Raw genomic sequence first — 72,089 nt, forward strand, 5'->3', positions numbered from 1 at the left:
CCTCATAAACACGCAAGAGTTGAAATCCTAATATCAGATAAAATAGACTTCAAATTAAAATTAATAAGAAGAGATAGAGAAGGTCGCGACAAACTAATTAAGGGATCTCTCCTTCAGGAGGATATTACAATTCTAAATATCTATTCGCCAAACAATTGAGCACCCAAATTTATCCAAGAAACACTACTTTCCCTCAAATCCCAGATAAATCCAAAGACATTAGTTGTTGGGTACTTTAACACAACACTTTCCACACTAGATAGATCAACTTGGCAAAAACTCAACAGAGAAACAGCAGATCTAAACAACTGCATAGATCAACTAGATTAAACAGATATCTACCGAATATTTCACCCAACAGAATCAGAATACACATTTTTCTGAGCAGCACATGGAACATTTTTCAAAATAGACCATATTTTAGGCCACAAACTTGTGCAAATTCAAAAACATTAGACTTATACCTTGCATTCTCTCTGACTACACGGGAGTAAAATTAGAAAGCCCCCAAAGAAAGTCCTGTAACACATGGAGGATGAACAACACACTGCTGAATCATGAGTAGGTCAGGGAAGAGATTAGAAAAGAAATTCAAATCTTCATGATATTCAACAAAAATGAACATACAACTCCCAGCTACTCTGGGACACAGCCAAGGCAGTACTAAGGGGCAAGTTTATAGCTCTGAATTCCTAAATCAACAAATTGGATTGATCTGAAACCAAAAATTTGAGGCATATGAGTCTCCTTGCAAAAGAACAGCAAGACAAACCCCAATCCAGTAGATGGAAAGAAATTATTATATTTAAATCAGAATTAAATTAATTACAATGCAAAAAAAACATAGAAAGAATCAATAAAACAAACAATTGGCTTTGCGAAAAAATTAACAATATTGACAGACACTTAGCAAATCTTATCAGAAAAAGAAGAGAACACACCCAAATAAATAAATTCAGAGATGAGAATGGAAAGAGTACTTCTTAAAACTTTATGCTACTAAGTTTGAGAACTTGGCAGAAATGGCCCTTTTCTTAGCAAATATTGACACACCAAAACTAAACCAAGAAGAGTTAAATCATCTTAACAGGTCCATATCAAGCATTGAAATAGAAATAGAAATAAGAGACCTGTCATCTAAGAAAAGCCCAGGACCAGATGATTTTACAGCGGAATTTTACAAGGCATTCAAAGCAGAGCTCACACCAATACTCCTCCAACTCTTCAATGAAATTGAAAGAGAAAGTTCACTACTGAACCCATTCTATGAAGCCATCATAACACATATCCCATAACCAGGTAGAGACTCAAAGTAAGAGAACTATAGACCAAATTCTTTGATGAACATTGATGCAAAATTTCTCAAGAAAATTTTGGCCAATCGACATCCACAATTCATCCAAAAAATCATACACCACGATCAAACAGTATTCATTTCAGGGATGCAAATCTGGTCCAATATACGCAAATCAATTAATAGAATTCATCACATCAACAGGATCAAGGATAAGAATCACATGGTTATCTCAATAGATGCAGAAAAAGCATTTGACAAGATCCAACATCCCTTTATGATGAAGGTACTGGAAAAATTAGGAATCCATGGAACATTCCTCAATATAATAAAGGTTGTATATGAAAAACCCACAGCCAGCATTATACTTAATGGTGAAAAACTAAAGTCATTTCCTCTTAACTCAGGAACGAGACAAGGTTGCCCACTGTCCCACTGCTCTTCAATCTCTTATTAGAATGCCTAGCTACAGCAATAAGACAAAATGCAAACATAAAGGGGATCCAAAGAGGGAAAGAAGAAATAAAAGTCTCCCTCTTTGCAGATGACATGATCATGTATTTAAAGAATCCCACAGACACCACTCCAAAATTACTCAAGCTGATTCAAAACTTTGGCAAAGTAGCAGGGTATAAAACTAGCCCTCAAAAATCAATGACTTTCAAGCAGAAAAGGTCAGATAAGGTGATATTAGGGAAATGAACACTAAGACATGTATTCAAATGTATTTTTCTTTCATGCGATTGTTTCTAATGCATTTATAAGATTATTTCTTTGTTGCTTTGTAAGTCCTTCCCCCACAGTATAAACCCTGTTTTCACTGTATTTGATGTTGGTAAAATTTGTGGAGGGGAAGGGGAAAAACAAGACGTTTAAATAAGGATACAGTTGGACCCGTTGCAACAGTGAGAAGTTCAAGTTGTTATGTCGAAGACGAATTTTACAACTTTGGTTGGGGTGTGGGGAGGATTAGCTGGAGGGGCGGGAGGTGGATGGGAAGGGGAAATAAAGGAGGAGGCAACAATGCTTGATAAGAAATGTACTCATTATCTGGCCCATGTAATTGTAACCCCTCTGAACAGTATTTTCACAATAAAAATAAATAAAAATGACTTTTCTGTATGCCTACAATGAGAAAAGTGTCGTTGAAATTAGGAAAGCAACTCCATTCGTAATAACCCCACAAATGATAAAATACCTAGGAATTAACTTAACCAAAGAAGTGAAAGACCTCTATGATGAAAACTTTAAAAACCTGAAAAAGGAAATCAAAGGGAACTTAGAAAGTGGCAAAAACTCTCATGCTCCTGTATTGGAAAGATCAAAATCGTGAAAACGGCAATACTTCCCAAGGCTATCTACAAGTGCAATTTGATACCTAGCAATATTCCATCCTCATTCTTCAAGGAAATAGAAGTGGCAATCCAAAAACCCATATAGAAAAATAAAAGACCACGAATACCTAAAACAATCCTCAACAGTAAGAACAGTACTGGAGGAATATCAATACCAAATTTCAAACTCTACTACAAAGCCATAGTAAGCAAAATAGCTTGGTACTGGCACAAGAACAGACCTCAGGACTAATGGAATAGAATAGAAGACGCAGAAATGAACCTACAGACCTATAGACATCTAATGGAGCTAAAAAAAAATAGAATGGAACAAAGACAGCCTCTTCTGTATATGGTGCTGGCAAAATTGTATAACTATTTGCAGAAAATTAAAGCTAGACCTTTATATATCACCCTACACCAGAATTAACTCCAAATGGATCAAAGACCTCGGAGTGAAAGCAGACACCCTGAAAACATTAAAAGATGGAACAGGAGAAACCGTAGTTCTCCTTGGCATAGGCAGAAATTTTCTTAATAGAGACCCAGAAACACAACAAATCAAAGAAAGGTTGGACAAATGTCATTGCATGAAATTGCAGAGCTTCTTTATGGCAAAGGACATAGCTAGCAAGATTAATAGAAAGCCTAAGATTGGTAGAAGATCTTCACTAGCCTCACAACAGACAAGAGTCTCATATCTAAAATATACATGGAACTCAAAAAATTAAATCCCTCAACAACAAATCTTCAAAGAAACAACAGCCCAATAAATAAGTGAGTAAAGACTTAAAGAGAAACTTCTCTGAAGAGGAAATAACAATGGTCAGTAGACACATGAAGAAATGCTCAACTTCTTTAGCCATAAAAGAAATTTAAAACAAAACAACGTTGAGATACCATCTCACCTCAGTTAGAATGGCTATAATCAAGAACGCTAATAACAACAGACGCTGGAGGGGATGTGTTCAGAAGGGAACATTATTGCATTGTTGGTGGGGGTGTAAACTTGTTCAACCACTTTGGAAAGCAGTATTTAGAGCTCTCCTTCGACCCAGAAATCCCACTTTTGAGCATTTACCCAAATGATAACAAACAAGGCCACACTAAAACTATCAGTATGACTATGTTTATTGCAACATTATTTACCATAGATAAGATATGGAACTAACCCTGATGCCCCTCAGTAGATGATTGGATCAAGAAAATGTGGTATATATACACAATGGAATTCTATGCCTCCATCAGAAAGAATGGCATTGCCCATTTGTTAGGAAATGGAAAGACTTGGAAAAATTATATTGTGAATTTATCCAGGCCCAAAGAAACATAGGTCCCATGGTTTCCCTTATTTGAAATAACTACTATATGTCTGAGTCAAGCAGAAAATGTCAGATGACTTGATGTTAGGGAAATGAATCCTAAGCTATGTATTCAGATGTTTGTTTTTTTTTTTCTTTCAGGTGATTGTTTCTAACACATTTATCAGATTATTTCTTTGTTGATTTGTATGTCCTTCCCCCACGGTATAAGCCCTGCTTTCACTGTATTTGAGGTTGGTATAATTTGTGGAGGGAAAGGGAAAAAACAAATAGTTTAATCAGGGATACACTTGGATCCATTGCAACAATGAGATGTACAACTTTGGTGGGGGTGCAACTTTACAACTTTGGTCGGGGTGAGGAATATTGGGTGGGGGGAGGATGGGAAGGGATTAGAAGGGGAAACAAAGGAGGAGGCTACAATGCTTGATAAGAAATGTACTCATTATCTTGTCCATGTAATTGTAACCTCTCTGTACAGTATTTTCACAATAAAAAGAAAAAAAGAAACAAACTGAAATGCATAAGATCAGAAGCCAAGATTAGTCTTTCCCCCTTTTAAATTAATTTTATAAAGTATTTTGTCATATTAATAGGAGACTGTCACAGTATGCTCTCATTTATTATAAATGATAAGGTTTACTCTAAAAAAACTGACACACATCGCCATAATGAAATGATTGATTAAATTAATATTATCTTAGGACAAATCTACTTTAAAATACCAGATATATTTCAATAAGAGGCAAAAAATCACCTGTATGGTTTCCTATGAAAAAAACTGCAAAATACACTCTGTTCCTCAAGGAAATTGACCTATAATTGGCAGTATTGTCAGTTTCATAATTGATGTAAGAAGACTATCGTACGAATTTCAACTCAAACTAAATGATATAAAATTTACTTTGTCCCGTGTATACTATCTATATCTGGTTCCCAAAATGACTTGTATTTTATCATATTTTAATTGATTTTAAGTAGTTGTATGGGAGTTTCTGTTTGACAAAGCAGTTTATGAATAGTTCTTAGTGAGATTTTTTTTCTTTTTTCTATCCTGAGGTTTGAACTCTGGGTCTGGGCACTGTCTCTGAGTGCCTTTGGATGAATGCTAGAGCCCTATCACTTGAGGCATAGTAGCACTTTCAGATTTTTCTGACATTTAATTGGAGATAAGAATTTCACAGACTTTCTTGCCTGGGTTAGCTTCAATCCTCAATGCTCAGCCTCCTGATTATCCAGGATTACAGGCGTGAGCCGCCAGTGCCTGGCTTAATTCAATGCATTTTTTTGGCTAGTCCTGGGGTTGAACTCAGGGCCATGGCAATATCCTTGAGCTTCTTTTTCCTCACGCTAGCACTCTACGACTTTTGTCATAGTGTCAATTCTAGCTTTTTTTGTTTATGTAGTACTGAGGAATTAAACCCACACATGCAAGGCAAGCAGTCTACCACTAAACCACATTCCATGGCTAATACAATGCATCTTGATGATCTTTATCCCTCATCTACTCAATCTTATTTCATCCCTCAATTTGCATAATTTTGTAGAATATTCACTGACTCACAATGTCATGTATAGTCACTCAGAGGATATATCACAGATCATATTTTATTAATAGTCTTATTCATCAACATACTAAAGTTATACATTATAGAATTCTGTGATTTTTAATTCTAAATTATCACTCAGATTCACCCACTACTATACTAAAATTTTTCCTAAGTTTAATGCAAAAGCACTCTGCAATTCTTTGATAAAGTACAATGATTCTTAGAATGATAAAGAGTTGGAGTAAGAACATCATCTTCAGTTCTATAACATTTTATCACTACTACCCTCTCAAAATACTGCAGTATTTATTAGTAGTCACTTCCTGTCATCATTTCAACCTACCCTCCCCTTGAGCAGCTATTATTTCATATTCTATCTCTACAGATGGGCCAATTTAAAAAAGCACATATAATTAGAAAATGAAGTCTATATTATCCATTTCTCCCATGTAATATTACTATTTGCAAAGTAAGTCCATGTAAATTTTTCTCATGGATAGAGTATATTGTTTTGTAAGCATATGAATAATTTTATAACATCCTCAATGGGCATTTCAATATTTTATTGTATGTTATTGTAAAAGGTTTTGCTATGCATATTCTTGCATATGTGTCTCATTGAACATATGTTGAAATCTATTTTTATATAAAATTATGATTCAAAATGCTGGATCATAGAGGCAACACTATGTGTAATATTTTAAAGATTGCCAGTATGTTTAACTGACTATATCATTTTAAGTGCCAAGACCATTGTATAAGGATTCCAATTTCTAAATAATGGTTGTGCAGGGCTATCTTATTTTTTCTATTATCACTAATTTCTATATGTATGCAATGTCTAGCTATGTTATGATCTTTCCATATGTTCCTTTGTTGTATTGGATACAACAAAGATACGTATTTGGATTTTTTGATAACTTATTCAGGATGGTGATAGTATTTCCTTGACATTAATATGCTCTTAATATATTTCTGATTCAAGTCTATTTAAATAAATGCATATGTATGCACACTATGTGTACATATGTATAGATTCATACTTATATTTGTATAAATACAAATACCTATATATACATATATACGTATATACAGATGTGTTCATATATGTATATAGGCATATACGTATATTATTATTTTCATTTGTCTGTAAGTTATCATTTTAAATTATTTTCCAAACATGTCTTTTTTTGATTTTACTTTATTTTATTTTATGGTTAAGATGTTGTACACAGGAGCAGAGCGCCAGTGGCTCATACCTCTAATCCTTCTCTGGAGGCTGGGATCTGATGACCGAGTTTCAAAGGCAGCCTGTGCAGGAAAAGTCAATGAGACTCTTATCTCCAATAAATCACCAGAAACCCGGAAGTGGCTCTATGGCTCAAGTGGTAGAGCTCTAGCCTTGAGCTGGAGAGCTGAGGGAGAGCACCCAGGCCCAGAGTTCAAGGCCCAAGACCACCACCAACAACAACAACAATAAAAAAGAATACTGACTAAAAAAGCAACAGTATTAAGCAGTCGTAAAGATAGACTCAAGTCTAACATTTTAGTATTATCTTACATACCAGCAGCCTTCTAGTCCAATGAGCCATGAGCCCTCAGAATGTTGACCAAATTTCGTAGTTTATTTACACAATCAATATAAGTATGTATTTTCTCATCTATCTTTCTTTCATTTCACCACAGAATGTGTATTTATCCTTTATATCATACTTGAATACCAAAGCCTTTGGAAGATATTTATTAATTGGTGTATATTAATTGTACGAAGAAATCTTATTGAAATATTTTACACTCACACATATTGATGAAGGGCCTGATTAACCCGTTTCTCTTTATCCATTCCCATTGCATTTTATGTTTCAACTGTTTCCTGTGAATTTCTTTGTGCTACCTTCACACATCGTCAAAATGTGTTAAAGTGTGTTCACCCACTGTCATTGAAAATTATGCTATACTGAATATAAAAGCAAAAATCTAAATAAATGGAGATATACAATTTTTGTGGATTGGAAGATACATATAAATTGTCTCCTCCCCTTTTTTATCATCATTCATGGGGCTTGAAATCTGGCCCTGGGCGCTGTCCCTCTGCTATTCATTTCAAAGTGAATGCTCTACTCATTTAGCAATTGTGCCACTTCTAGTTTTCTGGTGGTTAATTGGATATAAGAGTCTTACAGACAATCATGTTCCAGCTGGCTTTGAACGGCAATGCTCAGATCTCAGCCTCCTATGGAGCTAGAATTAAAAGCAAGAGCCAAGAGTGGCCAGCTTCACAGTTTTATTTCTGTTTATGACAATTTCTAAAAACACCTGACTAGCAATCTTTGACTCACTGACAAAGAAAGATAAACTGTAATATATGTCTCTGTCAAATTTTAAAGGTGTAAGTTTAAAATTGTTATATTTGTAGAGGAAAGATTATACAGCTCAATGGGTCTGTAGGGCACCAGATTAGATCCACATAAATATTATCAAGGAATATTTAATAAGGGTTAAACCAAATATTTGTGGAATGACATTCTCTTTAATAAGTGGTGACTGGTTAGACAGAATTTGGGTAAATTAAAAAGTGAACATTGACTTACACATAACCATTTATTCAAATATTAACTTCTAGCAGGATTAAAACGTATATAAAACAAAAAGAATGATGAAAATGAAAAGCAAAGGAAGATGTCTTGATAATTTTGGAGATGAAGCATTCTTAAATTTGGCATTAAAATTATACAAAATGAAAACGATATAGTTGAACTCAATAAAAGAATAGAACGATTTAGTCTGTGAAAGCTCATATACATGTACTGAATAGAAGTTGTTAGCAGATGGCTCATGTATCTCATCTAGCTACTTGGGAGGATGTGATTTTAGTATTGCTGTTTGAAGGCAGCCCACAAAATAAAGCCCCTGAGAATCTTATTTTTTTAATCAGCAAAAAGCCAGAAGTGAGGCACGACTCAAATGGTAAATTGTTAACAAATTGCAACAAATCTCAGGGACCCTGAGTTCAAGCCCCAGAAACATATGTACATGTACAAAAGTAATAATAGTAATACTAATATGACGATGATGATGATGATGATGATAATATGATGAAGGGTACCCATAGTCAAGGATAAAATATTTGCAAATCCTATACCTGAAGAATGCCTTAAATCTAGATTCTACATAGAACTCTCAAAACCTAATGGTTAAAAGAACATCAATTAGAAACCAGCAAAATAGATCTTGTGAAAAATAAGCACAAGAAAAGCATCATCAGTCATCAAATAAATGCACATTAAAACTAAAATGACATCATAAAACATGTATGAGAATTACTTCATGTAATACAATAATGACCATACTAAATGCTGTCAAGAAACAGAGAAACTGGATTCTGAGTGCAGTAGCGCATAGTCACAGGCACTATGACTACTCTTTCACATGTTACCCAAGAGTCAGGATTCAACACAAATGACTACAATGAGATTGTACAAAAGAGATTGCGACTTTTCCCTCTCATAAATCAAAATTCTGTCAAATGATTTCTGTCTTCTAGATATTTACACATTTCTCATGATCTTTTCTAATATTTTGTCTTCATTACTGATGTTCATAGTACATTTTTGCTGTTGTCTTGTGTGTATATCTCATTTTTAGGGCTTGAACTCTGTGTTTAATGGTCTCCTTTGTATTTTTTGCTCATGCCTGATGACACTCTATCCTTGAGCCACATTCTCACCTGCTGCTTCTTGCTGCATAATTGGAGATAAGTTTTCACATTTTTGTCTGTTTGGACTGACGTTGAACTAAAATATTCAGGTCTCAGCCTCCTGAGTTCTAGGATTGTACACGTGAATGGCTAACACCAATCATTGCTTTACTGTTATTTTAATTATGTGGTAGAGGAAAGTGGAAATATATTTGTGTTAAGTGTGCAATTTTCAAATACAAGTTTGAATCAACTTGATATAATGTAACTCTTATCAATTTTAACAGTTAAATCAATGAATATTACACATTCCCATAGAAATACAATTGAAAACAAAAGGCATAATTATTTTCTTAAAACAAGTAATGAAACCATGAATTTCTTTCACTTTACAATTCATGTTTTATATAACTTTAACTAGCAGACTTCTATGAGTAAAAGTAAATATATTAATTGTAAACCACAAGAAGCAAAGTGATTACATTATGGATAGACATTTTCTCAAAGCCAGAAGATAAGTTTTCAAGCATTCTCACGAAAAGGAAATGTTACATGCAGAAATTAACGGATATGATGTAGCTTGATCATTACACAACATATAAATGAATGGGATTAGCACTCAATACTTCATAAATATGTAAAAATAATTATGTAGCTAAGTGCCAGTGGCTCATACTTGTAACCTTAGCTACTAAGGAGGCTGAGAGCTGAGAATCATGGTTCAAAGCCAGCCTAGGCAGGAGAGTCCGTGAGACTCTTATCTACAATGAGCCACCAGAAAACTGGCAGTGGCTCAAGTGGTAGAGCTCTAGCCTTGAGATGAAGAGCTGAGGGACAGTGTCCAGGCCCAGATTTCAAGCCCCATGACTGACAAAAATTATAAATAAACAGTTACAAATAAACACATATTTTGCCATAAATGTTAAAATATATATTCTAAAAACTTTTAAATCCTCAATAGATATACTAGTTTATATAAATATAGAGAAATGTGTTCTGGATTTAGTTGTCATTGAATCAATTTTGTAACTCACACATTTCTCACTCAATTCATATTTGTATGTTTATATACTTATATACTTAAGTACAATTAACTGATATGTGATAGGCAATTCTGTTTTAGGAATCTACCTTGGCTTTCTAACATTAACCTTTCCACCCTAAAATCGATATGCCTTCCAACCTTGTCAGAGGTTTCATCTCATTGGAGCAGAAAAGTATAAGCCAAAACCATTGTTTGGAACAACTGCAGCATTTTACATGTATTTCACTTAGTTTAAGAACCAAAACAATCAATTCATCTTAACCATGCCAGTAACAGCAAAATGTCTTCTGAGCTTTTCAGTCTCTTAAGAGATGAAAATCTTTAATTATACATCTATTTTTTCTGTCAAACATCTTATATCTTAGGAAGATTTTTGGGTAATCCTTAGTTCTTGATTAGAAGACAGGAACAAAGTTAATAATGAATATAGCCAAAAAAAAAATACTTGAAAACAATTAAAAAAGCAATCACACTCCTATTTTTACCGATTTCAATGAGAATATACGTTAAAGTATCACGTTTTTGTTGCATTTAAAGAGCAATAATTAAACTTTTATTATCAGTGAAAAAGGGAACAGAAAACTTTGTTTGAAGACAGCTTGACTTTGAACAATCCAACATAAGCATAATGGATTTAACTTGTTTTTCTATGTATTTGCCAAAATAATTGAAAGCAACAACCAAAGGCAGGAAAACATCTAAGCCAAAGCAGTAAAGTTTTATCTATAAAATAATTTTGAGGGTCTGATTCTTTCAAAGTCAGGCTTGCAAAGAGGAAAGTATATTTGCTTTGGTGTGAACAAGAAAAAATATAAAAATCCTTTATTAATGTTTATCATATTTTGACCAGGGCTTCTCATTTTGGAGAAGAGGAAAGATATGAAAAAGTTCAAGACTGTTTAACTATTCCCCAAGATCATTCTTATTTATCTGCTATAGCGATGGAAGCAGGCTTGGTTACTATTAGTATCATGCTTGTTTACATTTAGAAGCATTGTTTGTTTCTGGTTTATAAGCTACAAATCTTGAGTATTAATAAAAGGTCATTTCCTAAGAGAAGAAAGTTTTTGTAATCAAACCTAAAATATTAAAGACAACATAGTAGATACTATTTTCTAGCTATTTCACAATCTGTAGGTATGTCAGCCTTACTGGACTTAGTATTCTTTTCCAGTTTCTTTTATACCACCTGTCCTAAATTATAATACATATTAACAGAATGAAAAAGTAATGCCATCTTAAGAAAATCCCATTGCAACAAGACATTATGTCGAAAAACGAACTTTACAAATTTGGCGGGGTTGGGGGGCCGGGGAGCGATAGGTGGGCAGGGATGGTAAGGAGAAACAAAGGGGGAGGCAACAATGCTTGATAAGAAATGTATTCATTACCTTACTCATGTAATTGTAACCCCTCTGTAATGTATTTTCACAAAAAACTTATTAATATTAAAAAAGAATGTCATTTAGGACTCTGGGAATGTGGCTTCATGGAACAGTTATTGTTTAGCATGCATGAACCTGGGTTCAATTCCTCAGTACCACATAACCAGAAAAAGAAACACTGGAAGGGGTGCTTTGTCTCAAGTGGTAAAGTGCTAGCTTGGATCAAATAAAAGAAAGAGCTCAGGAACAGTTCCCTAGCCCTGATTTAAAGCCCCAGTCTGGCAAAAGAGTCATTTAGCTTGTAAATGCAAAACAAAAAACCATAATTGGAATATATAATTGCTCCTTCCAACTGATAACTAATAATAACTGATAACTAACAATAGTCCTTAAATCATGCATGGACTTTACCTATATTAGAATACCGTGTTGAACAAAAAAAAGTTTTTTTAATAGGTCATGGCGATTAATACCAGGAATGAGCTTAGATATCAAGTGAAGATTAATCCAGGAAATTCAAAGATGCCAGCTTTTGAGTGGTCACTGCTAATCACAATGAGAAGTGTAGTATAAGTGAGATTTGGAAACCTTTTTGGTAAGTCATGGTACCAAAAAGGCAGAGGTTCATTAATTGTTTTGACAGAAGAGAAGGAATAACTCCAGATGGAAGGAATAAATGATAATAATAACTAAGTTATACCACAAACTGTTCTAGAGAACCATTTTTGATTATTGAACAACTAGTTATTAACTAGGCTTATTCCTCATTGCCGTTGCAATCTAATCACTTATGCCAGTTCTTAATCTCTGTGTGGTAAGTTGTATATCCTTCTATGCTGCTCTTTCATACCTAATCTCCTTTGCTTTCTAAAAATCTCAGTCTTTCTCTATTTCTCAACGGACAATTTCTGATACTAACTCCACAAACGGAGACAGCAGAGGATGTTAATGTAGGAGTTCTATAGCTCATGAGTCATAATGTAACAACATAGAAAAAGAGGACATATATATTGCTACCTCAAATTTTCTGAAAAGCTGCAATGCCATCATTTGATTCAAATTTCCATTATTTGTGTACAGTGTCATTAAGTGCACATAAATGCAAATATGAGCCGGGTGATGGTGGCAACCAGTGACGCTAAGAGGCCCCAAGCTCAAAATTAGCACAGCTTTTATAGTATCAAACAAATAAGTGTAGGGGGTTTCCACACAGGCAAGTTCACAAGTTAGGGGGTTTAAGTCATCCCTGGTCACACTTCCCTTTTTCTGCTGGAACACCTGGGCAACTGTTCTGTTTCTTAAGGGTAGGCAGGGTTTGGTGGCAACCTGCGGTTTTTCTGAGAACTATTTTTCTCTTTGTCAGCACAGCTCACTTTGGGGGTTACTCTGAGGGCAGCACAGCTCAAGGGGCTTCATATTAAAATGGAGTTACTTTAGCTCTTCCTAGCTACTCAGAGCACTGAGATCTGAGGATCCCTGTTGAAAGCCAGGCTGGGCAGGAAAGACCGTGACATTCCTATTTCCAATAAATCACCAGAAAACCGAAAAAGGCCCTGTATTGCAAGTGGTAGAGCCCTCTCTTTAAGCTGAAAAGCTAAGAGACAGCGCCGAGGCCCAGAGTTCAAGCCCCACGACCGACCAAAAAAAAACAGAAAAAAAATACTACCAAGAAAAGTGAGTATACAGGAGTATGCAGGAATAACATTAGGAATTCTACTGTCTCTACCTGTTTATGTGATTGCATTTCTTGATATTGAATCTCTCCTCTTGTTACTCTTATTTTTTTTATTTTTATTTTTATTGTGAAAATACTGTACAGAGGGGTTACAATTACATAGGCAAGATAGTGAGTACATTTCTTATAAAGCATTGTAGCCTCCTCCTTTGTTTACCCTTCCAATCTCTCCCCATCCTCCCTCCCCCTCCAAGTTGTAAAGTTCGATTTCGACATGACAACTTGTACTTCTCATTGTTGCAACAGGTCCACCTATCTCCTTATTTAAACGACTTGTTTTTCCCCTTCCCCTCCACAAATTATACCGACATCAAATAGACTAAAAGCAGGGGTTATACTGTGGGGGAAGGACATAAAAAGCAAAAAAGAAATAATCATAATTGCATTAGAAACAAATGCATGAAAGAAAAAAAAACATTTAAAATACATATCTTAGGGTTCATTTTCCTAATATCACCTTATCTGACCTTTTCTGCTTGACTCATACTAGATATTGCAAATAAGGGAAATCATGGGACCTATGTTTCTTTGGGCTTGTCTTACTTAACTTAATACATTTTTTTCCGAGTCTTTCCATTTCCTAACAAATGGGGCAATGTCATTCTTTCTGATGGAGGCCTAGAATACCACATTTTCTTGATCCATTCATCTACTGAGGGGCATCTGGGTTGGTTCCAGATCTTAGTTATGGTAAATAATACTGCAATAAACACAAGTTGTGCTGGTAGCTTTAGTGTGGTCTTGTTGGTAAGCATTTGGGTAAATGCCCCAATATGGGACTGCTGGGTCATAGGAGAGCACTAGGTGGAGTCTTTTGAGGAACCTCCATACTACTTTCCAAAGTGGTTGAACAAGTTTACATTCCCACCAACAATGCAGTAAGGTTCCCTTCTGTCCACATCCCCTCCATCATCTGTTATTATAGTTCTTAATTTTTGCCATTCTAACTGGGGTGAGGTGGTATCATAATGTTGTTTTGATTTACATTTCTTTTATGGCTAGGGAGGTTGAGCATTTCTTCACGTGTCTATTGGCCATCCTTCTTTCTTCTTCAGAGAAGTTTCTCTTTAAGTCATTAACCCACTTATTTATTGGGCAGTTGTTTCTTTGAGGATTTGTTGTTGGGAGAAGTAATTTTTTGAGTTCCAAGTATTTTTTAGATATGAGACCCTTGTCCGTTGTATGGCAAGTGAAGATCTTCTCCCAATCCGTGGCCTTTCTATTGACCTTGCTAGCTATGTCTTTTGCCATGCAGAAGCTCTGCAGCTTCATGCAATCCCATTTGTCCAAACTTTCTTTGATTTTGTGTGTTTCCGGGTCTCTATCGAGAAAATTTCGGCCTGAACCAAGGAGACTTAGGGTTTCTCCTATTCCATCCTGTAATGTTTTCAGAATGTCTGCTTTGACTCCAAAGTCTTTGATCCATTTGGAGTTGATTCTGGTTCAGGGTGATATATAAGGATCTAGCATTAGTTTTCTAAAAGTAGTTGACCAATTTTGCCAGCACCATTTACTGAAGAAGCTGTCTTTCTTCCATTCTATTTTTTTAACTCCCTTATCAAAGATTAGATGGCTATATTTCTGTAGGTTCATTTCTGGGTTTTCAATTCTATTCCATTGGTCCTGAGGTCTGTTCTTGTGCCAGTACCAAAGTGTATTGGTTACTATGGCTTTATAGTAGAGTTTGAAATTTGGTATTGATATTCCTCAAGCAGTGTTCTTTCCGTTGAGGAGCGTTTTTGCTATTCGTGGTCTTTTATTGTTCCATATGAATTTTTGGATTGCCTCTTCTTTTTCCTTGAAGAATGGGTTTGCAATAATGATAGGTGTCGCCTTGAATTTGTAGATAGCTTGGGAAGTAGTGACAATTTCCCAATGTCAGTCTGTAAAATCCAGGACCATGGAAGTTTTTCCCATTTTCTAAGTTCTGTTTTGATTTCCTTTTTCAAGTTTTTAAAGTTTTCATCATAGAGGTCTTTCACTTCTTTGGTTAAGTTAATTCCTAGGTATTTTATTTTTTGTGGGGCTATTACAAATGGAGTTGCTTTCCTAATATCAGCCCCACTTTTCTCATTGTTGGCATACAGAAAAGCCATTGATCTTTGAGGGTTAATTTTATTCCCTGCTAATTTGCCAAACTTTTGAATCAGCTTGAGTAATTTTGGAGTGGAGTCTATGGGATGCTTTAAATACAAGACCATGTCATCTGCAAAGAGGGAGAGTTTTATTTCTTCTTTACCTATTTGAATCCCTTTATGTTTGCATTTTGTCTTATTTCTGCAGGTAGGCATTCTAATACTAGGTTGAATAGAAGTGGAGAGAGTGGACATCCTTGTCTTGTTCCTGAGTTAAGAGGAAATGGCTTCAGTTTTTAACCCTTAAGTATAATGCTGGCTGTAGGTTTGTCATATACAGCCTTTATTAAATTGAGGAATGTTCGAAGGATTCCTAATTTTTCCAAAACTTTCACCATAAAAGGGTATTGGATCTTGTCAAATGCTTTTTCCGCATCTATTGAGATAACCATGTGGTTCTTATCCTTGCTCCTGTTGATGTGATGAACAATATTGATTGATTTGTGTATATTGAACCAGCTTTGCATCCCTGAAATGAATCCTGTTTCATCGTGGTGTATGATTTTTTGGATGAATTGTTGAAGTCGATTTGCCAAAATTTTGTTGAGAAGTTTTGCATCAATGTTCATCAAAGAAATGAGTCTATAGTTCTCTTTCTTTGATGAGTCCCTGCCTGGTTTTGGGATAAGGATTATGATGGCTTCATAGAATGTGTTCGGTAGTCAACGTTCTCTTTCAATTTCATTGAAGAGTTGGAGGAGTATTGGTGTGAGCTCTGCTTTGAAGGCATTGTCGAATTCCGCTGTAAAACCATCTGGTCCTGGACTTTTCTTAGATGGGAGACCTCTTATGTCTGTTTCTATTTCAATGCTTGATATGGGCCTGTTAAGATAGTTTAACTCATCTTGGTTTAATTTTCGCATGTCAATATTTGCTAGGATAAGGTCCATTTCTGCCAAGATCTCAAACTTATTAGCATAAAGTTTTGAGAAGTATTCCCTTAAAATGTTCTGAATCTTGGTTGTTTCCATGGTGATGTTTCCATTCTCATCTCTGAGTTTATTTATTTGGGTGTGTTCTCTTCTTTTTCTGATAAGATTTGCTAAGGGTCTGTCAATTTTGTTAATTTTTTCGAAGAACCAACTCTTTGTTGATTCTTTCTATAGTTTTTTTGGATTCTAATTCATTTAATTCTGATTTAATTTTAATTATTTCTTCCCATCTACTGGATCGGGGTTTATCTTGCTGCTCTTTTTCAAGACTGTTCAGATGTGTCATTAAATTGTTGGTTTCAGATCTCTCCAATTTGTTGATATAGGAACTCACAGCTATAAACTTGCCTCTGAGTACTGCCTTTGTTGTGACCCAGAGGAACTGGTAAATTGTGTGCTCATTTTGGTTGAATAGCATGAACATTTGAATTTCCTTTCTAATCTCTTCCTTGACCCACTCATGATTCAGCAGTGTGTTGTTCAGCCTCCATGTGTTACCGGACTTTCTTTGGTGGCTTTTGGTGTTGAGTTCTGTGAGAATGCAAGTTATAAATTCAATGTTTCTGAATATGGACAAGTTTGCTTTGTGGCCTAAAATGTGGTCTACTTTAGAAAATGTTCCACGTGCTGCTGAGAAAAACGTGTATTCTGATGCTGTTGTGTGAAATATTCGGTAGATGTCTGTTAAAACTAGTAGATCTATACAGTTGTTTAGATTTTCAGTTCTCTGTTAAGTTTTTGCTGTGTTGATCTATCTAGTGGGGAGAGTGGTGTGTTAAAATCCCCAACAATTAATGTCTTTTGATCTATGTGGGATTTGAGGGAAAGTAGTGTTTCTTGGATAAATTTGGGTGCGCCATTGTTTGGCGAATAGATATTTAGAATTGTAATATCCTCCTGAAGGAGAGATCCCTTAATTATTATGTAGCGATATTCTTTATCTCTTCTCACAAATTTTAATATGAAGTCTATTTTATCTGATATTCAGATTGCAACTCCCACCTGTTTATTGGGGCCTTTTGCTTGGTAGATTTTGTTCTATCGTTTACCCTTGAAAATGTGTTTGTTTTTACGGGCAAGATGTGACTCCTGAAGGCAGCAGATAGAAGGATCTTGTTTTTTAATCCAACTAGACAGTCTATGTCGCTTAATTGGAGAGTTAAGGCTGTTAATGTTGAGAGAGAGGACTGAGAGGTATTTGGGAGTTCCTGTCCTGTTATCTACCTTCTTGGGGGCTGTGAAAACTGTGTTCTTCCTATGGTTCTTGACTTCTCTGTTTGGGTGCTGTTTCTTGGCCTTTATTGTGGTCTTGTTGGTTTTCTATGTGTAGGACATCTTTAAGAATCTTTTGTAGGGCTGGTTTGGTGGAGATGTATTGTTTCAATTTTTCTTTGCTATGGAATGTTTTTATTTGGCCTTCAGTTATGAAGGAGAGTTTAGCTGGGTACAGTATTCTTGGTTAATAGTTTGTTCTTAGGGCATGGCATACATCATTCCAGGCTCTTCTTGCTTTGATTGTCTCTGCTGAGAAATCTGAGTTGATTCTAATTGGTTTCCCTTTATATGTGATTAATCTTTTCTCCTTCACAGCTTCTTTTCCTTGGTCTGAATTGATCCTGTGTGGATTATAATGTGACAGTGGGATGTCCTATTCTGGTCTGGTCTATTTGGAGTTCTAAAAGCTTCTTGTATCTGAATAGGCCTATCTTTTTGTATGTTTGGGAAGTTTTCTGCTAGGATCCTGTTACACAAATTTCCTAGACCATTAACTTCTGTTTCTAGGTGCTCCTCTACACCCATTATCCTTAGAGTAGGCCTTTTGATGGTGTCTTCCACGTGTTGGATAGATCTCTCATATTTCTTGGATTTGTCTTGGGTGGTTGTTCATTCTTTCTCTATAATGTCTAGGCTGTCTTCAATCCCCGAGATTTGATCTTCTGCATGGTCTAACTTGCTGTCGAGAATTTCAACTTTTTTTTAATTTCTTTTTCTTCTAGTTGGTCAGGTTTTGAAATTCTTTGTTGAAGCTTTGTTTTACATCTTGTATGAACTTCTTTACTTCCTTAATTTGATGGTCAATGTTTATTCTCAAATCACTTAGTTGATTGGTTTTGGTTTCCTTGGACTCCCATTCTTTTTGTTGGTTTCCATTCAGCATTCCCTTTGTGGTCTCCCTGACTACATTCAGCTCTTTGTTAATGGATTCCATGAATTCCTTTAGTGATCTTTGTGTATTCTCATCCTGTTCTCACAATTCCTGTATTACTGTTTGCTTAGTTTCCTCCCGTGCATGCGATTCCTGTAGTTCTCTTTGAGTGTTCTCAGCCTCTTCAGGCCATTCCTGAATTTCTCTTTGAGTATTCTCAAGGTGCTCATGCAAATCCTGTATCAGTATTTGAGTAGCTTCCTCACGCTTATGATATTTCTGTATAAACTTTTTGATTGCCTCCTCTCTCTCCCTATCACGCTCATACAGAGTCCTTTGTATGTTTTCAATTTTTTCATTTATCATGTTTGCCAACAGTGTTTGTGTAGCTATTTGGGGACTCTTCTCTGGATTATTTATTATCTATTCTGTCCGCTGATTATCATGACTGGGAGTTGAGATACCCCGACTTGCCATTTTTCTTATGATTTTCCGTCTTACTCTGCCCATTTGGGATGAAATTAACACCAGTTTTGTGCTAGAACACTATCTTAAGGCAAGCATCAACCAAATTCTGTATTTGCACAGTCAATAGTCTGCAGATACAATCTAGTTCAACAGATACATCTATTCAACATCAAACAACTATATATTAATGAGCGCAAAGAAAAATTTGGTAAACCAGAAATTATTAGGTTTAGGACTAGATGTGGGTAAAAAATAGGAATAGAGTGATGTGGGAAGGCACAGGGAGTGTTAACTAAGTCCTAATCTCAAAGCAGCAAATAGGTTGGATAGGATGAAAGTAGAGAGAGAGAAAAAAAGAAGAAAGAGAAAGAGAACAAAAAGAGACCAGAAAAATTAGAAAGGTAAAAATTAAAAATATTATACAGAGCAGAAAACAAACTATTCAGAGAAGAACATGAATATAATGAGAGAAGGGGAGGGATATAAAGGAGATATGAAAAACTTAAAAATAAAAATACTTAAAATATTATATAGGTATAAAGAGGTAGTACTGCTATTAAGGAATTTGAGTCAAAGAGATTTTGAATTGAATAACAAATTAGTGGATTTAGTGTGTACACAATGGGGGATAAGGTCTAATAATCGACCCCGGGTTTATCTGAGGATGTGCAGAACAGCAATTAAGTCACATAAAGAAGAACGAAAGAGAAGAAAATGTGAAAAGGATAAGAAAGAAAGAAAAAAGATCAGAAGTTCAGTAGAGCTAACCAAAAACAAAACAAAACAAAAACACAAAATCAAGAAAAAAAAGGAAAGATAGAAAAATGTACACACATTTATAACCCTAAAATAAAATTCTAAGAGGAAAATAAATTACTAGAAAATATTTTTTTTCAAAAAAGGTAAAAATTAAAGATTAAAAAAAGTTTTCTTGTAAAAATATTTTTCTTATAAAAGGTACAACAAAAAAATAGTTCTATGATTTTTTGGGGGGAGGGGTAGGAAAAATCCTATGTCTCCCTTGTGTCAGTAACCAGCCTCTTGGAGTCTCTGGTCTACTTGTGTTCCTGTGGCTTGGTTAGTTACTTAAGTCAGTTTCTTTGAACAGGCAGGAAAATGCTCTGCGATCCTCCTCCAGGTTAGTTCAATGGGAGGAGATGGCTTTTTCCTGGAGTTTGGAAATGCTGTGATTAGGCTAGGTTCTGGGTAGAGTTGAGGCCTTTCAGCAAACAGTAGCTTTTCCCGGTGGCTTGTTTGTGAGAAACTCACAGATCCCAGCCTGGAGCCACTCTCAGGGTTTCTGTTTACTGAATTTCAATTGATTGTCAAGGCTGCTAAAGGAAGGGGCAGCCTCTTGCTCTGATTACCTGGTGAAGAAAGCCACTCCTGGGGCTGGAGCCTGAGCTGGGTGACTTTTCCCTGGCTTGAGCTGAGTCTGGCAGGTCAGGTTAGGCACTTGTGACCTGCTTGATGACTCTAGATTTATTCCAAGGCCTGAGTTGGAGCTAGCAGCTCTGCCAAGCTTTGTCGGTATCCAAGATGGAGATCTCCGGTACTGGGGGGTGGGGATGGCCTTCCCTCCTCTGCTCCCTGAGAAGGAGTGAGGACGTCAGGCTTCTACTCATGCCGAGTCTTGGTTCCTGGGTCGTCTCTGGTCTGCGAACTGCAGGATGAAGATGTCTGCTCCTTGTCGGTTCTTACTGGTGTTGAGTAGAATCCACTCACCCACCACGTCTGGCTCCTTCATCCCCGACTCAGTGATTCAGGTATGGTGGCTGCAGTTGCTGCCTCCACCACGGCAGCTACCACAGCAGCTGCTGGCAAGTGCTCAGGGCTGTCTACTCGCCTGTATTTTCTCTCTCTGGCCTATCTCTCTGTCCTGTGAAGGCACACTTGGTGTGATTCTCTGCCTTATGACTGTTCACTGGAACTCTAAAACTGCTTTCCATGCAAGAGCTTGTTTAGCCTCCAGCTTCTCCGCCATCTTCCCGGAACTCTCTTGTTATTCTTATTTTATGTAATCCAACACCTTTTATTACTATGAATTTAATGTGGGAATCTGGCTTTAAAGATGTCTAAAGTTTCTTCCTTTTCAATCAGAACATTTTTAATTATCATGGTATGCTGTGGTCATCATAATCATCTTCATCAAAATTATTATTAGCATCAGAAGTGCTAACTATTGAAAGTCTGTTTTGTGTCTATGATTTTGTTATTATTTGTCTTTTTATTAATAAGTTTAATGTCACCACGGTGAATGCATCCATATTAAAATTTTGAACAAATAAAGAAACACAACCTAAACCATATCAGATAGCTTGACTCTATGCTTATAACAAATTATAGAATAGATTTTTGAAGCATTGCATTTCCTAACCAATATGAATTAACTTCCTCTCTCCCCAGCACTACACACAAATGTTTAAGAGTTTCAACAGAAATTTTTCAAGTGATATACTGTAAGTATTACTACAATATCAAATGCATATCTAAAATTTCCTTGAAAGTTATAAACTCTACTTTCTATTGAAATATTAGTGATTTTATTCTAGGAAATTTTTAGAAAAATAGACTATATATCTTTGGAATGAAAAAGGTCAAAATAGTAGCATAAAAGTTTTAGAGGGAGTCTGTAGTCTCTGTCTCTCTCTGTCTCTCTCTGTCTCTGTGTGTATATATATATATATATATATATATATATATGTTATGTGTAGAAAGATGTAGAAAGATACATTTTTAGAGATTGTTTGTCAGAAATATATACATATATCTAAATTTATGTGTAGGATGATATACATTACAGTGAAAAAATATTAAACCAATCAAACTTTTTTAATTCATCAAACCAAGTGCTGGTAACTCAAGCTTATAATTCAAGCTATTCTTGTGCTGAGATCTTATAATTATATTTGAAACTAGTCTAGACAGAAAATTATTTGTTAGATTCTTATCTTCAATTAACCACTAAAAACAGAAATGAGCTCTGTGTCTCAAGTTGTAGAGTGCTTTCCTTGAGCATAAAAAGGCTTAGGGACAATGCCCAGGCCTTGCAAACAACCACAACAAGAAAATGTATCACATTAATTTCCCAAAAGCATCTTTTAACTGCTGTGAACATTTCTTAGAAACATGAATACATGCCCTTGAAAATGTTAAGTTAAAATGTATACAATATTTATGTCTATGTTAAAGACATGACTATTTAGATTAAGATATTTAGGTAATGATTAGGAATTAAGAATAATGATGGGCCGGGCTCTGGTGGCTGACGCCTGTAATCCTAGCTACTCAGGAGGCTGAGATCTGAGGATCACGGTTCAAAGCCAGCCCTGGCAAGAGAGACCGTGAGACTCCTATATCCAATAAACCACCAGAAAACCGGAAGTGGCGCTGTAGCTCAAGTGGTAGAGCGCTCACCTTGAGCTGAAGAGCTGAGGGACAGAGCCCAAGCCCAGAGTTCAAGCCCCATGAACAATTAAAAAAAAAAAAAAAGGATAATGATGGGTAGGTAAAATATTGGGACTGGTCTTTTATTCTATTTTACGATATTAATAAAATGATATTTTAATTATCTCTTGCTTATTACTTGAATTATAATAAGTGATAAATGTTTTTAAAAGATTTCCAATGCAAAGGAGTATCAATTTTTTGTAATTTCAAAACAATTAAGAAAATGATTGCAAGGCTGGCTCACTCTAAGACTATATTTGTTCTCTTGTTCTAGTTTTTATATGTTCTCAGAAATTCCAAAAATTCAATAGATGTTGGCATGCAGGAATCGCTTCACTGATACTAATATTGGAGCCCCTTAAGTGGAATTGTTTTATTTCATTTGTTATTTTCACAAATAAATCAAGATGATCGTATATTTTGTTTCTTTTCACTGCTTTTGGCTTTTGTCTTGAGAATAATTTGGTTTCCTAGCAAAGTAGAGAATAGCAATTGGATTGAGCAAGTAATGTATGGCTTTCATAAAATGCAGATGCATAGATTTGTATCTTCTGTCATTTGCTAAACGTTTCTTCCAGAAAAGGTTATCGATTACTTATAAGTGATGCATAATTCCTAGGTATTCCAGTTATCACATAGACTTTTTGATTGTGTTATCGCTGTAGAAACTCAAAATAACAGACAAAAAAAACCTCATAATAAACAGAAATCACATCTTTGTTTTAAACGCTGTAGTTTACAGAGTTTTTAGCCAACACCAAAAATATCTTAAGTATTGTGCATTTTGGGTGAAGAATTTTTAACAATAGTTTTTTTGCTGACATGTAATTAATTTACAATATATTATCTCCTTTTATTGTATACATTTTAGTGCTTTGGAAGTGAATTCTGCCTTCATAGGTTTTCAAAGCCTAATTTTCACAAACTTGCATTTCTTCAAATAGAAATGCTATGAATTTTAGAACAGACATTAAAATAGATATAAAATTCTGTTACAGGAATTTGTCCAGCATACATCCTCTACAGTGTGTCTTTTCAAAATTTGTTTTTGGGGATTATTTCCAGGGTTTCACACATACTATTCAAGTGCACTGTCAATGAACTACAATTCTCTGTCCAAACACATTTCTTACTTCTCTTTAATATATTCATAGAAGTGTAATGAATGGATCCTATACAATTCTCTTTGACCTTTTGAAGACTTGAAAACTTGCTTGCTAAAATGATTGCAGTATTATACAAATAAAATCACTATGAGGAGTATATCAATTTCTCCACAAATGCATTGCTATATTTTGTGTCATCTTTTTATATTAGGGTCATGCTAGTGAGTTTTCTTTTTCTTTTTTCTTAGATACTAAAGAGGAGCTTATTTCATATGCTCCTCCTCTTGAATATTAATTTACATATGTTCTTTAAAGAAATATCCTATTCAGGCAAAACTTTATATAGAATTAGAAGATATAAAAATGCTTAAGGTTCCGAATCATTGTAGCATTAATATTATAGCATTAACAAATATGTTCCCTCCATCTGTTGGATGTTTTATCTTTGGTTATAGTGTCCTTTGAATTATGAAACGTTATCACTTGATATAATCCAGTTCATTCTTGCTTTTCTTCAGCCACTAATGCTTTGCACTTCAAATTTTTAGAAACTTTTACTGATCCAATGTCATGAATTTTTACATTTAAGTTTTATAGGTTTTTGCACCTCACATTTAGTTTGATAATCATTTTTTATTTTAAATTTTTGTATAAGGATTGAGGTAGGCTCGGTGCCTGTGGCTTACGCCTGTAATCCTAGCTACTCATGAGTCAGAGATCTGAGTGCTGTGGTTCAAAGCAAGCCCGGGCAGGAAAGTCCATGAGACTCTTATCTCCAGTAAACCCCTAGAAAACCAGTAGTGGTACGGTGACTCAAGCGGTAGGGCTCTGGCGTTGAGCTTAAGAGCACACGGACAACACCTCAGGCCAGAGTTCAAGTCCCATGAGTGACAAAAAACAAAACAAAACAAAAAAAAGATTGAGGCAGTAGTCTAAGATCATTCTTTAAATCTCGAGAGAAAATAGTGCCAATACACCCATTTAAGATTCTATTTTTATTTCATAAAGTCATGGGATTCTTTTCAAAATCTATTCACCATAAAACTAAGAATTTATTTTTGACAAATCTGTTACTTTCTTCTATGTGTCTGCTTTTAATTTAGAACTATGTTTCCTTAACTACTAAACATGGTAATAAGATTCAAATCTAGTATGGAGGCTCAAGCTACACCATTTTACAAGGTTGTTCTGACTGACCTGTATTCCTGAATTTACATACGATTATATTGAGCAGGTGGACCAATATTCTACAGAGATATCTAGATATTTGATAGTCACTCATATTTTGTACCTTGTGAAAACACATGACCTCAGATATTATATATAGAGTATATATAGAGATATGTCTTTAGAGAATATTTGAAACAACTAAAATTAATTTAGGAATGAGTTAAGATTTAGATAATGCTGTAGCATAATAAAGCTGAATGATAACAACTTGAGCTGTAAACAGAGGAGAATGAGAGTGGAAAGAATGATGGACCACATAGGAGCTATATGTCATTGCTCTTATGTTTCAAAAAACAGAAAAACTTCAGAGAAGAGAAGGAGAAAAATAAAGTGTCCTGAGTCAAGTTTCTTTTTAGCCCAGCTAATAGTTTGGAATAAAAGTCAGTGAAAATGGGAAAAAATAAAATAGAAAATAAAGCATTGTATATACCTGTTACAATGTAAAGAAATTGTAATAAGAATATGATAATTAATTTCCAAAGACATAAGAGAAAGAACAGGTAATCTCCAAAGGGCAAAAGGAATAAGAGAGAAAAGAAGCAAAGTAAAACCTTTATCAATAACAAACACAAGACTTTGGAAGTGGAAAGTCAGTGGAAATATTCAAAATAACAATAAAATTTGCTAGCGTCGATAGACTATGGATCACATTTTATCATATATAATTTTGAAAAAGCATACTAGGAATGAAAGTTTAAAAGTCATGATTTAAAACATTATTTGGATTATAATTAGACAGTATAGCTCAGTGGTCAAACATTGACCTAGCATATGTGAGGCAATGGTGTGATCTTGCAAGCATTACAAAGTACACACAAAGCACACACACACAGAAACCACATAAACATGCACATCCACACACCACATACACACATTTTGAATGTTTATATTATCATATTTAACGGAGGAAATTATCACAAATAGTAAAGGTATGTTAATATATGAAATCATTATATTGCTCATACTATTTAAAAGTTTAGTAGAAATAAAATAGTCACAATATACTTGGATTTTAATAGATTAAGTAAATTGAAATTAATAGAAGACATGAGAATCTTTGCAAATAAGTTTTAAATAATAAATATTTTGAAACATGTGACATTTTACTTTGACAAAAGATTGATGTTACTGGTGTTTTAACTCAAGATTTAGAATATGATAGTGAGGTGCTCTATATAACGCTATGGATGGCTTATCTATAATCATTTCACTCTGAATAGTTTTATAATAAGGTCTTGTAGTTTCTGTCACTCTTGAATTACAAACCCTATTTACACTTCCCACAATAGCTAGAAAATGGATGCCACAAATCACCATGCTCAGCTCAAATTTTTTTTTTAATTCAAGTACAAATATTTCCAAAAAGTGACCAGGTAATGAAGCCTTTCTTAATAAAGTATGTGCTTCTTGAAAATACAGTAAGTATTTGCTACCTGGACAAATATGTTCATAACTATAAGAAAATAAATTTATTTAAAACCATTTACCATATAAAAATTAAGAAAATAATTTTTAAATAGTCACATGTTAAATATTTTAAGAGCAAAATATATGTATCTGAATAATTTACATGTGTAAAAATCATGCAAAATTAAATTAACTAATCCTACAACTCTGCAAAAAGAATTACCCTAAAGAAACAAAACATTTAAGTTCAAATTTGAAATTTAGAAAATAAAATGAAGTGTAATCTTTAGTTGACTTAATTAATGTAAACCCACTGTATATCAATTTTATAATAAAAAATCCATGAACAAGGAAAGCACAAGTACCCATTGATCAATAGCAACAGCAAAAGCATCAGTAGTTCTTGTTTTGTGTGTACAAAAAAATCGATGGAAGAGATAACAATTTTCCTTCCTTAAGAAATGGACTCATTATCGTATTTATGTAACTGTAACCCCTTTGTATATTTTTAGCTTTGGTTTTGTTTTTGTTTTTTTGGGTCTGGTCGTGGGGCCTGAACTCTGGGCCTGGGCACTGTCCCTCAGCTCTTCAGCTCAAGGCTAGCACTCTACCATTTGAGCCACAGCACCACTTCCGGCTTTTTTCTTTTTGCTTATGTGGTGCTGAGGAATCGAACCCAGGGCTTGATGCATGCAAGGCAAACGCTCTACCACTGAGCCACCTTCCCAGCCCTGTACATTTTTATTACAATAAAATTAAATTTAAATTAAAAATAAACCAAATAATATACCAATTAAGAATTCTTAGAAGCCATTGGTTGAAAACTTTGTAAAAAAAACTGCCCTAAGTACTCAAGGAATACACTTTGATGATAGTATTTAAATATTTCAACTTCAGCAGAGAAGCAAAAAGTTTAAAAACTGTTACAAAGTAAAGCAATAAATCAGAATATGTTACTATTAATAATAATCATAAGATGAATTTATAGTGGTAGTCCAATATGTAAGAAATGAGACAATTTGCCATTCGTTTGCACTTAATAAATGAGAAAGAATTTTCTAGGTCTTTTTAAATTATCTTAAGTTTAATGAAGAAACTATTCTGTCACATCATATGATAATCAGATAAAGCTGATATTAGAGAAAAGAAGAGATTTTACTAAGTTTTTGGGGGTTATTGTATATTTTTATTTTGGTTTTGGGAAATTGTGGGGATTTCAACTTGGGGTATATTGTTCTTGCTAGGCTGGCGTCTTATCAGTGGTTAATTTTAGGAGAGGGGTTCCCTTTACAAAAGAACATGCACCTGATCTGTCCTTTTAACCTTCCCTTCATCAATGGCATCAGAGTTGCACACCAACTTGTCTAGCTTGCTACCTTGACTGGTCTGGATCCGCAATCTTTCCAAACTTAGTCTCTAGATTGTGCAGGATGGTGGAAATGATCCTATGCACCCAGCTACAGACTGAGAAGGAACTTCACTAAATTTTCGGCTTGGATTCTGTTCCAAAGCCTCCTAAGTAGTTAAGAGTACACATGGGGGTCCCTGATGCCAAGCAGTAAGAGTATTTTTTTAAAGCAACTAGACATATATATGACTTAGGCTTGTGAATACCTCAAGAAAAGAGTAAAAGAGCAGTGAAGCATAGAGGACAGGCAGAATTTTAATTAACTACTCAGAGGCTGAATAATTTTAGCTAGCTACTCGGGAGTCTGAGATTTGAAGACCACTGTTCAAAGCCAGTTCAATCATGAAAATACAAGCAATTATCTAAAAAAAAAACACATCAGTGTAGCAGTGGCTGAAGTCGTAGACCACTATCCTTGAGCACAGAAGTTTAGGAATAGTTCTCAGACACTATCAAGCCTCAAGAATGATGAATGCATGCATGAGCACATTCACATGTGCGTGTGCGCGTTCACTCGTGCATGCACACAGACACAAATGAGTATTTCCATGTGACATTTTTTTTAATTTTTATTTATTTATTTATTTTATTTCATTTGTGAACATACAGTACAGAGGGGTTACAATTACATGGGCAGTATAATGCGTACATTTCTTACCAAGCATTGCAGCGTCCTCCTTTGTTTACCCTTCACATCCCTTCCCAGCCTCCCCCCTCCCTCCCCAGTCCCAATCCTTCCCTTCCCCCCCCCCCCCCGCACCGATGTTGTAAAGCTCGTTTTGGACATGACAAATTGTACTTCTCATTGTTGCAACAGGTCCACCTGTATCCTTAAACGACTTGTTTTTCCCCATCTCCTCCACAAGTTATACTGACATCAAATATAGTGAAAGCAGGGGTTATACTGTGGGGGAGGGACATACAAAGCAACAAAGAAATAATCTTATAAATGCGTTAGAAGCACCATGTGACATTCTTTAAGTTTTTTCCTTGCTGTAATTTATTCCCCTGTATTACTTCGCAAATTAACAAAACCAGCTAAGGACCTATTTACATAAAATTCATCATGTTTCTCTAAAATCTACTCTTTTTGGAAGCCTGCTTTTATTTGACCCAAAAGTAAATTATTCAGGAAGTCAATTCATCACACTTAAGTCTGTATTATTAGATGATTGTTTAGGTTATTCCTAGCAATATGATTTTGTGAAATCCTGCATCAAGCAATATATTTCTTTCACTAGAAGGGAAGCCTCTGTCAAACAATTAATTACAGGTTTTTCTCCTCCAGGTATGCATCTGTAGTTTTATTATCTTCATATATTTCATAATCTGTCAGTGTATGCCAAAGGCTGCTGTGAAAATAAAATCACCCTTCTCAGCACTTAGCATTTGTATACCATTCATAGATATGAAGGTGTTTAAATGTTACTGAAATTGCTCTGAAATAAATAACGTTCACCCTGACTATCTTGAGCAAGAAGAACTGGTGTCCCAGCACTTTAGATAAGAACTTGAGGGAAAGAAACAAAAGGAAAATTGAGGAACTCAACACATAGATTCAAATGAAACGAAACAACCCAAGAAAACACAAATTAATTCAGTACTCAAGAACTTGCAGGAAATGCAAAGAGTTAAAAATAATCAGCTATGACAAGCTTATGAAAATCCTGACTACATGGGAGTTCACTGTTGTGAGGATAGTGGCTAAAGCCCAGACTGGACAGAAAGATCTGTACACAATGCCATGCACCTGTTTTTCTGAATTCCAGGATGAATAACATGTGGACTGAGGCCAAGATCATACACAAGTAGGAAGCCAGTTTCTATCTCAAAAATAATCAGGTTAATTTAGGGCTGGGCACATGACAAAGTGGTAAGAAAACGCATCTAGGGAGAACAAGACACTGAATTCAAACTCTAATATTAGGGGTATTAAAGATAAAAAGCTATGATTTTAAATACTTGGAATAATTGTAACACATGAGTATTTGAGTGGAGAAAAATCCATGAGAGAGATAGAATGAACCCACGTTCCAATGCTTTCTACTTAAGTTATAATATTTATTGGTACTTCAGACAAAGCAGAGTTACCTTACAAATGAGCATGAATGTGCATTTGGGTGATGAAAATACTCTACTTACACAGGTGTAAATTAAATAGATTTTCTTTGGTAGATTGTGGTTCTTAAACTAAGAGCCTGGGTGATGTCCTGAGCTTTTTCTCCCAAGGCTACCACTCTACTACTTTGAACCACAGTTCCAATTCTGATTTTCTGTTGGTTGTTTGGAGATAAGAGGCTCATGTACTTTCCTGCCCAGAATGGCTTCAAAATATGATCGTCAGATCTCAGCCTCCTGAGTAACCAGGATTCCAGGCATGAGCCATCGATGTTTTTAATAATTTAGTAAATTGTACAGTTACAGAAGTTATAAATTATCATTGTAACCTGTGTAATATATATGTGTATGTATGTATCAATGCGTTCGGATAGAAATATCTTAACATATTTTTGTATCTACAGTAGATTTAAGAAATCATCCTTCATTATAAAATAAAATGGAAACAAAAGTTAATAAAGTGCAAAACAAAGGGAATCGTTACACGTTTCTTTTTGTTGAATGGAATATGAATTGTGAGAATCAGTTTGGAAAAATCATCTCTACTTTACCAAATGGATAATGGTTATTAATTCCAATCCATCTATTTGCCCATATTGTGCATCCTCACACATGAATGTCAAAATCCAACCACACTTTTTGCCTTTGTATTTAACTCACCTGTTATAAATTAGGAGATAATCAAATAAAGATTAAAATAATAGTAAGTGAGGCTATTAGTTAGAGCTTAACAAGATTTTAAATACGATATTAGCTAACTAATTGCATATTTCTTACTTTTACTCTGTTGTTATGTCCCTCATTCCCACATTAGGAAAGTACATAGAAGAATATGGGCACATTGTGGTTTTAGCTTATTGAGACCTGTATGGGGTAGTGTGTTTTTGAGGACTTGCAATACGTTGTGATGGAGATGAAGGGAAGGATGTGCTTATTCTGGAAAACAGGTTAGAGGATTGCTCCCAGAAAGATAGTGATGAATTCTTCCAAATGGTTACAGTAAAAACACTTTCACAACCATATTCACTACTTCACTATTCACCATAGCCAAGTTATGGGAACAGCCTAGATGCCCTTTGGCAGAAGGATGATTGGAGAAAGTGTGTCATATATACACAATTGGATTGCACCTATCAATTATGAAGATTGTTACATTATTTGCAAAGAAATAGATAGATCTAAAAATATGTTAAGTAAACTAGGTCAGAACCAGACACACAAAGGACCCATGTTCTGTCTCATATTTGGAAGCTAGAGCTTTATACAAGTTGACACAACAATATTAACCAAAGCATGCTATTTGCAGAGGAGTATTTAAAAGGTGTAATTTTTTATAAAATTGAACTTTTAATCCAACAAAATGAATTCCAGGAAATTATCACTTGGAAGAGAGGGGGAATCAAAGGGAAGGAATAAAGAGAGTTATGGAGGAAGAGAGTGAAGACAGTATATTCAATGCAGATAGTATGAAACTAATAAAAATGAAGGTGGGGTGAGGTTTGGAAGGGTAGGGAAAAGTTACATAAATATCCATTATACTTAAAAAATGATTTATTGAATGGAAATTCCTTGTACAACTAGTTAAGATAATAAAAATATATTTAAAAACAATGGAGACATCTTAAACTGCGTTCTCTTAAACCATGAGTCAATATAATAGTTTCCTCCTCAGAAATTTTCTTTGCAGAGCTGGGAAGGTGGCTCAGTGGTGGAGCGCTTGCCTTGCATGTATGAGGCTCTGGGCTCGATTCCTCAGCCCCACATAAGCAGAAAAAAAAGCCAGAAGTGCCGCTGTGGCTCAAGTGGTAGAGCGCTAGCCTTGAGCTGAAGAGCTGAGGGACAGCGCCCAGGCCTAGAGTTCAGGCCCACGACCAGACACAAAAAAAAAGAAATTTTCTTCGCAGGTATTTTCCTCATAGTGACAGAAAAGTGATAAATGCAATGAATATCAATACGTCGCATTGCACATCATAAAGAGACACAATATAGAATCACGGTAAAAATGTTAGAATTCATCAAATGTTAAAATAACAGGTAGAATGTGCCAAATGCTATTTGATTGTTTTTCCGCATACTTTAACTATGGTATCTAATTTAATCCTCACAATAATTCCATAAAGTGGAACTATGTACATTATTAATTCTCAGATGATGATACTGAAGTCTTCAGAGTTGTAATTCCTAGTACAACATTGCACACATGGTAAGTGTTATCCTGAGATCCATCTCCCACTGTATCAATTAACCTCATTCTATTTTATGACTAAAGTACCAGCACTTAGTCTACAAATTCTAGGAGAAATTCTCAGAATTATTGTGTACACTCATAATATTTCACTTCACTTTATCTTTGTTAGAAAATAGGTAACGGTAATATGAAAACTCAAAATTCATAAGCAATGCATACCTCTCTGGTGAAAGGAACTGATAAAGTATAACATTCTTGATTTCTAGCTCAAAATAGTAGAAATCATATTGGATCCCTTCACTCAACACTGCACTGCCTGGGGACCCTATCACTGTTTAACACAGTCTTACTGAAAGAGTGACCTCCCCAATTCCTTATGGAAACAGACTGCAGATCTTATGGACCAATCATTTCCACATTGAAGCTCACCTAATTTGTTTACCATTAGAAGTATTTTGATTTCTTTTTATACCCAATATTTTGAGAGAAAGTTGCTACTTTAGAATGCCATTAAAGCAAGACATATAAAAATCACCTTTGACCTCAAAAAAATATATTACCTTTCATATACCCAAAAATGCCATCTGACCAATCATTAATGTTAGGAACGAGACGTTAAAAATTATAGACACCAAGACCTAAGCATGAATTAAAGTTTCTCCAACTTGTGAATACAATTTGTTTAAAAAGACATAAAGGGCTGGGAAGGGGCTCAGTGGTAGAGCGCTTGCCTTGCATGCATGAGGCCCTGGGTTCGAAGCTGCAAATGGTGCTGTGGCTTAAGTTGTAGAGCTCTACCCTTGAGCTGAAGAGCTGAGGGACAGCACCTTGGCCCAGAGTTCAGGCCCCACTACCGGACCCACCCCCCCCCCCAAAAAAGACATCAATACTACTACATCTTTTCAAAATTTCTTATGATACTGAAGATTCAGTCATAAACTATTAACACTTGAAAATAACTCATCTTCTTGGGAGTAGGACACAAAACACAAGATTAATCCAAATCATTTTCAAAGACCTTTATTTATACTACAAAATCACTCATAACTACAAAGATTCTAAAAATAACTGACTTTCTATCAACAAATATTTCCATAACTCCTGGACAAGTCCATATGTTTCTCTTCAATATTAGGCCTTAAATTGGTAATGTTTTAATCACAGTGTTTCCTCTTGCCTCTAGGCTGTAAATCTTGAAATGGTGAAGCTTTAGATCTAACTGTACCAAAAACTGAAGTAGAGATAATGGAACAATACTTTAAAACGGAGTTGCCTTTGATACCCTAACCACAACAGAACAATGGAAAACAATTTCTTATATTATATATACTTATATTTTTTATTTACATGTGCTGATCTTAAATTTCACACAGTGAAACTTACTAGAATTAGATGATAATTTGACAACTAAATTGATATTTATTCCCATAAATAGTTTGGAATATAAATAATTAGGATTAGAATATTAGAATATAAAAAGTATCAATGCAATATCTTCTGTATAAACTTGTAATATCTTCTAAGTGTTCTTGGTCTTCTGAATTCACATGGTAAAAAAACAGTATTGTTTTCCTCTAATCTATAAAGGATTTTACTATGCTGCTCTGTTTATTGTTTTAAGTCGCTGGTCCCAAACTGTTTTTCTCCATATTTCTGAAGCATTCTTACTGATTATGCCAAAATTTTGCTGATATGATGTCTAAAAGCTATTATTCTTCTGCAGGATCCACGGGTCCTAGGATACCAGGTCCCAATTATCTGCATCATCAGATAACAAGAGCAAGACTTCTCACCTAGGCCCATGCAACATGCCAACAGAAAGTAATTGAAGACTCGTATCAATTTCTCATTTCCTATAATATTTCAGGTCCTTAATTCCTTGTAGGATTTAGCAGTAAGCTATTGTGAAATGCAAGTCAACTTAAAATGAAAGATGAGATCATTAAATATGAGAGAAAGTACTGTAATTCAAAGTTTCAAATTACAGATGACAAGCCCATTTGAGTGAACAAAATCACAAATGTCACAAGATTATTTTTAATACCCCTCTCCTAATGATTAATGAAAGATTTCAGCCCAGCATAAGTACGTCAAAAAATACTTCCTGGAATGGTAGATCCATAATTGGTCTACCTAGGCTAGGAAATCTTGACTTAGAGGTCAAATATAATTTAGAAAATCTTTAATTGAGAAGATCCTCAGTGCTTCAAAAAACTGTTACTTCAGTAAAACTTGGTTCTGTAGTATAAAAACGTTGTCATTCTCAAACCAATGATAACCTACATTTAATATTCTGAAAGTATATTCCTTTTCAAATAAACTTTTTAAAATCACATTCGCCAGAATAATACTTGACAAGTAGATGATAGTGACATTACAAGTTTTTCAATGTAGGGGGCAAGTTACAATAGAATTGATTTATTTACCCAGCATTAATTCCAAACAAGTTCAACCATTCATTAAAGTGTAGAAATATTACCCCCCACACCATTGGCGTTGTTCAGTAGCTGCCTTCCTGAAATGTGTTAAACAGAACAGCATCGCATATTTCAAACCCAAATATTAACTAATAAAGTAAATTTCATCACATAAGAAGGTACATTATAAAAAGTCACTAATAGTTGTCTTATCATTTGTTGCTTTATGTTTTCCCTGTCTAACATAGTTAGAAGACTTTAAGTCTTGAATATGGGTACTCATCAGAGATGTGACAAACATAAAATCTGTCTTCTATTTCTATATTCCTCTATAGTAGTAAATCTTAGTTTTCTTCTTTTTCCAAAACTTATAGGTAGTAGAAAATATTATCTCATGTAAAATAAAATAATCACACCATTTTACAAAGCCATTTATAAAAACTAGTAGGAATAAATTCTAAGCCATTTTTAAACTTTCTTGTTGACTAAAGATTAATCTTCCAAATGGATGAGAATAAAGTCATGTCTAGGTGCTTCACATCTCCAGTCTTGCAAATGAATTATGTAAATATAAGCTGACATCAGTTCATGTATATGCGGGATTGAAACTGCATGGAATGTATATAAACCTTTCAAAATATTAACAGACAGTTTAACAGAATGACTATCAGGAAATTGAAACCTGAGAGGAATAATAGTAAAGACATAGAATGAATGAAAAATGGAACAAGGGGTAAATATATCTAGAATACTCAATATACACATGTAATAAATGAAGTGGTAAATCTGAAATAAATCTTGGAGAAGGGGTTGGTTGAGAACGATTGAAGGAGTGACTCTGATCCTGGAGCATTTGACAATTAGATGGACATATTTAATTGTAACATACTTGCACAACCTTTTGAAATTCAGTTAAAAAACAAAACAAACAAAAAACACAAAAATCACAACCAAACAGCAATCTCTAGAGAGTATGAATATGACCTATCAAAATTTTAAGAAGTTATTGAAGGGCAGTCTTGGGAAAAGCAAACAAAGCTGTTCAAAGAGGGCAGTTTGGGGTAGGGGAGAATTTAGAACAGATTAAGTACATTGTTAAAGGTTATAAATCACCTACATCTACTGCAAATATTTTCATCTGCGAGTGCTCTTTGTCTGAACTGGACACTCCAGTCATGAGACACACTTGATAGCTTGTGAAGATAGAATGGAAGAAACAAGATCAAGAACGCATTACTCCACTGGAGAGAAACATTTCTGTGTGTTTTCTCTCATCTGTCTTCATTACTCTTTTTTCATACTTTTAATAAACTCAAGTGATTTTGAATTATATCTTTCCTTCTTTGTTCTGGCAAAGTAATTGTTCAAAATATTTCACTAAATTTTATTTCTCATTATTTTCTGTTATACTGTTTACTTGTCCAAGTGAGTCCATTAAACTTCCCCTTTGCATTTGGTTGCCACGAAAACTCAACATCTATGTTAATGAGGATAAACTGTAATGCAAAACTTTGTCTCTAAAAAACCAGTCCAAGAACCTTTAATCAGAAATATTTAGCTATAATTTTTTTTCTTTTTTCTTTTTCCTTGAAAATCTTCTCTTGTCTAAAGTGCCCTCAAAAATAAATACTCTACCTTGAGAGCATTGGCACCCACCCCTGGGTATCTAGACAGGGAACAGACCTAAGAAAGGAGACCTCCAGTTTCAAAGGTGAATCATTTGGGGTTGAGGAACACCAGAGAACTCTTCATTTGTTTGTTTAGCTTTACTTGATAATGTAACCCAGTTCTTGAACGGTAGTAGATTAGAATAAATTCATGGCATTAAATATTAAAAATAAAACAAAAAGAAATACTCCACCACTTTTTGCTTCAATCACTTCTAACCTCAAAGATATATTTTGCTAACAAGATGCTTAGAAGAAACCGAAGAATACTCTACTTTTATCTTCTCTCTTAAGTCTCTCTTTAGATACCATATCGAGAACAGTGAAGTTATTCTTTGCAGAATTATTTCAATAGATTATTTTTCTCATGGTCTTGCATTTGCTCAACAAGATGTATGGAGAAGAATAGAGTTAAATCACCCATTCCTTGGATTACAGTGTCTGTTACAAAGGCAATACTTCTATGTTCTACTTCAATGTTCTCCTCTTAGCTCTTGACTGATATCCAATTAATCACAGCTTCTTGGCTTCAGGTCTAGTAAAGCTGAAGGGCAATAAGGCCTCCAGCACTGCTATATCTTCATGGTTTCTCTTTCAAAACTCTTTTATTTGGATTTGGAATTTACTTTCATGCCTTCAATTTGTTCTGCAATACACGGAGCCCAATAGACTCTGTAAAATCACTTTAGGTAGCAAAAACTTTAAGACAATCTATATCAAAAAGTTTTGGCCTCCCTCCACTGCAGAAGCCAATACGCTTAGCTAGGGCTTCGAAGAATGCGTTTTTTATACCTTTTCAATTTTCTTAAATCTTTTCTGATCCCAAAAGTTTTTGGCTTATGTAATAGGAGAAGTCTTCACTATCTCATGTTAATAAGGATATTATATTTTTGAGCTACTTAGAAATGTGAAATCGTTGGTTTGAAGTATCCAATCAGATTTTTTTCTGTGTTTCACTGCTTCACATGGAAAGATATTGTGGAAAGTATTACAAACAGAAAAGTGTAAACCCAATGTCTTCTTTCATTGTGGAGGGCACTCTCTCCCTAATAATTTGAACCAAATTATCTTTTACAGAAAATTACTGTTTGGTAATTTAAGAAATTCAAAAATTTTCATTTCTTATTTTTTAAAAAAACTTTGAGTTTAAATTCCACTAAAACCTTGTTTTCACACAGTAAGAGTATTTTTCCTGGTTAAGGACAATTCTCAAGGGAACCTACATGATTTACAGCAAGGTTTGTGAGGTTTGTTGGTTTGGTGTGAAAAAGAGCCATCTTCACCCACATAGCTCCCTCTCAGCTAAGTCTCTATGGATTTCTTTACATGAAAGCCTATTTTCCCAGGTAATTTAAAATTTTCTTAATAGGCTAAGTTGTGAAAAAGTTTGAACAATTAAAATTTACCTGTCATAAATTTTTAAATTTTTTTGAAATTCCTTTATCAGAATCGCGAATTCACCAATCCTAATTCCACCTTTACTATAAAAACAATTAATATGTGTTTTCCTGATATACTGTCCATGAAACTATTATTTTCCAGTGGCTTTGTTATGTATGTATATGATCATATGAGCGGATACTGAGCAAAATGAACTCCAAGGTATGGAAACAGAGATACTTATTTGCAGTTGTTGTTTCTAATGTACAATGTGATTTCTATACTTTTTGGGATTTTCCTCTATGGTTTATCCCCTGCTGTATTTGATTTTGGTACTCTGTGTATTGTGCATACATTTACCTTAATTAGGGAAGGGAACAGGAACAACAAAATGGCAAGACAGAGGACAAAGGCAAACCAATGCAATTGCAATATTCACAAGACAATAAGTTGGAAATGTACATTACAACTTGTGAGGCATATTGGGGTGAAGTAAAACTGTGAGAAAAATGAGAGAGGAGGTAACAAGTTTGAAAAGTTGTGTAGTCACTAGCTTACAATTGCTGTAAACCCACTACACATCACTTTGACATTAAAATTAAATTTACAAAATAAGCTGCATGAAATCAAATTTCACTGTATTGGTATAGTAAATATTATTCTTTATGTAGTAACTTTTTAAAAATCAGTACTATTTGGCATCTAATTTGAATTAATTACCCATTTTTAATCAAAGGGCCATCAACTTGAATGTTATACAACTAGACAATATTTTCACAATATACTTGCCAATATTTTGAAAAAAGAAAAATTTAGTAATTTCTCATACTAAGACAGAAAGCACTTTAATTCTTTGGAAACCCAGAACGTTTAAAAGTAAATAAGTTGTTAAGAGGACAGGATATATGTGATCTTCAAAATTCCTATGACTAATAACTACTCATTTTGAAATAATAAACATTCCATACCTGAGAGATTCAAAATATTACTTGTTTGCATGTTATGAAATTGTGCAATAGAGGCATTTTCCAATGGGGTGTTACAGATAGAGAAGTGAACAGAAAAATAGGCACATTCTGGTATAGTATAAACCTATGAAACATCAGTTATAATTAATTCTTCAAGAGTAAACAATTGTTTATCAGATTAAGCTATTATTTCTATGACCATCAATCCCAAGGTTTATGCAATAAAGTCATCCTAGACCAACAGTTTCCAACTTGTAGGGTGCACCTCAATATTCCCTTAATTCACATCACGAATAGCTTATCTCCATTGTGATAAAATACTACACCTCTGCTAATGTGATGCCCTCCGTGTTCTGGAAAAAGCTCCCCAATAAACTGGGTTGCATCATTTTTCCTCCACTGGTATTCTTGTAAATATTATTTATATTGATAGTTTTTTAACTATCATAGATAAACAGAATGCTAATATCAGAAGATAACATTTCAAAGCCCACCCAGGCAGGAAGGTTCCCTAGATTCTTATCTCCAATAAACTTCTCAGCAAAAGCCAGACACAGTGGTACTGAGGTTTAAGTGGTAGGGCACGAGCCTTGAGCATAAACAGTCTCAGAGACAGTGTCCAGGCCCAGAGTTCAACCCCTAGGACAAACTAATAAAACAAAAACAAAAACAAACCCCAAACCTAGCATTTTTCTCATTGTATACAGAGACACGTAATTAAGGAAATTGCTTCCTGTGTTACATACAGGTAGAAGAAAGAAGAAGTCACACAATTATTCTCTTCATACAATGTTATACCAAAGCCTCAAAAAATTGCTCTTTTTCTAAATTTATAAATTAATATCATCCATTGTTGGCAACTCTGTCTACATTATTCACATTATCATTTTATACATAAACTGTTTGAAATATCTATTAACAGAGTTCTAATTATAACTCTCTTAAAAGTAAGTATATTCTAGGCAAATAGAATGCAAGAAACATGTGTAAATTTGTCAATTAAACCCTCTACTTAAAAAGAATTTTGTAGTATCCTATAGAATATGAAATTACAAACAAAACCAAAATATATATTTTAAATCTAAGCTCTAATTTAGCAAGATCTATAAAGTCCTACATTTGACGAACTTTGCTATATCTCCAGGCTTAAGCTTTTGTAATCCTTGATCCTTTCCTTGGAATCTAACATCATGAAGATTACTTACTTTTTCCAATTTTGGATGGGAATCATGAGCCATTTTGCATCTAGGAATGTTCTTTAATGAAGAGAGCATTTAAAAGCACAACTGAGGATTATATATGAGTTGCATTTCAATAGGAAACGACTTCTCAAAACATAATGACAAAATTAGCCCAAACTTACAACTGCGTATTCCTTTCTTGTTTGGTTTCTTTTATTAAGACAAAATTATACTACCTGGTCCAGGGAAGGTATCAATATTTAATCCAGTTGCTAATCTCCTGTCAGTCTGAGTGCTAGAATTCTAGGCTTGTATCACATTGACCCGCCATAGTTTCTTGGTTTATTTAATCTAGATACAGACTAGCAATTCTGAACTTCTCCAGTGATATCATCCACTAGACTGCTCAGACTGTTCATGTACTATTTTAAAAGATGTTCTGACATTTCAAAGAGGATATGATCATTTTCAGATACACCTGTGGGGTCTCTAATTCATCCTCCATGGATCCGATCCCTTTCATAATGATTACTTGACTCTCTTACTATCTCTGGTCCCTATCTATGTAATATTCTTAAACTTTTTTGAAGAAACTTCACTTGAGGACTTTCTAAAAATAAAATTATCACTTGATTCTAGTCTTACTGAGGACATATTATCTATTCTTTCCTAACTTTTCTACATATTCTGAGAATTGTTTCATTTGTGTATTTTGTGTGCACATATAAGTGCCTCTGTGTTTATGTGTATGTTTGTATGTATGTATGCAAAAGCCTCAAGCTCTTATTCAGCAATCTTGCTCATGACTGGTATTCCATCACTTGAGCCATTCTTCTAATACAGCTTTTGGCTGGTTAATTATATATAGTGTCTCAAAGACTGTTCTGCCCAGGCTGGATGCTAACCTGAGCTGAATAGCAGAGGGACAGCACCCAGGACCAGAGTCTCAAAGACTGTTCTGCCCAGGCTGGATGCTAACCTGAGCTGAATAGCAGAGGGACAGCACCCAGGACCAGAGTTCAAGTGCCAAGACCACCACCAACAAAAATATATATAAGTAAAGAAAGAAAAAATGTGATCTTATCCACCAGTTCATAGCTAGTATAATCCCTGCTCTCTCAAGATGGACTCTTTTTTCCAGTTAAGTCCATGCTCTTATATCTGACTTGCATTGTAAACAGAATTATTCTTCCATTCTACTTTCTACAAATTTGCATGATTAACAAGCGTGATTTAGAAAGAGAGTGGCCTCATACTTCGTGTTCCATGTAGGAGTAATGCTTTCCCTATATCACTCTCATAAATCTACATAGTGGACTTCGCTTTATTGTTTCAATGTTGTCTTATTTGTAGTCTTGTATAGTGTAATGAACCCTTATACTTAAACACAGAACTTCTCTTTCTCCTATTATTGCTATTGTTCTCTTACTGTTAACTCATCTACACTTGGGAAATAATGTGCAGCACATACACTCATAAAAAAATGATCTGAGAACCTTCTTCCCATTTAAAATTCGCCTTAATTTACAGAGCACTTACAAAGTTTGAACTCAATATACTCATGGATAATGTATTTATAAGCAATATAAATGGTATTTTTCCTTTACTAAGATGTCTCTGAAACACGTGTTACCTCATATCCAAAGGCGTCCTTGTGTTATTTCGGTGAAACCAGAAAACATTCATTATACCTCAAGCAGCACCATCGATTGTTCCTAGAAGTAACTGTTACTGGATGTGGAAACTGATCCTAGGAGAGGATTGGAACACAGAGGATTGACAAAGTTCAAGTTAACTTGTGTTTTCCTGTATAAGAAAAGGACAAAGATGGCGACAAGGCAGTAGGGAAACACCAAAGCTCTTCCCAACCAAAAAGAGAGTTTGAGTTCCAACGCTTAATCTCCCCAAGAGACTGACAACAACAAAAAGACGGACACTCAGAGAAAAACAGGAGGTGGAAAACAACAAAAAAGAAAAAGAGGAAAAGAAGAATTGCAGAACAGAGAAGAGCGAAGACCCCTCCCCCAACATTCACTGGTCACACGGCAGCATGGCAAGCTGTGGCCAGCCAGCCTGGCGGGGGCTGCCGGAGTCCCAGAGACACTGGGGGCTGCCTGCAGAACACCCGGGCAGAAGCCGCCTGAGGTACCAGTTTACAGACCCACTGATCACCACAAATAGAGAAATCTACCAGCAGGGAGTCTACACAAAGATCCTACCCCCACCCCTCACTCTCCATCCAAGCAGAGAAGTGCCATCCCGCCAAAGCCGACCAGCACTGGCAATGCAACAAAGGGAGCTTCTGCAGATAGCACAGAAGCCACCTGAGGTACTGGTGTCAGACCCGCCGATTGCAACGACCCGGTGTGGGCCGCTAGGGTCGCAAAGACACAGAGGGCAGCCGGCAGATCACTCATGCAAAAGCTGCCTGAGGTACTAATGTCAGACCTGCTGACTGGGACAACCTGGCGGGGCCTGCCAAGGTCGCAGAGACACAGGAAGCTGCATGCACATAACTCACACAGAAGCTGCCTGAGCGTGGACACTGTGGACCCGACAGCTTCAACAGAGGCAGAGACAGAAGAGAATCACACAGAGCCACCACCGCCCAGCCTAGCTCGCAACCACCCCAACTGAACTCGGATTGCAACAGCAATTGCAACAGCAAAAACGCTCCTCAACGGAAAGAACGCTGCTGGAGGAATATCAATACCAAATTTCAAACTCTACTATAAAGCAATAGTAATCAAAACAGCTTGGTACTGGCACAAGAACAGACCTCAGGACCAATGGAATAGAATTGAAAACCCAGAAATGAACCTACAAACCTATAGCCATCTAATTTTCGATAAGGGAGCTAAAAAATATAGAATGGAAGAAAGACAACCTCTTCAGTAAATGGTGCTGGCAAAATTGGTTAACTACTTGTAGAAAACTAAAGCTAGATCCTTATCTATCACCCTGGACCAGAATCAACTCCAAATGGATCAAAGACCTTGGAATCAAAGCAGACACTCTGAAAACATTACAGGATAGAATATGAGAAACCCTAAGTCTCCTTGGCGTAGGCCTAACTATTCTTAATAGAGACACGGAAGCACAACAAATCAAAGAAAGGTTGGACAAATGGGATTGCAAGAAGTTGCAGAGCTTCTGCATGGCAAAGGACATAGCTAGCAAGAACAATAGAAAGGCCACGGATTGGGAGAAGATCTTCATTAGCCATACAATGGACAAGGGTCTCATATCTAAAATATACTTGGAACTCAAAAAATTAAATCTCCAACAACAAATCCTCAAAGAAACAACTGCCCTATAAATAAGTAGGCCAAAGATATAAAGAGAAACTTCTCTGAAGAAGAAAGAAGGGTGGCCAATAGACACATGAAGAAATGCTCAACCTCCCTAGCCATAAAAGAAATGCAAATCAAAACAACATTGAGATACCACCTCACCCCAGTTAGAATGGCAAAAATCAAGAACTCTAATAACAACAGATGCTAGAGGGGATGTGGACAGACGGGAGTGTAAACTTGTTCAACCACTTTGGAAAGCAGTATGGAGGTTCCTCAAAAGATTCCACATATAGCTCCCCTATGACCCATCAATCCCACTTTTGAGCATTTACCCAAATATTTACAAACAAGACCACGCTAAATCTACCAGCACAACTATGTTTATTGCAGCATTATTTACCACAGCCAAGATATGGAACCCACCCAGATGCCCCTCAGTAGATGAATGGATCAAGAAAATGTGGTATATATACACAATGGAATTCTATGCCTCCGTCAGAAAGAATGACATTGCCCTATTTGTTAGGAAATGGAAAGACTTGGAAAAATTTATATTTAGTGAAGTAAGCCAAGCCCAAAGAAACATAGGTCCCATGGTTTCCCTTATTTGCAATATCTAGTATATGTATGAGTCAAACATAAAAGGTCAGATAATGTGATGTTAGGAAAATGAACCCTAAGGTATGTATTTAAATGTTATTTTTTCTTTCATGAATTTGTTTCTACCACATTTATAAGATTATTCCTTTGTTGCTTTGTAAGTCCCTCCCCCACAGTATAAATCCTGCTTTCACTGTAATTGATGTCGGTATAATTTATGGAGGGGAAAGGGAAAAAAAAGTCGTTTAAATAAGGATACAGGTGGACCCATTGCAACAATGAGAAGTACAAGTTGTCATGTCGAAAAGGGGGAGGATTAGGTGGGGGGTGGGGGGAGGCTGGGAAGGGATGGGAAGGGGAAACAAAGGAGGAGGCTACAAAGCTTGATAGGAAATGTACTCATTATCTTGCCCATGTAATTTTTACCCCTCTGTACAGTATTTTCACAATAAAGAATAAACTTAAAAAAAAAAAGAAATAATGTGCCATTTGAAGGCCAGCACAGAAAAAAAGGAAATAACGTTGTTTTAAACATGTTCTACTCCAGGGACTGGGAAGGTGGCTCAGTGTTAGAGTGCTTGCCTTGCATGCGTGTGGCCCGGGTTCAATTTCTCAGCACCACATAAGCAAAAATAAGCCAAAAGGGAGCTGTGGCTCAATTGTTAGAGGACTAGCCTTGAGTTGAAGAGCTGAGGGACAGTGCCCAGGCCCTGAATTCAGGCCCATGACTGAACCCACTCCCCACCAAAAAAAAGTTCTACTGCAAAAAAATAAAGACATGGAGGTTTGAAAGTGTCTTATCGATGTATATTTAACCCATGAGATGATTCTCTTGTTGCAGGAGTCAGTTATCAATTCCTTTCAATTATTCCTGAGTTCTCCAGAGCAAGAAGGATTCCAAAGAAGCATCCAGTGAGTATGGTCAGGAAAAGGAGCCTCTTCTCAGATCAGTCCTCCTTTAAGGATGAAATATCTGGGGTTTTTTTTATTTGCTTTTTTGTTAAGTTTTTTTTGGTTCTAGGGCTTGAACCCTGAGGCTGTCCCTGAACAGTTTTCTTTCCTGCCTCCAGCGCCCAAATCTAGTATTCTACTGCTTGAACCAAAACTCCACTTCTGTCTTTTTTGCTGTGTAATTACAGATAAGAATTTGACACACTCTCCTGCCTGGGTTGGCTTTGAAGTAAGATAATAAGAAAGCCAAGTGACATCAGCTGTATAGACTTCTCTTTTCAAACATGAAATATTAGATGAAGTTTATTTTAAAGCTAAAATTTAACAATTTTTTTCTTTTATTTTTGTGAGAATACCATACAGAGGAGTTACAATTACATTGGCAAGATAAGTACATTTCTAATCAAGCATTGTTTCCTCCTCTTTGGTTCCCCATCCCATCCCTTCCCGTACTACCCCCCTCCCCCCTCCCAGTCCTCCCACCCTACCAAAGTTGTAAAGTTCTTTTTTCGACTTTACGACTTGTATATCTCCTTGTTGCAATGGGGCCACCTGTATCCATAGTTAAATGATTTGTTTTTAGAGAATATGTCCAGCAAATAATCCATAACATTACTCAGCAAAATTAGGTGCACTGAATCATTTTGGAATTATTTGTATTGCTTGGGAAGATTATTGATCTTTTTGTTCCTTTTGGGGAAACTTAAAGTCATATTTCACTTTTTTTGTTGGTTGTAGGGCTTGAACTCTGATCCTGGGCGCTGTCCCTCAGCTCTTAAGTTCAACTTGAGTGCACTACCACTTTAGTTACAGCACCACTCTGGGTTTCTGGTGGTAAACTGAAGATTAGTGTCTCATGGACTTTCCTGAGCAGGCTGACTTTGAACCACAATCCTCTGGTCTCAACCTCCTGAGAGGCTAGGATTACAGGTGTAAACAACCAGCTCCTGGCTCATATTTGCATTTATGTGCACTGAATGACACTGTGTTGACAAAGAATGGAAATTTTAACCAAATGATGACATTGCAGCTTTTCAGAAAAATTGAGATTGCAATAAATATGTCCTCCATTTCCATTTTGTTACATTATTGACTCATGAGCTATGGGACCCTTACATTAGCATCCTCTGACATCTGTATAGGTGAATTTAGTATCAGGAAATGTTCATAGAGAAATATAGAAAGACTCTGATTTTTAGAAAGCAAAGGAGATCACCTATGAAAGAACAGCATAGAAGTAGATACATTTATCCCACAGAGATTAAGAACTAGCCTAAGAGATTTAGAATGCTAAAGACAATGAGGAAAAGCCTAGTTGACAAGTTCTTCAATAACCAAAAATGGTTCTCTAGAACAGTTTCTGGTATACCTTAGTTACTATCATTTATTCCTTACATCTGCAGTTATTCTTTATCTTCTGTCACAACACTAAATTAGCCTCTTCCTTTTTGGTGCCATAACTGACCAAAAGGTTTCAAAATCGCACTTAGACTACCCTTCTCTTTGTGATTAGCAGTGACAATCCAAAATCCTGGAATCGTTGAATTTCCAGAATTAATCTTCACCTGACATCTAAGCACATTCCTGGCATTAATAGCTGTGACTTAATGAACAAAACTTTTTTCAACACAGTATCCTAATATAAGTACATGAATTAAGGACTATTGTCAAGTGTCAGTATGGAAGGAGCAATTATATATTACAAGTATGGGTTCTTCATTTTGCATTTACTAACTAAATGTTTTTGTTTTGTTTTGTTTTGTTTTGCCAGTCCAGGGGCTTAAACTCAGGGGTATGGAATTATTCCTGAGTTTTTTTTCTTTTTTTTTTTTTGCTCAAAGCTAGCACTCTACCACTTGAGGCACAGCACCACTTCCAGAATTTTTCTTTTTATGTGTTACTGAGGAATTGAACCCAGGGTTTCATGCATGATAGGCAATCACGGTACCATGAAGCCACATTCCCAGAGCCCTAAATGACTTTCTTAAGATGGCATTACATTTTTATTTAGTAACTATGTATCATAATTTTCACCATGTGCTAGAAATGACGTCGAAAGCAATACAATACAATAAGTCCAGTAAGGCTGGATGGACAATGAAGAACTCTCATGGTCTAGCCGGGGCACAGAAGGGCTTATCTCATGGAGCTGTTTCAACAGGCTGAGCAAGACAGCACCTGACCCACAGCCACATGTGGGAGCCACATGTGGGAGCCGAACCCCCTCCTCCAGCACCCATTCGACCAGTTCTTGTGAAAGAGGGAGAGAAAAAAGTCGCAATTACAATTAAGAAGGTTCCTGGTGGCTTAGAACTCTAATCCTAACTACACAGGAGGCTGAGATACGAGGATCATGGTTCATAACCAGCCCCGGCAGGAACATCTGTGAAACTCTTATATCCAAAGAACCACCAGGAAACCGGAAATGGTGCTGTGGGATCAAGTGGTAGAGGGCTAGCCTTTTGCTGAGGAGCTCGGGAACAGTGCCCAGACCCAGAGTTCAAGTCCCATGACTGACAAGAAGTGGACTTCCTACCACCAGAAGTCTACTGAATAACAATCATTGTCTTAGGGAGCATGGTAGCGAAGTCAGGCTGAGCTTCCTGTGAAGTTGAAGTCATAAGTAGGTCACTTGGTTTTTCTGTGTCTCGGTTTCCCCAGCTGCAATACTCCACATAATGAAGGATCCCCTTCCATATGGGGATAGGGTAATGATGAAAGAGAGCCATATTTTGTTTCATAATCCCACATCTGTTGCATGGTTAATAAAAGGCCCCATCTGAGCTCTTTCCGGGTATCTTACTGTCATTTGCTCACAGACTGCAGAGAACCTTATCTGAAGGCTGCTCCCTCTGTGCCTAGCCATGTTCTAGAGATCCCTCTGCATAAATCCCTTGTTTCCTAACAACTGTCCTGTGAGGAAAATGAGGTCTGATGGTTAAGGCCCTACCCAGAGCTTCACCTATGGTCAAGAATCGGCTGCTGTGGACTAAAAGTTGGGGACAATCCATCTAAATTGATGACTGCCTATGTTGCTATATGTCTACCATCTCAACTACAGAGGACCAGGCCTGGAGGAGCATACCTGTCACAGACAGGAGGACCTTGATCTAGCCCAGCCAGAGCATATATTGAGTCTCTGTTTCAGAAATGCCCAAGACAGAAAGTTGGCTCCTCAGAGCCAGGGAGAGGAAATAAGCAGGGGTCATGGTGCCCCCAGGGGGGGTCTGACCTCGGTAGGGGTGGTTTGGAGGCGGCCACTCACCTGTGCTGCTGGGAAAAGCTGCTGGAGGCTGTTCTAGGTGGGGCGAGCAGTGATGGTATTATGGTATTGTGTTCAAATGGACCCAATGTAGAGAACCAGGTCCAGGGATCAGGTTGGGGCTTTAATCGGGCTGGCAACGTGCCATTGCCTCATATTTGAAATCTCGAAACTTGGGAAAGGGAGAAAGCGGCTGGGGCGTGGGGAGGCTTCTCAATTTCCTACTATACTCCGAAGTGGCCTTGAGACTCTTCCTTACCACTCAAACACCTCACCTTTCTCAACTGCTGGTAGTGGTGTAAACTAACAGTGAGAATCCAGGTGCTACCAGGCAGCATGGAATGTGGGCGTGGCCAGCATTCTTGTATCCCATTGGTCAGGAAGAACCATGAAAGAATGTGGGTGTGGCCAGACTCCTGTGATGCAAGCAGCATGGGCAGAGTCAAGAAGTTAACATCTCCCCAGCCCTTTTCTCAGGGAAGAATGTCAATTCAGTTGGAGACAAGAGGGTGACCAGCATTAACTTGATGGCTGCACAGATTATTGTGTATGTCTGTTTGTTGCCAATCCTGGACCTTGAACTCAGGATCTGGGCACAGTCTGTGAGCTACTTTTGTTCAAAGCTGGCCCTCCAAACGAGCCACAGCGCTTCTGGCTTTGTTGTCACTGAAGTTGGAAAGGGGTCTCAAGGACTTTCCTGCCTAGGATGACTTCAAACATGATCCTCCAATCACAGCCTTGTAAGTATCAAGGAGGAATGCTGAGAGCCACTGGTGCCTGCTTAATCATTGATCTTGCTGATGTTCTTGGACAAATAGGTGAGTTCCCTATCCTTGGGTTTAAGTGGTGGGAGCTGTAGCCCACAGTTCGAATCCTGGTCCTGCCACCACCAAATGGCAGGAGATACAAAAAACTTACTTCTATCCATATGATTACCAACAGAATGTAATGTGTGTCATGATTGAATGAGCGGTTCTTCAATGATTCCAGTATAAAATTATGCACAATTATATTATAGGACACTGATCCATGTTAGTTAATATTTTATTAAGCATTTAAACATTCACATTAATAAAATGGAGGCATAATGAAATAACTAAGAATTGGGTCTCACATACTATAAAGGTGCCATTTTTCTGCCAGGACTAGTTTTGGAACTCATGGTCTTGGTAACTCTGATGCACTATGTGGGAAGGGAAAGCTGGTTTCCTTGAAGTCAAGAAATTCAAGTCTGTTCCTTAGGCCTGAAATAGGTCCCCACCACTAGAAAACATCCTATTCATGTACAATTTACATATATGATTTATATTTATAGACATATGTTGACTATATTTCATTCAGTTCAGTTATTTAATTTTTTGTTTTATTCATGCATTGAACATTTATTTTATTGACCATTATGTCACATAAAACATTGATTACATGGGCCTGGGAAGGTAGCTCAGTGGTAGAACACTTGCCTTGCATGCATGAGGCCCTGGGTTCGATTCCTCATAAGCAAAAAGAAAAAAGGCAGAAGTGGCACTCTGGCTCAAGTAGTAGAGTGCTAGCCTTGAGCTGAAGAGCTGAGGGACAGGGCCCAGGCCCAGAGTTCAGGCCCCACGACCAGACCCCCCCAAAAATCATTTATTACATTAATTACATAGGATATATGTCTGCATATGTATTCAACTTCATACCTGACACCCAGGACATTCACAGAAAAGGAAAACATATGTCACCATCAGCTTCTTACACCACAATTCATTTTTTGGCAGTGCTGGCATCTGACCTCATGGCCTACAAGCGTACAAGGCCCAATTCATGAATGGGTGAGTGTCAACACTCCATCCTGGGGCAAATTGAGCTGACAGGATGTTCCCATTACCTGATATGAAGCACCAGGGGTTAACAAAATAATAACATTGATATGCAGATGACAGTACCTTAATATATATATATATATATATATATATATATATATATTAATCGAGTGTAAGAGATATCTATACATTATTCAGTTATATAAATTAAATTCCTACCAAGTCCTGGGTTTTAATTATGCATCCATGTAATTAATATTATTGTTTTCATCCTTAATGAAATCAGTGTCCTGAAATTATTGTGTTCCTGTAAGTAATAATATTCTTTTAATGCTTCATAAATATTAAAGTCTATTAGCCTCCTGAAATGATGCTGTCTAATTTTATAGAAGCAGTATCTCCTGCCATTGGTTGGAGTCAGGACGGGGACTCGAAATCAGGCACTATGTTGCCACATGGGCCTATGGCCTCCCCGATAGTCTGGCAGCCTTCAGCAATGCAAGATGAAGTACCCTTTGCAACAATGTTATTCAGATCCATGAGGGTCACCGTGCAAATGAAGAAAACATAAAAAGGCCGCATTTTTTCTGTGCATTGCTTTCCCTGCAATGCCTGGGGGTCTAGGATCCCAGGAGCAGCTACAGGTCTAGTGGCTGCACCCCAGCCTAGGGTGATCGATGCTGAGGCAGAGTTGCTGCAATCTGAGTTCAAACCCCATATTTAGAAAAGTAAAATTAAAAAAAAAGTTCCATCGCTTGCAATTCATGCCGTTTACTCTTCTAGGCTTTGGATTTGAACTCAGGATGTGGGTAAATCTGCACCAATGTGGATGAAGGGGACGATCACCGTACTTGAAGAAAAGAAAATCAGACCTGTTCACTAGTCCTGAATTCAAGCCCAACCTTGGAAAACATACTAATTATATACATTGTAAAGATAGGTTTTATACTTACCTATAGACGTTCAGTCCATACATGTTTGGTGTGGTTGTTCCTTATATTTTCTGTTTTATTCATTTATTTACCATTGATTGTACTATGATGAAACCCATTCTGTTTATTTCATTGATGACATCCTATCACAGAGCATCTAGATTTGTAGAAATGTTCTCCACCATGCCAGGATTCTCAGGATCACCCAGGATATTCAGAGAAAAGGAAAACAAGTTTCACACTTGGCTTCTTACTCCACGATCCACTTGTTGGTAGAGCTGGGATCAGAACTCAGGGCCTAGTAGGACCAATTGACCAATAAGTCAAGGTTAACACACCAACCTGGGAGCAAATAAGGAGCTAAGCCAGTCCCAGGATCTGACATTGATCCCCAAGGTGGTTCACTGTAGTCATAAATTCATAATTTAAACATACAATCTATATTGACATACATGAGTCAATAGCATATTGTGTTTAGTGAACTTCTTCTCCTTGTTTTGTATCTATGTCATGGAGGTATTGTGTATTTTACTAAGTATGGTGACAGGTATAACTGTGCTGACATGGATGACAAAAGGTTCCCATGGTTATAGGGATGTCTATGAATTCCCCTTCCTAGTTGATACTCAGGACTTTCACAGGAGAAGAAAACGTGTGCAACAACTGGCTTCTGACATCAGGATGAATCTTTTGTCAGTGCTAGGATTTGAACTCAGGTGTGGGTAGCTCTGTTGCACTGTGGTTGAAGGGGAAGCTCACCTTGAAGACTAGAATGTCAGACCTGGTCCAGGGCCTGATTTGAAGCCCAGCACTGGACAAAATATCAAGCCCACCTTTTTTAAACATAGGACCTCTCTTTACCTAAAGGTACGGTAAGCACCTTGCATTCAGTGTAGTTATTCTTTTTATTTTGTGTCTTATTCATTGATGTATTGTGCATTTTATTGAGTATGGTGACAGATATAACTGTGCTGACATGGACGACAACCTATTCCCATGGCTGTACAGTTGCCTATATAGCATTCTCCATCCTCAATGACACCCAGGACATGCACAGAACACAAAAACCTGTGCAACCCTAGTCTTTTCACATAAGAATGAATCTTTTGGCAGTGCTGGAATTTGAACTCAAGGCCTAGCAGGCCCAATTAGTGAATGGGTCATGGTAAGCACACAAGCCTGTGAGCCTCTAAGGAGCTAGGCCATTCCCGGGACCTGGTATTGATCCCTGGTGGGGGCCAATATAGTCATAAATTCATAATTAAGCAGAGGATCTATATTTCCAAACATGGGGGGGGGCAGCATCTTGTGTTTGGTGTAGTCATTCTCTTTGTGTCTTATTCATTGATGTATTGTGTATGTTCTTAAGTATAAGTTGACAGATATAACTGTGGTGAACTGGAAGACAACCTATTCCCATGAGTATAGAGTTGCCTATACATTCTCCATCTAGCAGAGACCCAAAATTTGTGTAGCACAGGAAAACAGGTGCAACAACTGTCTTCTCACATCAGGGTTAATTTTTGGCAGTGCTGGGACTCCAACTTGGGGTTTAAGAAGCCCAACTGCACAGTGGGTACACGTGATCACACCATATCTGTGAGCCAGGAAGGAGCTGGGTTGTTCCCAGGAACTGAGATCGAGCCCTAGGGAGGCCAAAATAGTCCTCAATGCATCATTGAAACATGGGATGTATATTCACATCTGTGTGTGGACTGCATCATGCATTGAGTGTAATTATTGTCTTTATTTTGTATGCTATTCATGAATGCATTGTCTATTTTCTTGAGTATATTATGACAGGTATAACTGGGCTGACATGGATAACAACTTATTCCCATGACCACAGGGTGGCCCATGCATTCGCCATCCTAGCTGGGACTCAGTACTTGCACATGAAATGAAACAGGTGCAACGATTAGCTTCTGGCATCAAGATGAATCTTTTGGCAGGGCTGGGATCTGAACTCAGGCCTAGCAGGCACCATTGGTGAATGGTTCCACATGAGCACACCAGCCTGTTAGCAACGAAGGAGCTAGGCCTTCCCAGTATCTGAGTTTGAGCCCCCCTGGGGAGAGAGTGGCGAGCACAATAGTCACCCATTCATAAGCTGAAGGTAGTATGCAAATAAGTATATATTTGTATAGAGTAGGATTGATGGTGACATGTGATGGAATCCAATCTGTGTGACTACTGATTCTTGGATCTTTCCTGATGCCTCCATTTCATGACTGTGATTATTATTGTCACGCTTCATCAACTCTCCTTTACAAATAATCTATACCCCATGAGTCTTGCCTATCATTTCCTACTTGCATCATGCACGAAGTACTCATTCAAGGATGAGATTGATTGCATTCCATGACTCTTCCTAGTTCCAGAAATGAGTATCTCAGGATCTCCCGCCATTCCCTCTTCGTAGAGAGGCTGAATTCAAGCCTCATGCCTGGAAAAGATACTCCTTATATACATTTTAACGATGGGATTTATACTTCCATACAGATGTTCAGTCCATATTGTGTTTGGTGTGGTTATTCATTTGATTTCTTGTTTTATTCATTTATTTACCATTTATTTTATTGACTCTGATTACACCTATACCATTTATTACATTGCTTACATCCTATCACATAGAATCTAGATTTTAGATGTGCTCTCCATCATGTCTGGCAGTGTGAGGATCTGAACTCGGTGTCTAGCAGGCCAAATTCATGAATGGGTGAGTTTCAGCATGGCAGCCTCTAGACAATGAAGCTGTCATGTGTTTGCCCAGCACTGAGATCAACCCCCAGGTTTGGCCAAAACAGCAATACATGGATAGGCAGACGGTGGTATACAAATAAATATATATTGGTAAAGAGTACCAGAGCCGTCAGTCTATGATTGAATGACAACTACTACATTCCTACCAATTCTTAGGTATTTATTATCCCACCATTGAAGGAATATTATTCTTTTCATGCTTAATAACATTAAGACAATCAGCATTCTAGGATTATTGCATCCAATTTTAGACAAGACGGATGCATGAACTACTCTTTTAATCAGTATTCCTATCTATAGGAATGAGTCTCTTGTCATCTCCTGCCATTGGTATTAGGACTGGGATTTGAACCCAGGGCATATGGTGACAGGTTGGCCTATGGCTTCACTGATAGCCCACCAGCCATCAGCAAGAGCAGGTCAGGTCCCTTGCAGCCATGTCATTCAGACCCAGGATAGTTACCGTCCAAAGAAAAAATCATAAAACCCCAGCTCTCTACAGCTTGCCACTTTTTGTGCTTTCCAGGGTTTTTTTTCTACCTGCAAGAACTCTGGGCCTAGGACCTCAGGGTCGGGTATGGGAGATCCAAGCTGAGGCACAGTTTAAACGAACTGACTTCAAGCCGCATGGTTGTAAAAAAAAAAAAAGAATAAAGAAAAAAGATTATTTAAGTAAATTAAAAAAAATAAAGCTCCCTGGTTTGGAATTTCTGCCAGTTTTCTTTCCTAGCCTGGGATTTGAACTCAAGGTCTTGGTAAACTTGTAGCAATGTGAGGGAAGAGTTGCCACAGCTTGAGTTCAATCCAGTGCCAACCAAAAATGAAAAACTAAGTCACTGACCTCGGCAGGGTGATGTATTTGTGGAGATGGGAGGCAAGGGATGGTAAGGGGAAAACAAAGGAGGAGTCAATAATGCTCAATTGGAAACGTACTCATTACCTTGCTCCTGTAACTGTAACCCCTCTGTAAAACATTTTTACAATAAAAAAAGTACAAAAAAGAGAAACAATATAGTTCTCAGATAAGCATTTTAGAGGTAAGGAAAGTATGTCTGAATAGCTGTACAAAATTCTACACTACTTTTTTTTAATGTTCAGTATGGAACTGAGTAAACATGAGTGCTTCCGTTAAAAAAAAGTAAGTCACTGTCGAAACTGGGGCCAGTATTTCTGCCATTGCTAGGATTTGAGCTCACCATCCATGTAACTCTTACACCATGGGTGAAGGAGAAGCTCACTGTCTTTGAGGAAAAGAAATTCAGGGCCTGAATGAAGGTCCTGCAATTCAAAAACTATTTCTATACATGTGTAATATATGATATACACTTATGTATGTTAATTTCATATTATGATTTTATTATTGATTTTGTATTTACTTTTTTAAAATTTTTCTTATTTTTATTTTGCTTTATTTTTATTTTTAATTGATTTATTATTGTATTTAGCATATAATACACATAATATTTATTACATTTTGCACACCTATAATAACATTCTATGCAGCAATTTAGGACATTGACTCATTTTTCATTAATATTTTATTAAGTGTTGAAACATAATACATAATTAAATGGATGCATTTGTCACAGTCTTCACATGTTTAGAGTCTCTTCCAAGTATGAGCTTTGTCCAATCTTTGGACTTCTTCCTATTGGGATTTCTTTAGATGATTTATAGTCAGAAACCTTTTCCTGAGGATAAGCAAGTGAGGGATAAAATTGAAAGGATGGAGCTAGAAATGTGGCTTAGTGGTAAAGAGCTCGCTTAGCATGCATGAATGCCAGGGTTTGAATCCTCAATGCCACATACTCAGAAAAAGGTAGAAACTGTGCAGTGGCTCAAGTAGCTAGCCTTGAGGAAAAGGAGCTCAGAGACAGTACCTAGGCCCTAAGATCAAGCCCCAGGACTGTCAAATACAATAGACCAGATGCCAGTGTCTCACACATGGAACTCTAGCTTCTCAGGAGGCTGAGAGCTGAGGAACACAGTTCAAAGACAGCCTAGCCAAGGAAAGCCTGTTAGACTCTTATCTCCAGTGAACCACCCAAAGACCCCATGTGGTGCTATTACTCAAGTGGTAGAGTGTTTGTCTTGACTTGAGGGGCTAAGGGACAGTGCCCAGGCTTGAGTTCAAGACACACTCTTGGGAAAAAAGTGAGAAAAAAGTGAGGGTTATTCCAGGTACTTTTCCTATTTGCTAATTATGAGATCATTCTTTGGAAAATGAACACTGATGTATCCCTGAATTGGAGTCAGAGCTTCAGGTTCAAGTGTAACACATCCATATGCCCAGCCTCTCAGACTCTAGCATTGTAATCTTGTGTCCTACAGGGATCTGAAAGGTCCAATGTTGAAAGGCTTAATATGCTCCCCAAGCCCATTGTGATAGCTGTTGACTTGTACTGTCAAGGTCATTACAGCTCTGAGCCTAGCAGAGCACCAGTAGTTCAGGCCTGTCACCCTAGCTCAGGAGACTGAGGTTTGAGGATCACAAGGTGAAGCCAGCCAGGGCAGGAAAGTCTATGAGACTCTGACTTCCACTTCTGAAAGGTCAGATGTTCAAGAGCTTCCTGTGTTTCCCTTGGTGATGAGAAGTACTTGAACTCTAAATGTTCTTAGAATTCTTGAGCTATAGAAGCAGGAAAGAAACATTGACCCATCTTGGGTTTACATGAAGTTCTCAGGCTCCAAACCCTAGCTCCATTAGCAGAAAGAACTCCAGTGTAACACTGTAATTGAAGGACAGAAAACAGTTTCAAAAGCCAGGCTAGGTGCAGAGACCAGGCCTACAGGATTCGGAGGCAGAATGTACAAATTCAACAGATAAGTGAGCAGCAAAACCACTTCATATATTCCAGGCAATGCAAGCAATTAGAGAAAACCTAAAACACTTGTTAGAGTTACACCAGGGTCAGGCTTTTCTCAGCGTCTTCAAACAATGACCAATTAACATTCTTCCCACAAGTGAAGGGAGAATCAGGCTATCTTAGGTTACCAATAGAGCCAGTTTAGTCGGGGAGAGGGGAGGAACAGAGTAGAAAACCCCTGCTCTCTGGTCTTAGGGAGTGGGTTTTTGATTCTCCATTTGTCAGATTTGAAGGCCCTTCTTCTACCTCTGCCAGTCCTTTCTCCTTCCTTCATTCTCCACATAATTAATTCAAATCCCCAGACCAACTAGAGTCAGGGTTGTTTCTCTTCTTTCTCCAAGCATCTGAGTTAGAAACTGGCTCTGCCCAATTGCCTCTGGTGCCCTTGGCTGCCTGAGAAGTGGGAAAGAGACAGTCTTATAGCTCTCTGGTTGTGTGAAGGCAATGCGGTGTCTTGGCACACTGCAGAAGGCCTAATGACTGGAAATTGTTCCCTTCTTTCCTCCTGAAATCCAAGACCAGATTCATCTATCATCTTCCTATCTATCTCTCTCTCTTTCTTTCTTTCTTTCTTTCCTTTCTTTCTTTCTTTCTTTCTTTCTTTCTTTCTTTCTTTCTTTCTTTCTTTCTTTCTTTCTTTCTTTCTTTCTTTCTTTCTTTCTTTCTTTCTTTCTTCCTTTCTTATCTATCCTATGTCTGTCTATCTATCTACCTACCTACCATTCTACCTAGATATCTCTTGGGTTGAACTCAAGGCCTGGGCACTGTCTGGAGCACTCTACTACTTGAGCCACAGCCCCAATTCTGGCTTATTCTGTGTATGTGCTACCGAGGAATCATACCCAGGGCTTCTTGCATGCTAGACAAGCACTCTCTCAGTAATCCACATTCCCAGCTCCCTCATTTTTTCCTTAATGGTAGTTTTTTAGGAAAGTATGTTGCCATTTTACCTCCCCAAGTTTAAGTTTCTGAATACTGGATACTTCTATGAAACCTGGTCTTCTTTTCCCCTGCCTAGTTTGTTATGGTTCCTGCATTGGCCTCATAACAAAATGTAAATAAAGGCTCCTAAGAGCATCAGTGTATCATATAAGGACACAGGCCTGGAACCCTGGAAGAGAAAAGCCATGGCCTGAAATGAAGAGAATGATGCAGTATATGAAAGGAGCATATCTGAAATATAAATCAGTAAATAAAAGGAGAAGCACTGCATAAGGTCTGTTTGCATTCAGGGAGGTAATATACAGACATAAGTAGGTAGGGCACTGATACATAAAATTGGCCTTCTCTTTTTGAAATTTTTTTGTGGACATCCCAGTGCTTAACCTCAGGGCCCAATGCATTCCTCAGCTGTTTTTCCCAAAGCTGAGGCTTTACCACCGCCACAGCTCCACTTTCAGCCATCTGGTCATTAATTCGACATAAGCGCCTCCCAGGCTTTCCTGCCTGGTCTGGCCTGTGTCTCCTTCTCGACTTTCTCTCTCAAAGCTGGAACTCTGCCTCTGGATCACTGTTCCACTTGTGGTGTTCTGGTGGTTTATTGGAGATAAGAGTTTCACAGAATTCTTGCTCAGGCTGAATTTGAACGGCTGTCTCGCAAACAGGATTTAGGCGGCTTTCTTCAGGAATACACCAAGGAGTCCCTCCACACAAACCCTTAGTCTAAATCTTGAGAGGCACTAGAGAAAAAGAGATATATGAAGATGCTTCTAGTGGGTTCTAGATACTTAAGGTTGTAGACACATAACACTCATAATTCCTAGATCATTTTATAGACAAAAGGAGTAATGCAGACAGTATGAGGATCGCTCTGGCTTTTGGTCTTATCATCTTGAGACAGCAAATTCACTGCAGCTCAATGCTAAGTGACAGAATTGTCATGGCCTATGGACATTTGCTCCCAAATCCTGTGACACTCATTTCTCACTTTTGGCTTCAAACATGTGACCCAGAGGAGAAGATGAGGAGAGAAAATCCTTCTCAGGTAAAGCAGTTCTAAAGAACATTGGGTAGTTAATTTATAAATTCAAACCATTTCAATGACCCTGCTAAGAAGTCAGATTGTCCAGATTAAAAATGAAGAAGAAAAGAAAGAAGGTGCCAGTGGCTTCTCACTGTAATCCCAGCTCTTCAGAGGGTGAGATGTAGATAATCTGAATTTGATTCCAGCCAGATTAGGAAAGTCCATGACACTTATTCCTAAGACATCACAGAAAAACCCAGAAGGGGGGTTGTGACTCGAGCTTAATGCACTACCCTTGAAAAAAATGAGCTCAGGGACAAGTTCTAGGCTCATAGTTCCACCCCAAGACCTGCCCCCTCAAAAAGAGCCTGTACTTCCATGTCTTTGGGTATGTATGGATGTATTCCTATAGGTGAAGCTCCAGAGTAGCTATGATGAACGGCACCAAACTAGGTAATGTGTATTCAATAAAATGATTTCACAACAGAGACTGTTTTCATGATAGTGCATGTTCTGGGGCTCCCCTCACTGTTCCTAGTGTAACCTGAGGATTTCTCTGCATCCCAGGCCTGCTGGAAGAAGTCTCTCTCATTGTCTGGACAGGCACAGAAAAGACCTCAGTCCTGTACAACTGTGTAGCAAGCAACTCCGTCCGGGTCAGATAGTGAGGATGAGTGTGGGTGGACTCTGAAGTTCAGGAGAAAAAGGTCTCTTTGTACCCCAAACTATCTATTTCCCCAGTGCTCTGGTTTGACAGGAAGCCTTCATATGTGTCACCTTCTGTGACAGGCCATGTCCTGTGCACTTATCCTGGTTTTGTGAGACTATATTCCAGTGTTCAGATACAGTGCTGAATATAATTCAAGAGTCCTTCCGGCGGACAAGTAGGGCATTGAACCTAATGAAATGTTTCATTGCCTGTGATGATGGGCCTATGATGCCTCTCCTAGGTTTCAGGAAGTTTGAGAAATTCAAGCACATATCTGGTATCACAAAGCTTCCTGTCATCTAGGGCTGGTGAACCTCACCAGGTTTTGAAACATTTGACCTCTTCTAGTTGGGCCCTGAGTGGCTAGGTTTTGGGGTTGAACACAGGGCCTGGGTGCGGACCATGAGATCAGTGCTGAAGCCCGGTGCTTTACCATTTTGTAAAACAGCATCACTTCTTTTCTGTGTATGTGTGAGTGTGTGTGTGTGAGCGCACACGTGGGAGAGGGCACATAGGCACATACACGATTCTTGGACGTTGAACTCAGGACCTGAGCACTGTACCTAGTTTCTCTTGTATAAGTATAGCCCTCTCCTACTTGAGCCACAGAGCCACTTCAGGCTTTTTTTTATGGTTGTGGTCCTGAGAAATTAAACCCAGGGTTTCATATTTGCAAAGCACTATACCCCTAAGGCACATTCCCAGCCCTCTACTTCAGGTTTGTTTGTTTGTTTCTGTCTTTTTTTATTGTTGTAGAAGATGATGTCTGGGCCTGGGTGCTGTCCTTGAGCTCTTCAGCTCAAGTCTTGTGCTATACCACTTGAGCCAAACACCACTTCAGCTTTTCTGGTGGTCCATTGGAGCTAAGTGTCTCAAGGACTTTTCTGCCCATGCTGGCTTTGAACCATGATCCTCAGATCTCATCCTCCTCAATAGCTTGGATGACAGACATGAGTGACATGCACCTAGCTTCCACTTCAGGTTTCTTAGTGGTGAATTGGAGATAATTGGCTCATCAGACCTTTTGTGTCTGGGATAGTTTGGAACCCAGGTCATTAGATCTCAGCTTCCTGAGAAAGCAGGATGAGAGACCTCAGCTATACACCCCTAGGGCTGTTGCCTCTCCATGTAATTAATATTATTGTTTTCATCCTTAATGAATTATTAATTAAATCAACCACTGTTCTGAAACTATTGCGTCCATGTAATTAATACTATTATTTGAATATGTAAAAAGTATTCATTAAAATCCATTGGCCTCCTAAAATCACTCTATTTATATAGTAGTATTCAGAAACAACTTATTCAACCTTGCCATTCATAATCATCCGTCGGTATTCCTATGAATAGGAAGGAGACTCTTAGGATCTCCCGCCTTTGGTAGGGGTCACGACCGGGATTCAAACACAGGGCCTATGTTGCCATGTTGGCCTATTGCTTCCTTGGAAGCCCGCCAGCCTTCAGCAATGCCAGATTACCAACATTTTTCAACAGTGTCATTCAGACCGGATGGTCACCTTGCAAAGAAAAAAAAAATGCAAAACCGGCAGCCATCTGTAAGTTGCCAGTTTGTTTTTTTTTGGTGTGTGTTGCATTAATTTTTTTTTTCTTGTCAGACTTTGGGGCCCAGGAACCAAGGTTCGGCTGTGGGTCCAGTGGCTACATCCCAGCCTAGAGTGATCAAAGCTGTGGCAGAATTGCCACAACATGAGTTCAAGCCCTGTGCTTGACAAAATAAAAATATATACATACATACATACACAAACACATACATACATGCATGCATACATACATACATACACTAAAATATTTTAAAAATTATGAGGCTCCTTGGCTTGGAATTCACACCATTTTTTCTGCCAGGCCTGGGAATTGAACTCAGGGTCTGGGTAAATCTGCAGCACTGTGGGGGATGGGGAAGATCACCCTTCTGGAAGACATGAAATTCAGGCCTGTTCCTAGAGCCTGAATTCAAGTCCTAGCACTCAAAAAATTAATATTCGTATATATTTTAAATACATGATTTATATTTACCTATACATGTTTATTGCATATTGCGCTTAGTGTGTTCATTTTATTTTGTGTTTTATTTCTTATGTACTTTAGTGAGTATGACTACACTTATAATATTTTTTGCATCCTATTACATAAGACATAGATGTGCCTATGTATTCTACATCATTCCCGAGTCCCAGAAATTTCACCCATAAGGAAAACAAGTGGGACAATTGGCTCTCCACCAGGATTAAGTTTTTGGCAGTTTTGTGACTTACACTCAGGGCCTAGCAGGCCCACTTCATGAATAGGTAAATGTTAGCACACCAGTCTGATGCTAGAGAAGTTGGCAGGCAAATTTGAGCACCTGAGATCAAGCCCTAGGAATGGCCAATAAAAAAACAGATAGATGTTTAGATTGCAGTGTGTGTGTGTGTGTGTGTGTGTGTGTGTGTGTGTGTGTGAGTGTGTATTCACAAATGTGTATGCATCTATAAATATATACAGAGAGAGACAGATAGACATTTATGTAGACTCTAGTGTATAACCCTATATAAAGGGTGATGTCTATATCTTATTTCTATATATTATATTACTACCAATTATTTAGTATAAAATTATGTCTCCATTAATCAATTATAGAAGACTTATAAAGTATTAATCAATGACCTATATTTATTGAATACAATCTTAAACTGGAATGACTAGCTAATTAGTAATTCAGTTAGTACATTTCAAACATTCTATTAGTGTTCCTATAGATAGGATTAAGTTTCCTAGAATCTTCAGCCATGTGTAGGTGGCAATCCCAGGATTGAACTCCCAGGATTGAACTCAGGGCCTAGGTGTCTAAGTTGGGCTCATGCTTCACTGAGAGCCCTCAGCCTTCATCCATGCAAGCTCACGTAGAATTTTCAAGCAGAGTCATTGAGACCCAGGAGGGTCACAGTGCTAAGGAAACAAAGATAAAACTGTTGTGTAAAACTTCCTGATTTTTCCTCCTCCATTTTTGTAGGTTTGTTGTATTTTTGCCAGTGCTGGGAGTTGAACTCGTGTCTTAGGATCCCTGGATTATCTGTGGGTGTAAAAGCTGCACCCCAGCCTAGGGTAATCATGGTTTAAGACACAATAAAATGCTTCCTTGAACAAAAGGAGCTCAGTGAAAATGTCTAGGCTCACAGTTCAAGTCTCAGTACATGCCACAAAAAAAGAGCTAGTAACTCCATGTGTCTGTGTATATATGCATGTATTTGTATCAGTGAACATCCGAGTCTCTATGAAGAAATGTACCCAGCTAGGAAATTTGCTTTGAATAGAATGATTTCATAGCACAGCGAGTGCTTTCAAGACAGTGCATGTTCTGGGGCTCCCCTTACTGTTCCCAGTGTAGCCTGAGGGGTTCTCCATACCCCAGTTGCTGGAGGAAGTCTGCCTCATTGTTGGAACAGGCAGACAAAAAGCCTCACTCCTGTATTGCTGTGTAACAAACAATTCATCCCGGCCAATTATTGAGGATGTGTGCAGGCAGGCTCTGAAGGTCAGGAGAAAAAGGCCTCTTTGTACCCCAAGCTATCTCTCTCCCCAGTGCTCTGTTTTTTTTTTTTTGTTTTGTTTTTGTTTTTGTTTTTGTTTTTTGGTCGGTCATGGGGCTTGAACTCTGGGCTTGGGCGCTGTCCCTGCACTCTTCAGCTCAAGGTGAGCGCTCTACCACTTGAGCTACAGAGCCACTTCGGGTTTTCTAGTGGTTTATTGGAGATAGGAGTCTGACAGTCTTTCCTGCCCGTTTGGCAGGCTTTGAACCGTGATCCTCAGATCTCAGCCTCTTGAATAGCTAGGATTAGAAGCGTGAGCCACCAGCGCCCAGCCCAGTGCTCTGTTTTGACAGGAAGCCTTCATTTGTGCAACCTCCCATGGCAGGCTAAGTTCCTGCACTCATCCTGTCATTGTAAGATTGTGTTTCAGTGTTGAACCAAACTGCTAACATTAATTCAAGAGTCCTTCTGGCAGATAATTAGGGAGCTGAACCTAATGAAATGATTCATTATTGGCAATGGTGCCTCCGTGTGTGTGTGTGTGTTTCTGTGTGTGTGTGTGTTTGTGTGTGTGTGTATGCATACACCATTACTGGTGCTTGAACTCAGGACCTAACCACTGTACCTGAGTTTCTCCTGTACAAGGACAGCACTTTACCACTTGAGTAACACAGCCACTTCAGCCTTTTTTTCTAGGGATGTGGATCAAACCCAGGGTTTCACACATGTAAAGCAGTCTACCCCTAAGAAACAATCCCAGCTCTCCACTTCAGGTTTCTTTCTTTTCTTGTAAGTTGGAGGAGTTCAATCTGGGCCTGGGTGTTGTCTCTGAGCTCTTCCGCTCAAGTCTAGTGCACTGCAACTTGAGTTACAGCACCCATTTAGGCTTTCTGATGGTTTATTGGATATAACCATCTCAAGGAATTTCCTGCCCATGCTGGCTTTTGTCCATGATCAGGGATAATTTTTTTAACTCCATAATTTAGTGACGTTAATTTCAAGAGCAGAAATTAACAAACTTTTTGAAAATTTCATGAGAATATTTTAAAATACTTTCAAAAGTATTTTTAAAAGGTACTTTAAAAGTCCTTGGATAGAGATGTGCTCATTTCCACATACAAACATCTCTCTGGCATCATTACATCAAGACTAAAGGAACATCAGAGCCACTCAACCACCAAGGGGAAAAGGTACCAAGATCCTCAGCTTCCTGAGCAGGCAGGATGATAGATCTCAGCTATCACCCTGCTGCAAGGGGGTACTTGGCTCCACATAGTAGGACGTTAGCCATGAACCCAAGAAAAATTCAACACCTAGGCTCTGAGTTCAAGGTTCATGATATAGAAAACTAAACCAAAACAATTGTCTACAGGAGACAAGTCACTAGAGCTCAGTATATACATAAATTTGGCCCTGCCTTGGGGACATATCTGAGCCTCAACTTTCTCATCTGCACAATCATCTTGCTTGTGTAGATCTTATAAGGACGAGATGAAAGAAAAAACTAGTGAAGGACTCAGCACATAGTACCCTGTGAATGACTCAGCACACAATACCCCATGAACAACCCAGTACCCTGTGAAGGACTCAACACCCAACACCCCAGAAAGGACTCATCATATAGCTGTATCCCACAAACTGTCATTAGAATTAGGGTGCTTATCACCATTCTTTCAGATACAGGTCACAAACTGCACAAGTTCACATCTAACAGTTTAGAGGGGTGTTTTTTTTTGTGGGGAGGGCCATCAGCCTAGGAGATTTCACTCATAGGTTGGAGGTACTGTCCTAAGACCTTTTCCTCAAGGCTAGAGCTCTACCACTTTGAGGCACAGCTCAGAGTCTAGCAGATTTCCTGGTAGGGCTGAGTTTTCAACCCACCAGCGTCTGATCTCACCCTCTGAGCAGCTAGGGGTGAGCCAGCAGTGTCTGGTTCCATGATGCTGGGTTGCAGCTATTGACCTCTGGCTAAGTCAATTTAGATGTCAGCCATCAGCTTCAGACTACCAGCTTGATCTGTGAGGAGGTATTTGAAATCCTGGCCTTCTATTCTTGCAATTAGAACATTCTAACTTGTTTCTGGTGCCAGTCCTGGGTCTTGAGTAAGGGCCTAGACACAGTCCCTAAAGTTTCATGCTCAAAGCCAGTGCCCAACTGGGTGAGTAACAGCACTACTTCTGGCTTTTTCTGTGCATGTGATAGTGTGGAATCGAGCCCAGGGCTTCATACTTACTAGGCGAGCACTCTACTACTGAGCCCCAGGAATGACAAGTAGAAATATATATGTAGATTGTTACATACACACACACACACACGCACACACACACATATATATATATATGTATGTAACAATATGTGTATATATGTATGTATGTATATATGTATGTATGTATAAAACAAGACAGAGATGTCTGTATATTATTTAATTATATATATTAATTGTAAATTAGTCAATGTACTATAATCATTGTGTATAATTTTATAATGTAATCATACACTACTAATGTAATTGTTACTTTACAACATTCCATTCATATGGATGTATATCGGAATGTGTTTCTTAGGATCTCCCGCCATGATAGGTGGCAGTCCTGGGATTCGCACTCCCGGCCTAGGTTGCTGGTTTTGGCTATGGCTTCCCTGATAGCCCACCAAAGTTCAACAGTGCAAGGTCATGTACACTTTACGGTCCCTGATATTTAGACCCAGGATGGTTGTAAAGGAAAAAACAATGTAAAACCATCTTCTGGAACTTCCCAGTTTTATTCTTCTCCTTTTTTTCCCCAGCACTAATTTTTTCTTTCATTTTTGTCGGTTTGGGACCAGAACTCTGGGTCTGGGTGCTGTCCTCCAACTCTTCAGCTCAAGGCTATCACTCTATCACTTAAGCCATAACATTACTTCCTGCTTTTTTCTGCTTATGTGGTGCTGAGGAATCGAACCCAGTGTCTTATGCATGCAAGGCAAGCAATCCATACCTGAGCCACCTTCCCAGCACTTCTCCGTTTTTTTTATTTTGCCAGTCCCAAGATTTGAACTCGGGTCCTGGGGTACCTCAGGGGCTGTGGGTCCAGAGGCTGCACCCCAGCCTAGTTTGATCGAAGCTGAGGCAGAGTTGCCACGAGCTGAGTTCAAGCCCTAATCCTGGCCAAAAGAAATTAAGGCCCTTGCTTGGAATTTTCATCATTTTTCTGGCAGGCCTGGGATTTGAATTCAGGGTCTAGGTAACTCAGTGGCACTGTGGGGCAGAGGAAGCTCATCATCATTGAAGACAAGAATTTCAGCCCAGTTTCCAGGGCCCAAATTCAAGATCCAGCACTGATAAAAATAATATTCATATATGAGATCTATTTACATACATGGGGTTACGCCATGTGACATTTATTACCCTTATGTTTTAATTTAGTTTATTACATATATACCGTTTATTATATTTATCCCATATTATCACATGGTTATATTTGCATGTGGATTATACATCATACTAAGACCCAGGACTTTCACAGAGAAGGAAAAAATATTTGTCAAATTGACTTCTGACTCCACATATAAAATTTTGGCCATGCTGGGATTTGAACTCACAGCCCACAATGCCGAACTTATGAAGGGGTCAGTTGTAGAACAAAAGCCTTTGGCAAACTGAGCTACCAGCTAGTTCTGAGAACCTGGGAACAAGCCATAATTGTGACTGATATATATAGATATAGATGTAGATGTAGGTATAGATATAGATGGTTAGATAAATAGATAAATAGATGTGTAGTTTGCAATATATATAAGAGAGAGACAATGTGAGGATATTAAATTATATATATTGTGAATTATTATTAAATTATTCCTCCATTTAATGAAGTATCATGGTTGAATATTTATTAAAACATTAACGTAAAAGTAGTCAGTATTCTTTAATTGGGATAATCATACCATGATGCTAGAATGGAAGACATAATCCATTACTTATTTATATATCCATATGAATGGAATGTTGTAAAGTAACAATTACATTAGTAGTGTATGATTACATTATAAAATCATACACAGTAATTATAGTACATTGACTAATTTGCAATTAATACTTTGTTATGTATTCAACCATAATACTTAAAAAAGTAAGGGATAATTTATCAATAATTGGTAGTAATATCGTATATATAATTAAATAATATACATGAACTAACTGCAAATTTATTTGTTATTTTTATAACATTCCATTAAACATTCACATGAATAGGAAAGCTTTTCTCAAGATCTCCTTCTATGTGTAGGTGGGAGTCCTGGCATTTGAACTCCGGGCCTGGGTAGTTTACTTCGAAATGCAAACCATTAGAATGACACTGAAGATTTCATTTTGTCACAATGAAAAAAAAGAACAAAAAGAAAAGAAAGCCAGGTGTCAGAGGTTCCTGCCTGTAATCCTAGTTCTTCAGGAGTCTGAGAGGTAGAGAATGCCAGTTTGAATTCAGCCGGGACAGGAATGTCTACAGCACTCTTACTTCTGAGGGATCACAGGAATAAAAGGTTGCCATGAATGGGGTTGTGGCTAAAGGGCAGAGGGCTACCCTTGATCAAAATGAGCTCAGAGACAGTGCTTAGGCTCATAATACAACCCCCGGACCTGCCAAAAAAAAACAAACACAAGTAACTCCATGTCTCCCCTTGTATGTACGCATGCATTTCTATCTGTGAATGTCCAGAGTCCCTATGATGAAAGGCACCCAGCTAGGAAATTTGCTTTAAATAGAATGATTTCATAGCACAGAGAGTGTTTTCAAGACAGCGCATGTTCCGGGGCTCTCCTCACTGTTCCCAGAGTAGCCAGAGGTTTTCTCCACACCCCAGGCTGGTGGAGAAAGTCTGCTTCATTTTGTTGAAACAGGCAGACAAAAGGCTTCACTCCTGTACAGCTGTGTAACAAACAACTCCATCCAGGACTATTAGTGAGGAGGAGTGTGGGCAGGCTCTGAAGGCTAGGAGAAAAAGTTCTCTTTGTACCCCAAGCTATCACTCTCCCCAGTGCTTTGTTTTGACAGGAAGCCTTCATTTGTGCCACCTCCCGTGGCAGGCCAACTTCTCTGTACTTATCCTGTCTTTGTTATACTATGTTCCAGTGTTGAAATAACCTACTACAATTAATTCAAGGGTCCTTCTGGCAGACAATAAGGGAGCTGAACCTAATACAATGATTCATTATTGGCAACAGTGCCTTCTTAGATTTCTGGAAGCTTGCTAAATCCAAGCATATGTCTAATATCACAATGCTTCCTGTTATTTAGGGCTGTTGAAGCTCATCAGGTTTTGAAACCTTTGACCTCTCCTAAATGGGCCCTGGGTGGCTAGGTTTTGGGGTTGAACACGGGGCCTGGGTGCTGACCATGAGCTCAGAACTTTACCATTTGTTATCACAGCTTCAATTCTGGTATCAGTGTGTGTATGTGTGTGTGTGTGTGTGTGTGTGTGTGCGTGTGTGTGTGTGCGTGTGTGTGCATGTGTGCATACACTTGTCCTGGAGCTCGAACTCAGGACCTGAACACTGTACCTGAGTTTCTCCTGTGCAAGGATAGCACTCTACCACTTGAGCCACACAGCTACTTCAGGCTTTTTTCTAGTGATGTTGTACTAAGGAATCAAACCCAGGGATTCATACCTGCAAAGCACTCTACCCATAAGACCCAGTCCCAGCACTGCACGTCAATTTTCTTTCTTTCTTTTCTTGAAAGTTGGAGGAATTGAAGACTAGGCCTTGGAGCTGTCTTGAGCTCTTCAGTTAAAGACAAGCACCCTACCACTTGAGCTACAGCACCCCTGCAGGATTTTGGTAGTTCACTGGAGAGAAGCCTCTCAAGGAATTTCCTCCCAGCCTGGCTTTGGACTGTGATCCTCAGCTGTCAGGCTCCTGAGTGGCTAGGATGACAGGAGCAAGTCACCAGGGCCCAGCTTCCACTTCAAATTTCTAAGTGGTGAATAGGAGACAATAGACTTATTTGACCTTTTGTGTTTGGGATAGTTTGGAACGGGGATCATCATATCTAAGCTTCCTGAGTAGGAAGGATGACAGAACTAAGCTACAGATACCTAGACTGTAACACTCTCTTGCAAGGCAGTTCTTGGCTCCACGAGGTAAGGTGCTAGCCATGAGCCCAACAGGGAATGGTCAGTGACTAGGCCCTGAGTTCTAGGTTAATGACTGAGAAAAATAAACCAAAACAATTATCTGCAGGAGACAACTCACTAGAGTTAGGTACATACATAATTTTGGCCCTGACATGGGGACATATCTGAGCCTCAATTTCTCATCTACACAATCATCTTACTTGTGGAGCTCTTATAAGAAACAAATGAAAAAATGCATCCTGTGAAGGACTCAGGACACAACACCTCCTGAAGGACTCATCACATAGATGTATCCCACACACTGTCATTAGAATTAGGGTGTTTTCATCAGTATTATCATTCTTTCAGAAACACATCCCAAGCCACACAAAGTTCACATCTAATGATTTAGAGAGGTGGCTTTTTGGGGGGGAGGTGGAGTCAGACACGGGGATTGCACTGAAAGGTTGGGGGGTACTGTCCTAAGATAGTTTGCTCAAGGTTAGAGCTCTACCACGTTGAGCCACAGCTCAGAGTTTCACAGACTTCCTGCCAGGGCGGGTTTTAAACCCACCAGTGTCAGATCTTAGCCTCCAAGTATATTGGATGACAGGGGTGAACAAGCCAGCAGCATCTGGTTCTGTGGAGCTGGTTTGCAGCAGTTTACCTCTGGTTAAGTCAGGTTAGATGGCAGCTGTCAGCACCAGACTCAAGGCTTGCTCTGTGATGAGGTATTTGCAGTGCTATCCTTATATAGTTGCAGTCAGGACATTCCATCTTTTTTTGGTACCATTCCTGGGTCTTGAGTAAGAGACTAGACACAGTCCCTAAGCTTTCATGCTCTAAGCTAGTACTCGGCTGCTTGAGCGACAACACAACTTCTGGATTTCTGTGTGCACATGGTAGTGAGGAATCCAGGGCTTTGTACATACTAGGCGAGCACTCTACAACTGAGCCCCAGGAGTGACAATTGTATAAACAGATAGATTCGTAGATAAACAGACAGACAGACAGACTGACAGACAGACAGACAGACAGATAGATAGATAGATACGTAGATACGTAGATACATAGATACATAGATACATAGATAGATGTAGATGCATAAAACAAGAGAGAGATGTCTGTATACTATGAAATTGCATATACCATATTACTCACCATTATTGGTAATTAAATTATTCCTTCGTTTTCAAAGTATTATGATTGAATACATAATAAAGAACTAATTGATAATTAGTTAATGTAGTATAATTGTTGTGTATAATTTTATAATACAATCATGCACTAATAATTTAATTGTTACATTTATAACATTTCATTTGTATGGATTTATATGGGAATGGGTTTCTTAGAATCTCGCCATTCATTAGAGGCAATCCCAGGATTCGACCTCCATACCAAAGTTGCCAGTTTTGGCTATGGCTTCCTTAATAGCCCGCCAAACATCAGCAATGCTAGGTTATATTCACTTTCTGGGCCTTGTCATTTGCACTCAGGAAGGTCACAATACAAAGGAAAATAAAGGAAAACCACCTTCTTGAACTTCTCAGTTTTTTTTTTTAATTTTATTTTATTTGAGAACATACTGTACAGAGGGGTTACAATTACATGGGCAGGATAATGCATACATTTCTTACCAAGCATTGCAGCCTCCTCCTTTGTTTACCCTTCACCTCCCTTCCCAGCCTCCCCCCTCCCCCCCACCCAATCATACCCCTCCTCCCCCCCCCCCACCGACATTGTAAAGCTGGTTTTGACATGACATTTTGTACTTCTCATTGTTCAACAGGTCCACCTGAATCCTTAAACGACTTGTTTGTCCCCGTCTCCTCCACATGTTATACTGACATCAAATATAGTGAAAGCGGGGGTTACACTGTGGGGGAGGGACATACAAAGCAACAAAGAAATAATCTTATAAATGCGTTAGAAACACATGCATGAAAGAAAAAAAACATTAAAATACATATTTTTATGCTTCTACTTTTTATTTTTTTCCCAGGTCCAAGATTTGAACTCAGGTCCTGGGATATAAGGGAAGGCTGTGGCAAAGATGCCCACACTGCTGGAGTGCAAGCCCTGTGCTTGGCTAATAATAATAATAATAATATGGCCCTGGTTTGGAATTTGCACCATTTTTCAGGAAGCCTTGTATTTGAATTCAGGGTCTGGATAACTCTGTGGCACTGTGGGTGAAGGGGAAAGGATCACCGTCCTTGAATACAAGAAATTCAGATTGGTTCCCAGGGCTTGAATTGAAGCCCCAGCTCTGGAAAAAGTAATATTAATATATAAGATCTATTTACATACATAGGTATACTGCATATGTTGTTTATTACTCTTATATATTTAGTATTATTACATATATATGTTTCTTTTATTACATCATATCATATAGGATATATTTGCATATGGATTATACATCATACTGAGACCCAGGACTTTCACAGAGAAGGAAAACAAAAATGTGTCAAGATTGGCTTCTGACTCCAGGAATAAATTTTTGGCCATGTTGGGATTTCAACTCGCAGCCTACAATTGCCAATCCAAAAATGGGGTAACAGTCTTAGCACACCAGCCTCCAGCAAACTGAGATGCCAGGAAGTTCTGAGTACGTGTGATCAATCCACAGGTGTTCCCAATAGTATATACATGCATAGAAAAACAGGGAATGTGAGGATATTAAATTGTATATATATATAAATATATAAAATACCAATTACTAGTTATTAAATTATGCCTCCATGTAATACTTAGAAAAGCATTAATTAAAAATTAGTCAATATCTTTCCATTAGGGGAATCATACCATGGAGCTAGAATGGAAGATATAAATCCAATAATTTTTGTGTGGCATTCTAAAATAGAATCATGAATTAACTGAAAATTTATTTATTACTTGTATAACATTCCATTAGCATTCACATGAATAGGAATGAGTTTGTCAGAATCTCCTTCCATTTGTGGGTGGCAGCCCTGGCATTCTAACTCCAGGCCTGGGTAGTTTACTTCGGATGCAAACCATTGGAATGACACCGTGAAGATTTCAGATTGTTACTATTACAAAAAAGAACAAGAAGAAACGAAACCCAGGAGCCAGGGGCTCTTGCCTGTAATCCTAGCTCCTCAGGATGCTGAGATGTAGAGAATGCCAATTTGAATTCAGCCAGGGCAGGAAAGTCCGCGACACTCTTATTTCTAAGAGATCACAGGAAGGGATAACATGAATGGGGCTGTGGCTCAAGGGCAGAGCACTACACTTGAGCAAAAGGAGCTCAGGGACAGGGCCTAAGCTCATAGTACAAACCCAGAACTGCCCCCTTCCCCCAAAAAGGATGCAATAACTCCATGTTTCTGTGTATGGATGATGATGTATGGATGATGGATATTCAGCAGGTTGCCCATGCCCAGCCCCCCAACCTGGGCAAGCAGGGAAAAGCCCTCAGAGGTACTAAGTCTGAGCCAGCAGCTTGAACAAAGCACCCTTCTCTGCCATTTAATAACCAAAGTCTTATGTTCTGGCTGAGGTGTCCCATTGGGACACATAGCAGACAGTCACTGCCTCCAAGGAGACCACAATTCCTAGATTGTAGGAGTTGTCGAAGGTTCTGGCTCCATATTCTCTATCCCTCTGTAGGATGTGAGCCTAGACCTCTGGGGCCTGGTGGCTATCACTAATTAATCATTCCTCATTGCTAAGTCATAGGCTGGTCCCAAATCTTGGCAAAGATATGAAATAGTAAGCTATTTCTATGCCAAAAG

The sequence above is a fragment of the Dipodomys spectabilis genome, unplaced genomic scaffold (genome assembly GCF_019054845.1).
Source record: "Dipodomys spectabilis isolate Male_0828 unplaced genomic scaffold, ASM1905484v1 ptg000152l, whole genome shotgun sequence".
NCBI lineage: Eukaryota > Metazoa > Chordata > Mammalia > Rodentia > Heteromyidae > Dipodomys > Dipodomys spectabilis.